At 45.6% G+C, this 72,089-nt stretch overlaps 1 protein-coding gene across 2 annotated transcripts; it reads right to left on the bottom strand.

The window, feature by feature from the left end:
• Positions 1 to 12,703: 12,703 nt before the first annotated feature.
• Positions 12,704 to 70,785, bottom strand: LOC137629120 (zinc finger CCHC-type and RNA-binding motif-containing protein 1-like). Of its 2 annotated transcripts, none has more exons than XM_068360394.1 (5): positions 70,591 to 70,785; positions 62,607 to 62,760; positions 56,443 to 56,646; positions 27,392 to 27,611; positions 12,704 to 12,917 (listed from the first exon to the last, which is right to left on the bottom strand). In XM_068360394.1, the coding sequence occupies exons 2-5, from the start codon at positions 62,756 to 62,758 to the stop codon at positions 12,774 to 12,776; spliced, it is 720 nt and encodes a 239-aa protein (XP_068216495.1). In that variant the 5' UTR covers positions 62,759 to 62,760; positions 70,591 to 70,785; the 3' UTR covers positions 12,704 to 12,773. The 2 variants fall into 2 exon arrangements, with proteins under 2 accessions (XP_068216495.1, XP_068216494.1); XM_068360393.1 differs by having other exon boundaries at positions 70,610 to 70,785.
• Between the last annotated feature and the right edge of the window lie 1,304 nt (positions 70,786 to 72,089).

Here is a 72,089-nt window from a genome sequence, read left to right as displayed (position 1 = left end):
AAAAAAAAGGATCTATATGTTTGCTTTGTTGACTATGAAAAGGCTTTTGATTGGATTAGACAAGTAGACCTTATATGGATACTAGAACAAATAAATATCAATTGGAAAGATTTGAGAATGATACAGAATTTATATTGGAATCAAAAGGCATTAGTGAAAGCAGAAAATGATGAATCAAGATACGCAGCACATCAAGGTGTAAAACAGGACTGTGTTATCACCTGATCTCTTCAATTTATATAGTGAAATGATAATGAGACCTCAGAGATATGGAAGGATTTAAGGTTGGAGTCAATAATAATATCTGACATGCTGATGATACACCACTTGTTGCAGACTCCCATGATAAACCTTAAGCTTTAATCAGTACTTTAGACCAATCAATCAGAAAAAGGTTTGTCAATAAATATTAAGAAAACAGAAGTAACAGTTATGAACAAATATTAAATCCCCTCAAGAACAAATACAAGAATCAATGCTAAACAATGAAGAAACCAATAGTTTTAATTGGAAAATGCAAAAAAAAAAAAAAAAAAAAAGAGATCTAGTAGAAACTATCCATGACAAAAGATGCATTTGGCAAAATCAAGAAATCAGTCAACACCTAAAAAATATCTATGATCAGGAAGGAAGTTTCTGAAATGTTTTGTTTGGTCTGTACTGTTCTATGCCTGTGAAACTTGGACCTTGAGGAAAACAAATGAAGGGAGGTTACAGGCTGCACAAATATGGTTTTGGAGAAGAATATTAAAAATATCATGTACTGAGAGGAAAACTAATGAGGAGTACTGGGAGTTGGGAGAGAGATTTTAACTTTACTGAGAGGTAGGCAAATACAGTTTGTGGGTCACATAGTAAGAAGCAAGAATCAGAACATCTCTCACTGGTAAAATCGATGGAAGGAGGCCAAAAGAAAGACCTAGACAAAACTATATGGATGGATTGGTGAGAGTGACTGAAGGAAGAATACAGCATCTGCAACTCGTAGGCTACAGAAAGCCAGAAACAGAGAGGAATAGCAAGCCATGATTGCTGACATCCTTGGGGATATAGCACCTGGATGATGACGAGTGTTGAATGGCACAATGTTTAAGTTGAGCCTTTGCTGTCCAGTTGATGAATCTTATGAGAAGTATGACAAATACTGAGGAGTTGTTCTTTACATTGTTATTCTATGATTCAGCAATTAAAGGATGAATATGCTAGTGACACATGTTCATTTTCCCTGGAAGAGCACACCCATATCCAAGACTGGCAACAGGATTTTTGAGACCTTCTGTCTCAGTACATAAAGTGAAGTCATTGTCATAAAGAGGAAGCTCCAGATAAGTGGCGGAAGAACTTTTAATAAATTGTAATTAGTAGGTTAGTTTAATGTACCAGTCATCCAATGTAATAGCAGATCTAGAAATTTATAGAATCCTCCAAGGAATAGCCAGATGATTTGGCATGTTCCATATATACTCTTCTCTCTCTACACATCTAACATCACTAAGCATATTACATCTTACACTCTCACTTAAACAAGTAGCTACTATAACTGCTCAGAGGATATTAGGGTAAGATAGACTCCTTCGCCCTAGAAAGCAGTTTTTCAAATAGAAGCTCTAAGATCCACCCAATGTTCTTCAGTCTTAGATATATGTAGTGCCCTAGCCCCTTTACCAGGGCCTTTCACTTTCTTGGGTTAAATTTTTATCACTTAAGAGGATAGTTAAGCATGCAGTACTTTCTTGACCAGTTAACTATTCTCTTTCTTTTTATAAGTGGTAGGTTTAGCAGGTTTCATAAAAAGGTCAAGGATGACTGGTGGTTTATCACGAATGGAATGAATTTGATTATAAAATTCAAACTACATACTAGGCACTGGGACCAGTTCTTTGTTTTGATAGGGATGTTACTCCTTCATCTACATAAGCTCTCTAGATGGTCTCTTATTTTTCAAAATAATGTAAACTGTTGATTTTATCACACCATACCACCTGAAAAGATCACACATACATGCACCTCTCTCCAATCTTTCAATGATTTCTTTTTCCTAATTTTATTGTGCTCACTTTTCATTTTGGCTGATCATTACCTCTATCTTTCTTAGGAGCCATTTTGTATGATATATAAAAACCAAAAAGAGTTAACAACAATGTTTTCAGTGTGTGTACTGTCTGCAAACTAAGAAAAAATTGAATGTACTATACAGTAAAACCTTTACATAGCAAATAATTTCAGCGCTAAGAATATGCATTACAGCCTTAGAGGTTTGACCTCAGAATTATCATTAAAAAATACCATTTATACCCTGATTTATTTGAATTCAGATGTGTTTGATCTCCATGGCTCTAAAGTAACTGAAATTAGAGGAGATGATATCAACAAAGCAATCAAAAGATAGTGATGTATCAATGAACAGTTTTGAGAGCAAAGAAAAGATTAATGGAGTATATGAGAGACTAAGCATATTAACAAACTAATACCTCTTGAATTACACCACTCATGCACATCTCCCTTAACCTTATATAGTGGTACAATACATGCACAAACCCAATCTACTGGTACCATTGACAACACAAAACACACATTAAACAATCTCACCAACCATTCAAGTACAGTCACACCCCCCTCCTTCAACATCTCAGCTCTCACACCATCCATACCAGACGCTTTTCCTACTCTCGTTTCATCTAGTGCTCTCTTCACTTCCTCTATTGTAATCTCTCTCTCATTCTCATCTCCCATCATCTGGCTATTCCTTGGAGGATTCTATAAATTTCTTGATCTGCTATTACATTGGATGACTGGTACATTAAACTAACCTACTAATTACAATTTATTAAAAGAAAGATAAAAATAAGTATACATGGGTAAGAGTGGCAAATGGAAGAGTAGTAGAAAGGGCATTAATGGATTATGTGTTGATAACTAAAAGAATGTTTGGAGGATTGAAAGACATGCACGTGTTTAGGGGTATGACTAACGGTATGTCTGATCATTTTTTGGTGGAAGGAAAATTATTTGTAGCAAAAGAGTGGGGGAATAGAGTAGGTGGATGTAAAAGGGAGCTAGTGAGGGTTGAAGAGCTAATAAAACCGGGGGTAAAAAGTAAATATCAGGAAAGGTTGAAAATGACATATGACAAAGTGAAAGTAAGAGAAACTGGCAATTTAGAGGAGGAGTGGAAGTTTGTAAAAGAAAATTTTGTTGGGATTGCAAGTGATGTGTGTGGCAAGAAGGTTGTTGGACGCAGCATAAGGAAGGGGAGTGAATGGTGGAATGAAGGAGTGAAGGTAAAAGTGGAAGAGAAAAAGAGGGCTTTTGAAGAATGGCTGCAGAGTAATAGTATAGAGAAGTATGAAAAATATAGAGAGAAAAATGTGGAAGTAAAGCGCAAGGTACGTGAGGCAAAGAGGGCAGCTGACCTGAGGTGGGGTCAGGGTTTAGGTCATTCATATGAAGAGAATAAGAAGAAGTTTTGGAAAGAAGTGAAGAGAGTAAGGAAGGCTGGCTCAAGAATTGAAGAGACAGTGAAAGATGGAAATGGAAGGTTGTTAAAAGGAGAGGAGGCAAGGAAAAGATGGGCGGAATATTTTGAAAGTTTACTGAATGTTAAGGATAATAGGGAGGCAGATATAATTGCTGTTGCAGGTGTTGAGGTGCCAGTGATGGGAGATGAGAATGAGAGAGAGATTACAATACAGGAAGTGAAGAGAGCACTAGATGAAACGAGAGTAGGAAAAGCGTCTGGTATGGATGGTGTGAGAGCTGAGATGTTGAAGGAAGGGGGTGTGACTGTACTTGAATGGTTGGTGAGATTGTTTAATGTGTGTTTTGTGTTGTCAATGGTACCAGTAGATTGGGTTTGTGCATGTATTGTACCACTATATAAGGGTAAGGGAGATGTGCATGAGTGTTGTAATTCAAGAGGTATTAGTTTGTTAAGCGTAGTTGGAAAAGTGTATGGTAGAGTAATGATTAATAGGATTAAGGATAAAACAGAGAATGCAATCTTAGAAATACAGGGTGGTTTTAGAAGAGGTAGGGGTTGTATGAATCAGATTTTTACAGTAAGGCAGATATGCGAGAAATATTTAGCAAAAGGTAAGGAGGTGTATGTTGCGTTTATGGATCTGGAGAAAGCGTATGATAGAGTTGATAGGGAAGCAATGTGGAATGTGATGAGGTTATATAGATTTGGTGGAAGGTTGTTGCAAGCAGTGAAAAGTTTCTACAAAGGTAGTAAAGCATGTGTTAGGATAGGAAATGAAGTGAGTGATTGGTTTCCGGTGAGAGTGGGGCTGAGACAGGGATGTGTGATGTCACCGTGGTTGTTTAACTTGTATGTTGATAGAGTGGTGAGAGAGGTGAATGCTCGAGTGCTTGGACGAGGATTAAAACTGGTAGACGAGAATGACCATGAATGGAAGGTAAATCCGTTGTTGTTTGCGGATGATACTGTACTGGTTGCAGACACAGAAGAGAAGCTTGGCCGATTAGTGACTGAATTTGGAAGAGTGTGTGAGAGAAGGAAGTTGAGAGTTAATGTGGGTAAGAGTAAGGTTATGCGATGTACGAGAAGGGAAGGTGGTGCAAGGTTGAATGTCATGTTGAATGGAGAGTTACTTGAGGAAGTGGCTCAGTTTAAGTACTTGGGGTCTGTTGTTGCAGCAAATGGTGGAGTGGAAGCAGATGTACGTCAGAGAGTGAATGAAGGTTGCAAAGTGTTGGGGAGTGTTAAGGGAGTAGTAAAAAATAGAGGGTTGGGCATGAATGTAAAGAGAGTTCTATATGAGAAAGTGATTGTACCAACTGTGATGTATGGATCGGAGTTGTGGGGAATGAAAGTGACGGAGAGACAGAAATTGAATGTGTTTGAGATGAAGTGTCTAAGGAGTATGGCTGGTGTATCTCGAGTAGATAGGGTTAGGAACGAAGTGGTGAGAGTGAGAACGGGTGTAAGAAATGAGTTAGCAGCTAGAGTGGATGTGAATGTGTTGAGGTGGTTTGGCTATGTTGAGAGAATGGAAAATAGTTGTCTGCTAAAGAAGGTGATGAATGCAAGAGTTGATGAGGGAAGTACAAGAGGAAGGCCAAGGTTTGGGTGGATGGATGGAGTGAAGGAAGCTCTGGGTGATAGGATGATAGATGTGAGAGAGGCAAGAGAGCGTGCAAGAAATAGGAATGAATGGCGAGCGATTGTGACGCAGTTCCGGTAGGCCCTGCTGCTGCCTCCGATGCCTTAGATGACCGCTTTATCTGTGGTGGATAATGTGGGAGGGTGGGCTGTGGCACCCTAGCAGTACCATCTGAACTCGGCTGAGTCACTTGTTAGGCTGGAGGAACGTAGAGAGTAGAGGTCCCCTTTTTGTTTTTGTTTTATTTGTTGATGTCGGCTACCCCCAAAAATTGGGGGAAGTGCCTTGGTATATGTATGTATGTATGAGAGACCCAAAACTTGACAAAATTCGAAATTATCCTAATGAAATGCAATGGTTTGATACTGAAATGGCAAAGCTATGAGCCACTTTGTTAGTAAACAAAATTAGTGTAATGTCCCAAACAATCTTGTTTAGTGCTACAAAAGGTTCATAACCTTCTCTAAAATTTCAAAGCTGCTCAAGTAGCAAATGAAGGTAATTATAATTGTCTTTTGCAAATCAGATTTGGTTTAATTACTTTCGGTATATGCCGACTGAAGTACTGAAAAAGAATAAAGAACACTGAAATGTAAAACACCACAGACGAGAATTGTTTGCCGAATGAATAAATTTGTGAGAATGCTGTAATTGGGCAATATTTTGAAAGAGGAAAAAATTGCCTTTTGAAACAGACAGCAAAGGATAGGCTAATGTTACTGCTAGGATGGAATGTAAATGATTTACTTCTTAAATTCAATGGATCTTTGTTGCATAATCAAGGCAAGTCTTCCAGTCATTTAATGAGCATATGAACAAGACTAGGTTTGATAGCTCTTTCTGGGAGATTTCATATTTATAACACGAGCACCAAATCACTACTTTATGGAGTTATAGCCTCTTTTAAGATCACTGATTCATGCCAGGCCTCTTCACAAATAGTCGGGAACTTTCAAGATAATGTTGTGGACTTTCGGGAATTCTTCAAGTATTATAGCAATCATGAAGCAACCAATAACAATGTCAGTCCTATGGATGAAATAAAGTAGTCTAATATAAAAAGAACATGCATCTAACAGTAAAGTGTACAGAGTTAAGGGTTTTATGCCTGAAGAAATTGACAAAACAAGGAAAACTAAAGTCGAAATTGGTCATTAAGGGCATTTAGACATTGATGAGAATTACTGTACTGTACTTGACCCTCATATCAGAGTGGGTCAATTATGAAAATTGAAATTGTAGCTGCTGATGATTACATGAAGGAAACAGACATAGAAAGTCACAAATAAAACAGTTTGCAACGAAAGAACTAACTGAAGCCTTTCCTATTTTGGTAAAGCAGCAATTATGAAATTTTAAGGAGTAAGAGGGTATCATCTAAGTTTGTTGTGCAATTACATTGGGTCTTAGATGCTACAAGGTTATTTATGAGAAAAAGGGAGAATCAGTATACATGAAAATGACTTTCACAAAATCACCACTCAATAGCATTAGGATTAAATCAACCCTGCAGAAATGAAATCAAAACTGACTCTAGCAGCAAACCAAATCCAACTCTTCGGCACCAGAATTACCCGACTTTTAAACAACATAGTAATCATGCTCACAAGTTTTTTCCTAAATAATCAAAGTTAGGCCCTGCTGCTTCCTCCGGTGCCTTAGATGACCGTGGAGGTAGCAGCAGTGGGGATTCAGCGTTATGAAGCTTCATCTGTGGTGGATAACGGGGGAAGGGTGGGCTGTGGCACCCTAGCAGCACCAGCTGAACTCGGTTGAGTCCCTTGTCAGACTGGGAGGAACGTAGAGAGTAGAGGTCCCCTTTTTGTTTTTGTTTCATTTGTTGATGTCGGCTAACCCCCAAAATTGGGAGAAGTGCCTTGGTATATGTATGTATGTTTGTATGTATAAAGCTTATGAATAATCCTTGTCAGAGATAAAAACTAATGTTATTGGCCTCTGGACACCTGAGGATCTTCACTTTCAAGGATGACTGATGTTTCTGGGATTTTTGTTGATGCACTAAATTGGCTTTACAGTGTTATAATAAGTGGACTTCGGGTGAAAAATCCTAGAAATACACTCTTGTATATACCACTATTTATAACCAATAAAGAGTGCTGTAATAAATATTCGACATGTGAAGTAACATGCACTGAAAGCCAATCATCTTAAATGCTTATTCACTAAGAGAAAAAAGGATGAAAGAGAGAGTCTCTCTCTCTCTCTCTCTCTCTCTCTCTCTCTCTCTCTCTCTATATATATATATATAGAGTGCATCTACCATGTTACGGAGTTGCTCTAAGAAATTAGATATTCCATGTGCCTTTTCTTTTATTTGAGAACCCTGCAAAACATTTGTAATTTTTAACAACACAAAGCCAGTTGTCACCTAGGAAGCTTCCAAAGAAGTATTTAAAAGTCTGCCAATAAACCTGTTAAAAATAGGCAATATTAAAATGAATCTCTTCATAACAACAGAATCATTATAAATATATTTTGAAGTTCTAAATATGAAATGATATCTTTATTAGTAGAGGGGTGAAACATGAAAATTGCTTTTTCAAAATAATTTTCTGTCACAAGCCGGTATCCACCATATTTTGTTAGAATATGACGTTCTGCATTCAGTAAGGGTGGATGACACTTGAGATTTTTACAATAAGGGCCAAAATTAACCCTTTTTAGCGAATACGCGTTTTGAAAAAACGACGAAAAAGCTGAAGCCTCGTTTAGGAAACACTGTAACTTAACCATCTTGTATGCTATACATGATTATGATACCTCATTTTGTAGCTTATGATAACACCTTTACAATGAAATAAACAAATATGAAGGATTTGGAAATTAAGGGCCCTGATAAGGTCAAAGGTCACGTGATCACGTGATTACCTATTTTGGGGGGTATTCAATATTCTTGACCTCTCATATCATACTTTGCCCGCATATATTTCTATAAAGATGGTTTTAATCTTAAGAGGACATCCTTAGGCAGTTTTTAAAAGTAAAAGGGTCTTTCAATTCCTTTTTACCTAAATTTTATAAGGGATTGAATTTTGACTCTTTTTTGGGAAATCACTAAAATCGTTGAAAATCGTGTTCTGACTACTTTGTTGTGATAATAATTGCTGTTATTATATAGGCCTATATAAGAAGCTTTGTGTTAAAAATAAAGTCTTAGAGATGTAGAATAAAGGGTACATGCAGTTAAAAAAGAGGTCAAAGGTCATGTTCATCATGGATTACATAATTTCACGGTATACATCACATGTAGTGAAATTCTCCCCTAACTCTAACTCTAACCCCAACCCCAACCCTAACCCTAATCTGGTCAGGCCTAATCCTGGTGGCCTAATGCTATGGACCACATGTTGCTCAATGTTTAGTAGTCTTGTTTGCACATAGATGGCAGCATTATGAAGTCTTTTGTTTTAAGATGGTGGATGACTTTCACTCTCTCAATTGTGACAAATTCATCTTTTCCCGTCTCAACGATCACTGATTAAGCAAGGCAAGTTTGATCTCATAATATAGTAAACCACAGTGCATAGTAGGGGTCGCTTGATGTAAGTGATGCATATCTAATTCATGTGGCAATTAGAAACTAGTGAAATGTATTGCAACATGTGCTTCTTAGGGGCCATCTCATAATCAATAACATGTTTCTGTGTGCATGTTTTGTTTAAAGGATTAAAACTTTCGTCAGTCATGCTTACTTAAATCATGTGACTGCTATAGATCTACTGATGTACAGCCTATTAATATACCATATGGCTCTTGCACTCAAAATTATTTTCCCAGCAATTTGGGAGGGGGCATCGCAAAAGTTATATGTCATCTTTACTTTATCCCCACATCCCTAATGTGAGTTCTAAAGCTAGACTATATGATTTCAGACCATGGAGCCAGTTGCTGCAATAGAAAGTCTTAAACGCCAGCGCATAGAGAACATTTCGCTCGACAAATGTATTATCTGCCAAAAAGGAAGTGTAGATGCTTTACGTAAATCAACCCCTCGTGGTGTTGAATCTATACAGCAGGCATTGAATATTCGAATCGCACATAACTGGTTGCAATCCGAAAGTTTGGATTTTGAAAAAGTTCACTGGCATAAGGAATGCTACTCAACTTTCACTAGTAAGCAACATTTAGAACGTCTGAAAAAGCGTCATGTTAATGCCTCGGTAGAGTCTCACAGTGGCACGGAAAAAACAGCAACAACAACAACAAGGATCGGTCGGAAAGCTATTGAATGGACTCGGTGTATATTTTGTCAAGCTGATGGTGAAACCCTTCGCCAAGTTATAAACCTGGAGACGTCAAGTAAAATAGTGGAAGATCTAGATGATGAATCGATGATGAATGGTGTCACCTAGAATCTGGCCCTACTCGCATTAAAAGAGACGAAGATGATGTTCAGAAGATAAAGGAAGAATTCAAAAGATTTGGTGTATTTAGCTTCAGTGAAGAACATCACGAGGACCTAGTTTGCCTGACAACAAGAGACGTTGTTCCAGAAGAAATTACAAGGGATATAATGAAAGCCCCAATAATCGGAATGTCACTTCTGGAATCCTTTGTAGCTACAAGACTTCTTGAAAAGTCAAAGGACTTCTATGGAAAAATAGCCAGCACAAAAACTGCAGCCGTCAGCTCCATGTACAAAACTCAAGCTCCTTCAGTAGGTGGGAAACAGAAGGAAGTCAAAGCCGACCGTGATCTTATTCACAGATTGTTCGTTGCTTCACAAAGTGGGAGAGAGGTAGACTTAGTCAGTATCTTACTGCATGAGCTATCCCCAGTCCCAAGGGCATTTGCTGGAACAAATCGTCAACTTCATACAACAGATAAAGCTCAGCTACAGGACTTGCTGGCAAAGGATATAGAGATCCCAGTTACACTTCCCTTGAGTGAAGCCAAAGCATGCCTGCTTATCGATGGTCAAGCACTAATACAAGCTATTGGAAAGCCAGAAAATGTCAAAACCTTTGGTGACCTAGGTGAAGTGTTCTGCACAAACATCTTGAACCGCTTTGGTACAACATACTCACGGATTGATGTCTTGTTTGATCGGTACATTGACAATTCAATAAAATCAGGTACACGCAAGAAACGAGCTGGAAAAGCAAGATCAATTAGACGTGTCATCAGTTCAAAAGCTGTAAAAGTTCCACCCAACTGGAAACCCTTTATGAGTTTGGCTGCAAATAAAGCTGATCTAGCTGCTTTTCTATCCAGATCCCTTGTTGAGAAAGCTGAAAGAGAGCTGTCATCTGAGTACAAGCTTGTTTTAGCTGGAGGCTTTGAAGATGTCTCAGGGGTTTGGTCATCCTCAAGTCGGACTATTGATCACCTCAAATCGACACAAGAAGAGGCCGATACTCGTCTCATACTTCACGCCGAAGATGCATGTATCAATGGGTATGCAAGAGTGGTATTGGAATGCAGAGACACAGATGTGCTAGTGTTGGCACTTGGTTTCAGAGACAGGCTACCAGCACAAATATGGATGTACACAGGTAAAACGGGTAAACGGCCATACTTTCCAGTACATGAGATAAAACTCCCCGGGGAGATTGTAAAGAACGTTATAGCTTTTCATGCAATCACAGGATGCGATAGTGTCAGTCAATTTGCAGGAAAGGGAAAGAAAACAGCAAGTATTCATTCAGGAGCCTGAAAGTTTGGAACAGCTAGGGTCTGTGGAGCTGACTCCAGAAGCAATATCAGGTGCAGAAAGATTTGCTTGCGAGCTCTATGAAAAAGATTGCGATCTTATTAATGAAGCAAGAGTAAAGACCTTTGTCCAGGGAAAGAAAACCCTTGACGCCCTTCCACCAACTAAAGATGCGCTTGACAAACATATAAGGCGTGCTAACTACCAAGCCCTTGTCTGGAAGAAAGCCTTGACTCCATCTCCCGTGCTACCTAATGCGACAGACAGTGGTTGGATACTTGAAGATGGAATGATAAAGCCAGAACTAATGACATTAGCACCTATTCCGAAAGCTTGCACTGAGTTAGTGACCTGTTCATGCACAACTGGCTGTGGCAAGAGATGCGGTTGTGTGAGAGCAGGGCAGAAGAATTGCACAAGTGCTTGTGCTTGTGAGGGCTTATGTAACAATAATACAAACGCAGAGGATGATGATACAAACTAGCTAGTCAGTGAATATGTTAGAAGTTAAGTAGTTGAGCTTAAATGAATGCCTATGTGTGCATACAAGTAACTCAGTGGAAAAGCAATTTTGACTTTTAAAGCAACTTGATCATATTGGATAATTATGTAATCATATTGGATAATTATGTAATCCGCGATGAACATGACCTTTGACCCTTTTCAACTGAAAACACTCCTTATACACTGTACTATTCTAAACACAATGATTATAATAGAACAATAGCAATTAATATCACAACAAGTATTCAAAACATGATTTTCAACGATTTTAGGGATTTTTCCAAAAAGGGTGGAAATTCGATCCTTCATAAATATTAGGTAGAAAAGAGTTAAAAGACCCTTTTACTTTTAAAAACTGCCTAAGGACGTCCTCTTAAGATTAAAACCATCCTTATAAAAATATATGCAGGCAAAGTATGATATTTGAGGTCAAAAATATTGAATATCCCCAAAATTGGTAATCACGTGATCACTTGACCTTTGACCTAATTAGGACCCTCAATTTACATAATCTTTCATATTTTTTTTTTTTTCTTTTTTTTTTTTTTTTGTAAAGGTGTTATCCTAAGCTTCAAATTGAGGTATCATAATCATGTATAGCATACAAGATGATCGAATTACAGAGTTTTTCATAAACAAGTCTTCAGTGTTTTCGTCGTTTTTTTTCAAATTGCGTATTCACTAAAAAGGGTTAATTTTGGCCCTTTTCGGAAAAATCTCAAGTGTCATCCACCCTTACTGAATGCAGGATATCATATACTAACAATATATGGTGGATGCTGGCTTGTAACAGAAAATTATTTTAAAACCTTAACGAGGCCTCTTTTCAGATTTCGCCCCTCTACTATATCAATTTACATTTGGTAGTATCATTTATATCTTAATAAAACCACCTTTCACCCTAAAAAATAGTTGCTCACAAAAAAGGCTCCTCCTTATTAATGTAATTAATTACTTTTATCATTAAACACACTTTACATAGCGGTTAAATAAATCCACTTACGACTCAGACATTCGAGTTATAGAGTAGTCCCATATTAGGAATAAGCCTTCGCAAATCATAGTGCCATGATGCAGCACCATAAATGCCTTCAAAAGAGATAGTAAAATGCCACTAATACTTGGAAGTACAGTAGTATCCTCTACTTTTGATTGACCTAACAAAATATTTGTGCAATAAGATTAGCAAATAACAACTATTGCACTCCTGAATCACAGGGAATTTCACTTCACATGGATTCAATAAATTATTTCAACCTAGTATTGATAATTTTTTAAACTCACCTTGAGTTATCATGCATGATAATCTGCTCCAAGCAGATCTAAATTTGGCTTATGTATACTTCAATACTGAAATGCAATCACTATCCATATATCGTATTAGTGGAAAAATCTTAGAAAACAGAAAAGTTACGTTTATTCCTCTCGACGTAAGCATACAGGACCGCAGTATATTGCTGAAAAAATCTTCATGTATCAACTTCATTCTCTTCTTCCTCATCACTGAAGTAAGCAGACTGGGTAATTTTACTTTTCTGGGCAGATGGTGCAGCTTTTCCATACTCACCAGAAATTATTCGACTCTGGAATTCTTCAGCCTCGCGTAATTCTTGCTGCAACACAACAAAGAAATAATTGATGATGAATATATGAAAAAGAAAAAATTAAAATGTCCTTTGATATGCAAAAAATGACAAATTTGGAAATAATTTGTATTTTTCAAAACCATACACACCTAAAGCTCTTTACTATGGAGATACATTTCGATGACAGCTGAAACTAGCCGTAAAACTTTCAGCAAGGTGTTACTCTCCTCTGCTAGTTAGCGAAGAGGGGGTTAACAGGAGGTAGACTCACCACCCCACTCACACACACAGTAGCCAACACTAAACACTTGGAGGTAGGTGAAGGCGGGCCAGTATGGATAAAGAGCTTCAGGTTTGTATGGTTAGGAAAAATACATATTATTTCATAATTCATCATTTGTTCCAGCAACAAATATGAAAATTTTGTAGATAATTTGTATTTTTCCTAACTATACAAACCTTAGCTATTTAATAGGGGTATTAATTTCGGCGTAGCTGAAATGACGAGCCATTAGAATTTTAACGAGGGTTTACTACCCCACCGCTAGTTAGCGGGGGGGGGGGGGGGTAGGGGAGGGTAGCTTGATACCCACCCCCTTACACACACCTGTGCTTGAGCTCACTTTGCTTGGAGGTAGGACTTCAAGGGGGATAAGGCTGGCGGGCAAGTTTGATTAAATAGCTAAGGTTTGCATAGTTAGGAAAAATACAAATTATCTACAAATTTGTCATTTGTTCCGTAACTGACATACAAACCACGCTATTTAATAAGGGTGACTCACCCATTAGGAAGGGTGGAACGTCCCAGCCAGTACTGGCTTTTGGCTTTGCCTGGGGGCTCGTTATTTGAGTGTCAGCACTCAAAAATAAGGAGTCCCTGCACCTCGCTAGAACCTTGCTACGAAAGGACTGCGGCCTACGCAAGCTGTGTGAGAAGGTATAATAAAGTGTGACTCCTAGGAAGTTGACCTGTAGTCCTTTAGATGGAAACTTTAGGCTAGGACTCTCCCAATACCACCTCGTCACGGTATGGGGACGTGACAGTATTAGCTTAATACTAGGAACACAATGAAACATGGTTTACCTGCAGTGGTTTGAGGTCAGCTGTGCAGAGAACCCAGGATGCTGCTTTCCCCGAGAGAGGGGAGGATGAAGAAAAGAATAAGGGCCAGACAAACCTTTTCATTCCTGCAGACTAAGACCGGGTAACAATGCCCTCAACCTTCTGCTACTTGTCCAATAAGGAGCCTGAGGTTTTAAATCAGCTGTTGTGCAGCCACCACAGGGCCGATAGAGAACGTATCGAGCCTCCTGTGGGTCAGTCTTGCAGGTAGTGGGCCGTGAAGGTCGTCTGACGCTTCCAGACCCCAGCCTGAAGAACCTGCGTCACTGAGAAATTCTTTGTGAAAGCCAGGGACGTGGCGTAGCTCTAGGGCGACGTGATGGAGGAGGGTCTGGATTCAGGGACAGATGAATCACCCTACGAATCCATGCCGAGATGGTATTCTTCGTGACCCTCCTCTTAGCCCTCCCAGTGCAAACAAACAACGCTTGCACCTGAGGATGGACTGCAGCCCTTCTTTTGAGATATAGCCTCAAGCTACTTACTGGGCACAGTAGGAGATGGTCTGGGTCATCTGTTACAGAACGGAGACTCGAAATCTGCAAGGAGTCGAACCGAGGGTCCGCCACCCCCAGATTCTGAGTCTTAGCAATAAACTCAGGGACAAATTTGAACGTTACCTCCCCCCATCCCCTTGAATGGCCTATGTCATACGAGAGACCATGAAGTTCACTGACTTGCTTGGCTGACGCCAAAGCTAGTAGGAACACCATCTTCCAAGTTAGGTGACGATCTGAAGCCTGGCGTAATGGTTCATAGGGAGGTCTCTTCAGAGACCTGAGGACTCGAACCACGTTCCATGGAGGAGGTCTCACTTCCGACTGAGGGCAGGTAAGTTCATAACTTCGTATGAGTAAGGAAAGTTCCAGCGAAGAAGAAATGTCCATTCCTTTGAGCCTGAAGGCTAGACTTAAGGCTGAGCGATAGCCTTTCACCGCCGAGACTGAAAGGCGCATTTCTTCTCGCAAATACATGAGGAACTCCGCTATTGTTGGAATGGTGGCATCGAGTGGAGAGATACCCCTTCCACGACACCAACCACAGAAGACTTTCCACTTTGCCTGGTAGACAGATGCGGATGATTTTCGCAGATGTCCAGACATCCTGATCGCAACTTGTTGCGAAAATCCTCTCTCAGCGAGGAGATGCTGGATAGTCTCCAGGCGTGAAGTCGTAGCGAAACTACGGCTTTGTGGAAGATGTTGGCATGTGGTTGTCTGAGTAGATTGTGTCGCGGAGGGAGTTCTCTCGGAAGTTCCATTAGGAATTGCAGAAGGTCCGGAAACCATTCCGCGTGATGCCATAGCGGAGCTATGAGGGTCATTGAAAGATTGACCGATATTCTGGTATTGTTGAACACCCTCCTCATCAGACAGAATGGGGAAAAGGCGTACACGTCGATGTTGTCCCACCATTGTTGAAAGGCATCTTGCCTGAGTGCCTTGGGATCCGGGACTGGGGAGCAGTACAGCGGAAGCTTGAAATTCAAAGCTGTTGCGAACAGATCCACAGTCGGGGAACCCCACAAAGTAAGGACTTTGTTGGCTACTAGATGATCCAAAGACCACTCGGTACTCACTATCTGAGACGCTCTGCTCAGATTCTCGGCGAGCATATTCCTCTTGCCTGGGATTAAACGTGCCGATTGTGGAATCGAGTGGACTTCGGTCCATCTCAGTATCTCTACTGCAAGATGGGATAGCTGCTTCGAAAAGGTACCTCCTTGCTTGTTGATGTAAGCCACTACTGTGATGTTGTCGCTCATCACCACCACAAAGTGACCCGCCAGGTATTGTTGGAACTGTTGAAGGGCCAAGAAAACGGCCTTCATCTCTAGAAGATTTATATGGAGGCTCTTTTCTGATTCTGACCACAGGCCTGAGGGCCTGTGGTGCAGAACGTGGGCCCCCCACCCTTTCTTTGAGGCGTCCGAAAACAGCATCAAACCCGGGGGGAGGACGAAAAGATCCACTCCTCTTCATAGGTTCTCGTCTTACACCCACCACTGGAGGTCCGTCCGTTCAGCAGGTCCCATAGGGATCAGGACGTCCGGGGAATCGTAACCTTGATTCCACAGGGACTTGAGTCGCCTCTGGAGGGATCTCATCCTGAGGCGAACGTTGGGAACTAGACGAGCCAAAGATGAGAGGTGACCGAGGAGACGTAACCACAATTGGGCTGGAAGCTCTTCTCGTCTGAGAAAAGGGCTTGCGACCTTCCTCAGCCTTGCTATCCTGTCGTCTGATGGGAAGGCTTTGTGGAGATTGGTGTCTATAATCATGCCTAGGTATACCAGTGTTTGAGTGGGAAGCAGAGAAGACTTCTCGAGATTTACCATGATCCCCAGATCCTGGAAAAGTCCCAGAAGTTTGTCTCGGTGTTGAAGAAGGGATGACTCCGAGTCTGCTAGGATCAGCCAGTCGTCCAGATAACGGAGGAGACGGATGCCGATCCTGTGTGCCCACGATGATATTAAACACTCTGGTGAAAACCTGTGGTGCTGTGGAGAGACCGAAACACAGCACCTTGAACTGGTACTCTTTGTTGTCTAGGCTGAATCTTAAGTACTTCCTTGAAGACGGATGGACTGGGATCTGGAAGTACGCATCCTTCAGATCCAGTGTACACATGAAGTCTTGTGGTCTCACTGCAAGTCTGACCGTGTCTGTGGTCTCCATACTGAACAGAGTTTGTTTGACAAACTTGTTCAGAGCCGAGAGGTCGATGACTGGTCTCCAGCCTCCAGACGCCTTCTTTACAAGAAAGAGTCGACTGAAGAAGCCTGGGGACCCGTCAAGGACCTCTTGGAGAGCGCCCTTCTTCAACATGGTCTGGACTTCAGCCCAAAGGGCCTGTCCCCTTGCTGATCCCATGGCAAGGGAGCTCAATGACACTGTATTCATCGTCAGGGGAGGTAGAGATGTTGTGAACGGGACGCGATATCCCTGACTGATTACGGAAATCGTCCAGGAATCGGCCCCGAGTTGCTGCCACCTGTCTGCGCAACTTTGTAGGCATCCGCCCACTGGTGGACATGCAGGGGGACTGCCAATCCTAGCGTTTGCAGCCTCGGCTACTCCCTCTAGGATTTTTCCCTCCCCTGGAGGACTTTTTAAGGGCTTAGACACCACTGTCTTCGCTGCCATTGTCAGTTTTGTGGTCTTGGTAGGACGGGGCTGCTGGGGCGCTGGAGGCTTCTAGGGCTTGGATGTCAAAGCCCTATGTAGAAGGGAGTCTTGGTGGGACTTCCTCCACCTCTCAGCAGCATGCTCCACGTCTTTAGGCTCAAACAGATTCGTTCCCTCCACGGAAAAATGTCTGAGCCTGCTTATCTCGGTGCTAGGGACCTTCTGATGGAACCTCTCAGCCACCGCATCCTGACGTTTCAGGATGGTGTTCGCCCACAAGTTCGAGACTTGGTGGGCCAGAAACTCGATCGTGTGAGTGCCTGAGAGAAGAAAGGTCTCCATAGCTTTCCAGGTACGTTCTTTGGAGAAATCCTCCGAACATATCAGGATACCTAACGTCCCTAAGCAGATATCCAGCCATGAAGTGTCCTGCATAGCACACTTCGCAACCTTCTCCTGATTAAGGATCTCAGTCGCCGATAATGAGACCTGCCGGTTGGAGAGTCTCTCAAGAGGGACTTCCCTGGTAAGCTTTTCCAAAGAATGGTGAAGGGGAAGAGCTAAACAAGGCTCCTCTAAGATCTCGAAGTACCTCCTCTGCTGTATGCGAGGAGGTGGGACTAGCTTATTGCCGGCACTGGATCGGGTGGAGGAGGCTAACTCAGAGAGCTGGACCGCGATCTTGTCCCTGGTACTCTTAACGCCCTGAGACCAGGGCAGAGCCGCACTGGCCTTAGAAGGTTTTTGAGTCCCAAATACTCGGTCCAAGACCGTGTCTTTGCCCTCTCGAGGGGGAATCTCTGGGTCAGCAAACCCAATGAGAGTCCTCATAAGGGTCAGAACCTGCCAAAATGCATGTTCTGACTCCTGTAGCTCTCCTCCGGATGTTGGACTCGCAGCGAAATCTCCTGTCCCCAAAGGCTCTTCTTGGGGAGAATCGCGGACATTCTCCGAGCGACAGGCTGGCTCCATCCTAAGTTTTGTCGAGGATTTCGGTACTGTTTTAGAGTCCTTCGACTCCCTCCTAGGAAGGATGCAGGACTCCAACAACGACGGAGGTAGGTTCTTCTCCGCCCCTACCCGAGAAGACTTTCCAACGCGAGGTGGGGTTTCCCTCACTGGTGCGATGGGGGAACGTCCCACCTCACGTGTTTCCCCTGAGAATGGGAAATCGTCGTCCGACAGGGAGGAAGAAAAAGTTTTTTGGGGGGGGAGGGTTCCTGCCTCGAAGGCTTACTAGGAGACAGCTTAGTCCTCGGAGAAGTCACCGCGTCCGAAACTCCTTTTCTCTTTAGGGGGGGTAGACGCAGCCAAGGATTTGTGGCCCAATTCAGAGAGAACAGGCTTGACATCCTGTGTAACCGCTCTGATTAGTGCCCCAAACCACGGCTGCTGGCTGATAGCTGCGCTGTCAGACACTCCCTCTGGAGGGACAGGGATCGACCAATCCCTGGGAGGAGTTTCCGTAGGGGGGTTCGCCTGAAAAGAAAAGGAAGAAATGTCCCTTCCCCTCCACCGGCGAGCGCACTGTTCTGCGCTTGCGGGGGGGGGGGGGGTAATGTGGCGATGGCGACCTTGCCGTGCGTTGTCCTGCAGCCTCGCGCGTGGGAGGGTATTGGCGGTCGCGCAGGAGAGCGCGCTGGCGCTCGCGCGATGGGGAATACCCGGAGTCGCGCGCGGGAGACTGCTGGCGCGCACGCGTGCGGGGGACTGTTGATGCGTGTGCGCGAGCAAGCGATGGTGCGTAGAAGCGTGCGCAGGAGACACAGGAGAGTGCCCAGGAGGCTGAATGTGCGCTCGCGCGCGCAGGATCAGGATGAAGGGCCCGTGGGCGTGCGGGCAAGAGATCGCACGCCCCACAAGATGTCGTAGGGCGCGCAGTCAGAACCTGTGTTCGTTGGCGCACCTCTTGTGGGCGCACATCAGGCTAGCGGTGTGTAGCTGCTGTAGGGGATGGGCATGGGCGCGCATCCTCGTGGGCGCCTGCAGGTGAACGCACGCGGTTGCGTGCCGGCGAGGGATGGCGGGCAGGAGATAGCAGGCGGCGCGTTGGCGAGCGCTGATAAGTAGGTGAAGTCTTAGACTTCCCTACCGGCCCCAGATCCGAAGATCGTGGGCGCGCAGGAGATCGTTGGCGTGCAGGAGAGCGCTGACGCGTAGAAGAGCGCTGGCGCGCCTGGTGCTGGCGAGTGCTGACGCGTAGAAGAGAGCTGGTGCGCAGTAGATTGATGGCACGCAGTGGCGCTCTGGCGAGCAGGTGAGTGCTGGCGCGCAGGTGAGCAGTGGCGCGCTATCTCAGGAACAGCAGGAGAGCGCTGGCGCGCTATCTCAGGAACATCCTTATGGGCAGGAGATCATTGGCGCGCATGTTTAACATGGCGCGTAAGGGACGTGTGCGCGTGATGGTGCGTACGCCCCTGTTGCCCCGAAGGGACCAGTGCCTGACTATGATAGACAGGTTTTGTCGGCGCGTAAAGCGCATCAGCTGCCAGGAACGGCGACGGCAGGTCAGCAGGTCTGTCGGGTGGAAGGTTGACGTGTCCTTTGAAAGGACGACCTTCCACCGAAGGGGATCGCAAACGATCCGCAGAGAGGTCCAGGGTCATAGCATGAACAGTCGGTGATCGATGACGAGGCTCCTCTGCGGCGGACTGCAACGACGATGATGAACCGAAGAGGCGCCTCCTCACCGTCTTATAAGGTGAAAGAAGGTCTCTCCGGTGAAGAGGAAGGCGAGCCTTGTGACGTATACGCCCTCTGGGGCCGTTGGATCAGCAAGCTGACCTTCAGCAGTCCTCCGAAGAGGAGTCTCAGTGAGTGAACTCCCCCGAGGGGGAGAATCACCGGCAGGAGAGACTGTTGAACTTAGTTTGTCCCTCGTAGGTTGAGCAGGAACGGGAGAAACTAAGCCTTCAGCAACAGCGGGATGAGAAGAGGCAGAGGTATTAGGAGATACCGAATTGGATACCTCTGATACCACAACGTCGACAATAGACAGAGGATCAACCTCTGCCAAAGTCAGCGGTTGCTTGACAGTGGATGATGTCAAGAAGTGCTTCCTTGGAGGGCGAACCCTCGAGCCCCAAGGAAGACAAAGATGAAACAAATTAGACAAATTAAGATCCTCCCCCGGGGGGAGAGGTGGAGCTGCCTCGCTAGGGGAGGCAGCGCCATCTCTTGAATCCCGAGTTCGGGAAACAGAACCACGGTCTACGCTACCACTCGACGGTCTCTCGAAAGAGACCGATCGAGCGGGAGCTTCGGAGGAGGTTTGGGCAAAGGAAGAAGAGTCCTTGGGATTTTCTCCTTTCAAAGAAAACTTCGAAGGAGAAATATCCCACCTGGACTTCTTCTTACGTCGCCGAGAAAACCTCTTCCACTGGGAGGTAGACCACTCCCTACACTCACCACACTTATTACCACTATCACACTGTTGACCTCTACAGTAAGGGCAGCAAAGGGTGTGAGGGTTCGTCTCGACCGCCGACATGAATGTTCCACAGGGGCGGTCGGGTATTCCTGGACACATGCGCATATTCGCAGAGGCCAACTTCACACTCAAACCTGTAGAAGAAAAAGCAAAAAGACATTAATGGCTGTCAGAGAGAGGCAAGGGTGAGAGCGGACACGTCCGACTACCACCCGAGCCGAGAGCAAAGTGAGCTCAAGCACAGGTGTGTGTGTGTGTGTGGGGGGGGGGTGGTTTAGCAAGCTACCCTCCCCTACCCCCCGCTAACTAGCGGTGGGGTAGTAAACCCTCGTTAAAATTCTAATGGCTCGTCATTTCAGCTACGCCGAAAGTAATACCCCTATTAAATAGCGTGGTTTGTATGTCAGTTACGGAACAAACAAACCTTTCCGTTCTTTACTATGGAGACTCACTCATAGGTTGGAGGAAGCCCAAGGCCATCTGGCTGGTCCCTGATCCGGGGTGTGACTCTTATGCTTCATATGAGCTTAGGAAGAGTACACCTATTACCTCGCTAACTCCCAATGAGAGATAAGAGCCTGAGCAATTGTGTGAAGGTGTGAAAACTGAGCAATGTGACTTGTCAAGGTAAGACCACTTGGCTATGCTTTTCTTAAATTGATGTTACCCAACTCCCCCCTCACTGGGAGAATGGGACGTAACAATACATATGCCTATATTAGGATACACAAGGGACAATGATATCCACCTACAGTCAGAGGAGGTCAGCTTACAGAGTTACTCAGTTTGTTCAAGCCCTAAGAGTGGGGAGAATGAAAGGTAAAAGGCTAGTTCATCACCTATCATACTAGGCTTACAGCCGGGTAACATCTGTCCTCCAGAGGTGTTATTGATCACATTTTCTACATCCACCACGGGACCTATGGAGAATGCGTTGAGGCTCCTGTGGGTTACGAGGCACCTCGCAGGTAGTGGGCGGTAAAAGTAGACTGACGTTTCACACGCCAACCTGTAAGACCTGTGTCACATGTAAACTTTTTTGAATGGCAGGGACGTACTAATACCCCTGACGTCATGAGTTCTAAGTCTACAATCATGAGGAGGTGACTACACTTCGAAGGCTCATTTGATGACTTTCCTGATCCAGGACGATATTGAATTCCTTGTAACCCTCCTCTTGACTTTACCTGGTCTGGGAAACAGTCTATTAGTCTGTGGTCAAGCTTAAGCAGTTCCTTAAAGATATTTCCTCAGTGCCCTTACAGGCCATAATAACAATTGATCTGGATCACTTGTAGTACGGAGACTCTCAATCTGGAAGGGCCCAAACCTAGGATATGCTACAACCGGATTTTGAGTCTTGGCAATAAACTCAGGGACGAAGTTGAGTGTCACTTGACCCCATCCCCTTGAATGGGCGACGTCAAGGACAGACCATGTAACTCACCGACTCTCTTTGCAGAGGCCAGAGCTAAGAAGAAAACTGTCTTTAGAGTCAGGTTGCATTCTAAATTCTGACTAAGAAGTTCATAAGATGCTCCTTTCAGGGATTGCAGTACTCATCCTACACTCCACAGAGGCGGTTTGACTTTCAACGAAGGTCAAGATAACTTGAAATTATGTATGAGGAGAGATAATTCTGTCAAGGAGGGAATGTCAATCCATTCAGTTTAAAAGCGAGGCTTAAGGCTGAGCAATACCCTTTCACCACAGACACTGAACTGCTTTTCCTCCCTCAGATATAACGATAATTCTGCTATTTGTTGGAATTCTGGCACTGAGTAGAGGGATGTCCCTTCCACAACACCAACCACAGAAGATAGTCCACTTCACTTGGTAGACAGCAATAGATGACTCTCGGAGGTTTCTAGCCATTCTCCTCGCAACTGGTTGCGAAAAACCCTGTGCAGTGAAGAGTTCCTGGATAACCCCCAAGTGTGATGACATAGGGAAGCTACTCGTCTGTAGAAAATATGAACATGTGTTTGTTAGAGTAACTCAGGAAGTGGAGGGAGTTTCTTGGGTGCCTTTAAGAACAGGCATAGAAGTTCTGGAAACCATTCTGCATGCTGCCACATCATAGCTATTAAGGTCATCGATAGGTTTTGAGATAACCAAACTTTGGTCAGAGGCCTCCTTAGTAGGTAAAAGGGATCAAACACAGACGTTAGGTTGTCTCCCCGGGTGTTCAAAGCGTCTTGCCAGAATGCTTGGGGATCTGGTACTGATGAGCATTACAAATTCCAAAATATATAAGTAATTGATATATAAAAGGGCTTCGTAATTTATCAATTAATGTGATTTTTACATATTTTTGTATCGTGATTCACAATTATGCATCTGAATACAATAGTATAACCATACGATTTGTTTCAGAGCTTTTGTTCCATAACTACAATTCCCACATCATAATTGCTTTCTGTATACTGTACAGTGCATTACTTTAAAAAATGGCTAGTTGAGAAACCAAATTGAGTTCTTAAACGAAGAATAAGCTTTTCAACTTTTTCCAGTCAAGCTTGAGGAAGATGATGGTCCCATGAAGATGAAAAACTATTACTCACTGATAATGGGGTCACTGACACTGCTGGCATTGGGATTACTACTGATAACATTGGGGTCCCTGGCAAAGGGGACATCAGGGGCCAAGTAGTTTAAGGTACCTGCTCCCTCAAAAATAACATCGAGGGCCTTTCTGCAAGCTCTATGGACCTTCTCTAGTTCAAGTTCATCAGCACCAATTGTGTTCTTCAATGAAGAATAAGCTTTTCAACTTTTTCCAGTCAAGCTTGAGGAAGATGATGGTCCCATGAAGATGAAAAACTATTACTCACTGATAATGGGGTCACTGACACTGCTGGCATTGGGATTACTACTGATAACATTGGGGTCCCTGGCAAAGGGGACATCGGGGACCAAGTAGTTTAGGGCACCAGCTCCCTCAAAAATAACATCGAGGGCCTTTCTGCAAGCTCTATGGACCTTCTCTAGTTCAAGTTCATCAGCACCAATTGCGTTCTTCAATGAAGAATAAGCTTTTCAACTTTTTCCAGTCAAGCTTGAGGAAGATGATGGTCCCATGAAGATGAAAAACTATTACTCACTGATAATGGGGTCACTGACACTGCTGGCATTGGGATTACTACTGATAACATTGGGGTCCCTGGCAAAGGGGACATCAGGGGCCAAGTAGTTTAAGGTACCTGCTCCCTCAAAAATAACATCGAGGGCCTTTCTGCAAGCTCTATGGACCTTCTCTAGTTCAAGTTCATCAGCACCAATTGTGTTCTTCAATGAAGAATAAGCTTTTCAACTTTTTCCAGTCAAGCTTGAGGAAGATGATAGTCCCAGAGAAGTAAGTATGGATGATTCAGTTCATGAACCAAACAGTGTTGGAGAAATTGAAGGATTTGAGATGAGGGTTAGATTACACCAAGGCTCAGCCCTTAGCCCATTAATTTTCATCATTGTGATAGATAACATAACGAAGGGTATAACACATGCTGTGTACCGAGACACAACGCCACAAAGCATTTTATATGCGGACACCATTGTGTTGTATACAGAGAGGTGGGAGGTTCTGGAGAGGTAATTAGAGATAGAGGAATAAGGATAAATGGGTTAAAAACAGAATATATAACTACCAATACTATAAGGGATGGATGGGAGAGTATAAGATTAGATGGAGAAGAAATAAAGAGGAGACAAGTTAAAAAACTTAGGGTGTATAACAGAGGTTAAGGGGAGAATGTATGAGAAAGTAAGACATAGGATACAAGTAGGCTGGAAGGACTAGTAAACAAGCTCTGAAGTCCTTTGTGATATAAGTGTGCTATTAAGAATGAAAGAAAAGTTCTTTAAGGCAACAAGTATGACAAAGAAAGAGATAAAAATGGATATAGCAGAGATGAAAACTTTCAGATGGATGTCTAGTGTAAAGACTATACTGCATAGTAAGGTCAACAAAGGTGATTAAAGTATCAAAGGAAATGTAAGGACACCTACTAAGAAAGGAGGAAGACCATATGGGAAGGAATGTCAAGGAGCTGGAGGTTCTGGGTAGAAGAGGAAGAATAAGAAAGAGGTGGGGAGACAGTGTAAGAGAGGATTTTGGAGAAAAGGGACTTGATGAAACAGAAGCATACAACTGAGATAGATAGAAGTGACTCATCCAAAATAGTGACCCCATATAAAAACGGGACTAAGCTGTGAAAAAAAAAAACTCTGGAAAAATCTTCTATTGCATGTACATCAAGAACAATGTATAAGGAATTAAAAAAAGAAAAGCGATCATAAAATTGCTTTTTATGGCTTATGGAAAAACTTGAAGAATGTGAATTGTGAGCTTGTTTTCCATTTCAGTAACACATCAGGAGTAATATATGAAAGAATGCCACTGCAATTAAATGAAAAATAGTGTGCAGTTACAAATTGCAATGATCTGATTTTTGTAGGTATTTATAAAAGATATCACCGGACATACAAATGCTATAACATTTTTGGACAAAAATTAACTTTAATAGTTGTCATAATGTTTTTTTTTACCAAAAATGTATACAACCACCCCAAAAAATAGAGGAAAGAAAATACTGAGGGCATGGAATAAATTAATCATTACTATTTAAGACCAAGACATCAAATTGACTGCAAAGAGTAAGAGCTCTCAGAAGTACAAATCTTAAGGGCATACTTCTCCTTTCACACCATGCAACTTATTCCCTGACCCAAACAGACTTAAAGTCATGAGTTGGAAGTGCTTGATAAAGCAAAGGGCTAATAAGAGTTCCAAAACTCTTTGCACTTTTAAAAGATAATACTATGACCTAAAATCATTTAGTTTAAGCAATGTGTTCTGTTAAAGAAAATTTTAAAAATATATGAGTATTAGCTTGTCTGCTATGTATCGTTTGTGCCCTTATCTGTAATATTAAGTGCATTTCATGAAGATGAAAAACTATTAGTCACTGGTAATGGGGTCACTGACACTGCTGGCATTGGATTACCAATGATATCAATGGGGTCCCTGGCACAGGGGACACCAGGGACCAAGTAGTTTAAGCTACCAGCTCCCTCAAAATAACATCAAGGGCCTACCTTCAAGCTCAATGGACGTTCCCTAGTTCAAGCTCATCCTCATCAGTCTGCCAGGAAGAGCATCCAGAACGTGTTGCAATCCGATCACCTCACACTCAACAAACCTTGTTAAAATTTGTAATGTAGATCTAAGTTCTACCTGCTTCTGAAGTACACTGCCTATGAGCAAGCTAGGTCGTATACCCAGAAGCTTCAGCAATTGACGAACATGAGAACAAAGTGCTAAACTGTGTCTACAGCATTGTCATGAACATTGCCAAGAATGAAACTGGTGAAGAATTAGCATACCTGTTCCTCACAGACCATGTCCTCTCTTAAGAGGAGGCCAAGAGCTACACTTGGCAGATTAGCATAATTAAGAGCAATCATGCCCTTACAAGACACAAAGTTACTGTGGATTTATTGCCGGTTTTGCCATAAACTGATGTAGTGTCCATTATTTCCCCTATATGGGAATTCGTGCTTCATTTCATCATTAACACTAAGTTAATGATGAAATGAAGCTCTTGGCCTCCTGTTAAGAGAAGACATGGTCTTTGAGGAACAGGTATGCTAATTCTTCACCAGTTTCATTCTTGGCAATGCTCATGACAATGCTGTAGACACAGTTTAGCACTTTGTTCTCCTCATCATGTTCATCAATTGCTGAAGCTTCTGTGTATACGACCTGGCTTGCTCATAGACAGAGTACTTCAGAAGCAGGTAGAACTTAGATCTACATTACAAATTTTAACAAGGTTTGTTGAGTGTGAGGTGATCGGATTGCAACACGTGCTGGATGCTCTTCCTGGCAGACTGAGTTCACAGAAAAAAGATTAAACAACCTTGGATAGGATGCAACTGTACATATTTACCTACTGTCGCTGAAGACAAAAGTGATGTCTTTGATAGGAAAGAGGGGACTACTCGTCCGAGCTCATAATTTTTCGTTAATAGCCTTGTTAACGACTTCAATAGTCATTTCAGCTCCGCTGAAGGCATTTCCTATCTTAAAGCATGAAAAGTATGTACAGTATATGTGTAAGGAGAACTAAATATTTACAGTATTGTACAGTACATATTGTCACAAATACTGTAAAAATTAATGAACAAGACACCTTTCTCAAATGAGCTGCAATTAATAATATTTCAATATATAAAGGGTAGAAGTTTTCCCTAGTTTAAAGGTTACTCATGAGGGGCAGAGGCAAGGGACAGGACAATGTACAAAAGAACAACCATATACAGTATACATATATAAGATCAGCAACCAATCACTCTCCACTCAAGCAAGGACTAAGGAGGAGTAGGCAATAGCTGGTGATGACTCAGCAGGTAGATCTATAGGCTCACAAAAACCCACTTAGATTTTCTGAGGGTTTATAACGGATGAATTAAGTTTGCATTATTCCTTATGGAGGAAATTCTCTCGATACTTGTCCGTTTTGGCACTCGACATACCTTCTGGAACACATTAACGAAAAGTACCAAGGTGCCATTGTATATACATGTACAGTACCACAAAAACTTCAATAACAAAAAACCAACCATCATGAATCCACGACAAAAGTAATTTTGAGGCTTTTGGGTTGCCAATAAAAAATCACCAGAGGAACACATAAAAATTCATTGTTATTGTTCTCCTAAAGGACGATGATTTGTATTTCTGTAGGATCAAACATGAAAATAAACATAAATGGGGTGAGATGGTGACATACTGTACTTCATTACAATAAAAGTTCAATACCTGGTATCTAATTGCTGCACTTAAAGATTCGTCGTCAAAATTGTTGTCTTCCTCTTCATCTTCAACATCATCTACGTCTTCATTGTAAGTTTTCTGATAATATTCATCATCATCTTCTTTTCTCTTCTTCTTCAGTTTCTTCTTTGGTGGCTCTCGAGTTCCAAGAATATTTTTAGGACAGGCATAACTAAGATGACCGAATTCCCCACACTCATAACATCTGAAAAAGAGATAATCAAAATAGTACAGTATATGTGTTGTTAAGTTTAGATATAAGATCTACTAAAATAGCTTACACATAATTTTACTGTATTCTACTTGGCTTTTATTGTGCAATGTAATGAATATGTCTATTACCATTTCACTAAATTTCAGTAACAATTGCTAATAATAGAACTCATCAGTTACACTTTATAAATCTATTTGACTTCGGTATTCAGTTAGTGCTTGCAGTAGTGCCTCGGTTTACAAGTAACTCCAATACGAGCAAATTGGTATAAGGACATAAAAATGATAAATTCGTAGATAATTTGTATTTTTCCTAACTATACAAACCTTAGCTATTTACATGGGGTAATTACTTCGGCGTAGCTGAATGACGAGCCATAAAAGTTTTAACGAGGGTTTACTACCCCGCCGCTAGTTAGCGGGGGGTAGGGAAGGGTAGCTAGCTACCCACCCCCCCCCCCCCTCACACATCGGTGAATGCTTCACTTTGCTTAGAGGTAGGACTTATCTTGGGGGACAGGGCTGGTGGGCGCATATGTGTAAATAGCTAAGGTTTGTATAGTTAGGAAAAATACAAATTATCTACGAATTTGTAATTTGTTCCGTAACTGAAATACAAACCACGCTATTTACATGGGGTGACTTAACCCTTAGGAAGGGCGGTAAGTCCCCTGCCATACTGGCTTTGGCTTGCCCGGGGACCCCAAATTCGAGTGAGTAGGTACTCAAGAAGTAAGGGGTCCCTGCTCCTCACTGGCAGCTGTGAAACTGCTGCGGCCTATGTAAGCTGTGAGTGAAGGTGAGAAGTGACTCGTCCTAGGAAGTTGACCTGGAGTTCTTCAGATGGAAATCTAGGCTAGGACTCTCCCAATAACACCTCGTCAGGGTATGTGGACATGACAGTATTACATCTTAATACTAGGAACACAAGGGAACATGGTTTACCTGCAGTGGTTTGAGGTCAGCTGTGCAGAGAACCCAGGATGCTGCTTTCTCCAAGGGAGGAGAGGATGAAGAAAAGAATAAGGGCCAGACAGATCTTTTCATTCACGCAGACTAAAACCGGGTAACAATGCCCTCAACCTTCTGCTACTTGTCCAATAAGGAGCCTGAGGTTTAAACCAGCTGTTGTGCAGCCACCACAGGGCCGATAGAAAACCTATCGAGCCTCCTGTGTGTCACGTCTTGCAGGTAGTGGGCCGTGAAGGTAGTCTGACGCTTCCACACCCCAGCTTGAAGGACCTGCGTCACTGAAAAGTTCTTCTTGAAGGCCAGGGACGTAGCTATGCCCCTGACGTCATGCGCTCTAGGGCGACGTGACAGAGGAGGGTCAGGATTCAAGGCCAGATGTATCACCTTGCGAATCCAGGCCGAGATGGTATTCCTGGTGGCCCTCCTCTTCGTCTCCCCGGTGCTCACGAACAAGGCTCGCACCTGGGAACGAACTGCAGCTGTTCTTTTTAAGATACAACCTCAGACTCCTAACTGGGCACAGTAGGAGATGGTCTGGGTTATCTGTTACAGAATGGAGACTCAAAACCCGGAAGGAGTCGAACCTTGGGTCCGCCACTCCCGGGTTCTGAGTCTTGGCAACAAACTCAGGGACAAACCTGAACGTTACCTCCCCCCATCCCCTTGAATGGGCGACGTCGTACGAGAGACCATGTAGCTCACAGACTCGCTTGGCCGAGGCCAAAGCTAGCAGGAAAACCGTCTTCCAGGTAAGGTGGCGATCAGAAGCCTGGCGTAATGGTTCGTAGGGAGGTCTCTTCAGAGACCTGAGGACTCGAACCACGTTCCATGGAGGAGGTCTCACTTCCAACTGAGGGCAGGTAAGTTCATAACCCCGTATGAGAAGGGAAAGTTCCAGCGAGGAAGAAATGTCCATTCCTTTAAGCCTGAAGGCAAGACTTAAGGCGGAGCGATAGCCTTTCACTGCCGAGACTGAAAGGCGCATTTCCTCCCGCAGATAAATGAGGAACTCCGCTATTGCTGGTAAAGTGGCATTGAGGGGAGAGATACCCCTTCCACGACACCAACCACAGAAAACTCGACACTTCACCTGGTAGACTCCTGCGGATGACTTGCGCAGGTGGCTAGACATCCTTTCCGCAATTTGTTGCGAAAATCCTCTCTCTGTGAGGAGATGCTGGATAGTCTCCAGGCGTGAAGCCGAAGCGAAGCCACGGCTTTGTGGTAGATGTTGGAGTGCGGTTGTTTGAGTAGCTCGTGACGTGGAGGGAGCTCCCTCGGAACCTCCGTGAGGAGTTGCAGAAGGTCCGGGAACCATTCTGCATGATGCCATAGCGGAGCTATCAGGGTCATCGAGAGATTGACCGATGTTCTGGTCTTGTTGAGTACCCTCCTCATCAGACAGAATGGGGGAAAGGCATACACATCGACGTTGTCCCACCGTTGTTGGAAGGCATCCTGCCAGAGAGCCTTGGGGTCCGGGACCGGGGACCAGTACAGCGGAAGCTTGTGATTCAAGGCTGTAGCGAACAGATCCACAGTCGGGGAACCCCACAAAGTCAGGACTTTGTTGGCTATTTGAGGATCCAAAGACCACTCGGTACTCACTATCTGCGTCGCTCTGCTCAGACTGTCAGCGAGCACATTCCTTTTGCCTGGAATGAAGCGAGCCGCTAGTGAGATCGAGTGGACTTCGGACCATCTCAGGATCTCTACTGCAAGATGGGATAGCTGTTTTGAAAAGGTACCTCTCTGCTTGTTGATATAAGCCACCACCGTGGTGTTGTCGCTCATCACCACCACAGAGTGGCCCGCCAGGACTTGGTGGAACTTCTGAAGTGCCAGGAACACGGCCTTCATTTCTAGCAGGTTTATGTGAAGGTACCTTTCTGATTCTGATCACAGGCCTGAGGTCCTGTGGTTCAGAACGTGGGGCCTCCCCACCCTTTGTTAGATGCGTCCGAGAACAGCATCAAATCTGGGGGAGGGACGAGAAGATCCACTCCCTTTCGTAGGTTCTCGTCCACCACCGACCACCGGAGGTCCGTCCGTTCCACAGGGCACATAGGGATCAAAGTGTCCGGGGAGTCGTGGCCATGACTCCACCGTGACTTGAGTCGCCACTGGAGGGATCTCATTCTGAGGCGACCGTTGGGAACGAGACGGGTCAGGGAGGAGAGGTGGCCGAGGAGACGAAGCCACGATTGGGCTGGGAGTTCTTCTCGATTGAGGAAATGTCTCGCGACCTTCCTCAGCCTTGCTATCCTGTCGTCTGATGGGAAGGCTTTGTGGAGATTAGTGTCTATGACCATGCCGAGATATACCAGTTTCTGAGAGGGCTGCAGGGAGGACTTCTCGAGATTTACCATGATCCCTAGATCCTGGCAAACTTCGAGGAGCTTGTCTCGGTGGCGAAGAAGGGTTGACTCCGAGTCCGCTAGGATCAGCCAGTCGTCCAAATAACGAAGGAGACGGATGCCGATCCTGTGAGCCCACGAAGAGATGAGGGTGAACACTCTGGCGAACACTTGAGGGGCTGTGGAGAGATCGAAGCACAGCACCTTGAACTGGTAGATCTTGTTGTCTAGGCAGAATCTTAGGTACTTCCTTGAAGACGGATGGATTGGGATCAGGAAGTACGCGTCCTTCAGGTCCAGTGTACACATGAAGTCTTGTGGTCCCACCGCAAGTCAGACCGTGTCTGGCGTCTCCATGCTGAACAGAGTCTGCTTGACAAACTCGTTCAGGGTTGAGATGTCGATGACTGGTCTTCAGCCTCCAGACGCCTTTTTCACAAAAAAGAGTCGACTGTAGAAGCCTGGGGACCAGTCTACGACCTCCTGGAGAGCGTCCTTCTTCAACATGGCCTGGACTTCTGCCCGAAGGGCTTGCCCTTTTGCCAATCCCATGGCAAAAGAGCTCAACGACACTGGATTCGCTGTCAGGGGAGGTAGAGAGGCTGTGAACGGGACGCGATAACCTAGAGTGATCATGGAGATCGTCCAGGCATCTGCCCCAAGTTGCTGGCACCTTGTCGCGCAACTTTGTAGGCATCCCCCCACTGGTGGACATGCAGGGGGATTGCCAACCCTAGCGTTTATGGCCTCGGCGGTTACCTCTAGGGTTTTTGCCTCCCCTGGATGACTTCATGCTCCTCCTGCTCTTGGCAGGAAAGGGCTTAGACACCTTGGGCTTCGCTGCAGTAGTCTTCTTCGTGTCCTTAGCTGGATGGGGCTGTTGGGCCGCTGGAGGTTTGTAGGGCCTCGATGTCAGGGCTCTGTGGATGAGGGAATCCTGGTTGGACTTCCTCCACCTCTCAGCGGTGAGCTCTACGTCCTTAGGCTTAAACAAAATCTTACCGAACACGGAAGAGTGTCTGAGCCTGCTAACCTCCGAACTGGGAACCTTCTGGTGGAACCTCTCGGCCACAGCATCCTGACGTTTGAGAATCGTATTGGCCCACAAGCTCGAGACTTAGTTTGCCAGAAACTCAATGGTCCATGTGCCCGAGAGTAAGAAAGTCTCCAGCGCCTTCCTGGTGCTTTCTTTGGAGAGGTCCTCGGACCGCACCAGGATGCCCAGAGACCCCAGCCAGATGTCGAGCCACGAAGTTGCCTGCATGGCACACTTGGTTACCTTCTCCTGGCTCAAGATCTCAGTGGCTGAGAAGGACACGTGCCGGTTGGAGAGTCTCTCAAGAGGGACTTCCCCTGTGAGTTCTTCCACAGAGTGGTGTAACGGAAGACTCAGACAAGACTCCTCAAGGATCTCAAAGTACCTCCTCTGATGGACTCGAGGAGGCGGGAGGAGCTTGTTACCGGCACTCAAATCTGCTGGAGGAGGCAAGCTCAGAGAGCTGGCCCTCGACCTTGTCCCTGGCACTCTTCATCCCCTGAGAACAGCGCAAAGCTGCACTGGCCCTAGAGGGTTTCTGGGTGCCATAGACGCGGTCCAGGACCGTGTCCTTACCTTCACGAGGGGGAATCTCAGGGTCTGGGATCCCGTTGAGGTTCCTCATGAGGGTCAGGACTTGCCAGAAAGCGTGTTCTGACTCCTGGTGCTCTCCTCCTGAAGGACTGGCAGCGAAGTCTCTCGTCCCCAGTGGCTCTTCCTGGGGGGACACGTGGACATCCTCGGCGGATCTAGATGGTTCCTGCTTGATCCTTGCAGACGATTTGGGAATCGTCTTAGAGTCCTTAGGCTCTCTCCTGGGCGGGATACAGGACTCGAGTAACGAAGGGGGCAGGCTCTTTTCCACCCCTGGACGAGAATACTTCTCAGGGAGAGGCAGCGCTTCCCCCATTGGTGCGATGGGGGAATGGTCCGGCTCATCCGACTCTCCTGAGGATGGGTAGTCCTCATCCGCGGGGGAGGGAGAGAAAGTCTGGGGGGGGAGAAGGAGCCTTGCGCAAGGACCTGCGAGGAGACAATATACTGTAGGCCTTGGAGGAGTTTCCACGGGAGAGACTCCTCTCTTCCTCTTCAGGGGGGAGGAAGCTGCCGCTGGTTTGTGACCTCCGTCAGAGAGGGCGGGCTTAATTGCCTGCACAAGAGCTCTGACTAGGGTGCCGATGCAGGGATGCTGGCTGACAGTCGTGCTGTCAGACACTCCCTCTGGAGGGAAGGGGATCGTACGATCCCTAGAAGGAGTCGACAAATGTGGGTTCACCTGTGGGGCTGAAAGGAAAGAGTCCCTAGACCTGTCTGGGAACCGCCCCTCCTCCGGCGAGCGCGCTGGTCTGCGCTTGCGGGGAGGGGAATGAGACGAAGACCAGTCCGCCTGGCGGTGCATGCGCTGGGGTCGCGTGACGGGTCCTGGTCAGGGTCGCACGTGACACAGGAATCTCGCGATCGCGAGGGCGCGCGCGCGTATCCGCGTGGGCGAGGGCGGGCGCGAGGGCACGGTGGCGCGCAGGCGAGGATACAGGAGCGAGGGAACGATGGCGCGGCGATGGAGCGGGCGCGAGAGAGCGTGGGCGCGGGAGCGTGCAGCAGCCGGAGCGGGCGCGCGTAGGAGATGGAGAGGGGGTGTGGCGCGCGTAGGAGATGGAGAGGGCGTGTGGCGCGCAGGAGCCGGAACGGGAGGCGGCCGGACGCGAGGGTGTGCAGCATCCTGGTGCGGCCCCAGAGGGCGCGAGATAACGGGGGCGCCTGAGCGCGTCCGGGAGAACCGGACGAGGGCGCGTGAGCGCTGGTGCAAGATCGCTACGGCCGGGATGGCGCGTTGGCGCTGGTCCAACAGGACCGGCATGCTCGCCTGTGGGCGCGACGGCGATCGTGGGCGCGCATCAGGATGAGGTCACACTGGGGTGCGCTGCTGCGGCGGCCACGCGGTTGGATGAGGGCGCACAGGTGTGCGCTGGAGGGTTGCGTTAGGCGCCTTGATGACAGGAACAGGGCGAGTGACAGGAAAAGGGCGCGCAACCGGAGCGTCGCGCGTGGCTGGAGCACGTGCAGGATCGTGTGGTCTGGAAGGAGAGCTCAGGGGCGGCCGTGAGCGCCCGTGCGCTAGCTTGGGAGCCTCCTGGGCGACGCGCTGAGATGTTGAAGCGCATTGGCAAGCGCGTGAGCGCTGGATCTGGAACCGCGCGTGGGCGCGTGTCGCACGTCTCTCCAGACGGGCGCAGTGAGTCCAGAGGAACCTGTGGGCGCCTGTGCGCCAGCGAAGGAACCTCTTGGACTGCGCGCGACGAGGCAGGAACCGGGGGACGCTGGGGTGCCGGTGGGCGCATGAGCGCAGGTGGCCACAGGGGCGCGCGTGCGCAGGTGAGCGCTGGCGCGCTGTAACAGGAACTGCTGGAGGGCGTGGGCGCCCAGGGGAACCCTGGCGCGTAGCAGGAACGGTGGCGCGCACGCGCGTGGGTGAGCACCGTGTCGCTACTTCAGGAACAGCGGCAACAGCAGGCACAGCGACGACGGCAGCAGGAGGGCGCACAGGAAGAACCTGGCGCTTGAGGGCGAGAGGCGCGGTTTTACGCTCAAGACCCTTCAGCCCCGAAGGGCCCGGAGACTGCGCAGCGGCAGGATAAGGTGGCGCGTCACGCGCATCGGGAACATTAGAGGTTGACGGCAACTCAGCAGGTCTGGGAGACTGGTCACTGTGTCCCGAAGTACGACCATCATCCGAAGGTGATCGCGAACGATCCCCGGAGAGGTCTATTGTGGTAGCTGGCAGGATCGGTGAACGGCGAGTCGTCTCCTCCGCAGAGGACTGTGGCGACGACGACCCGAAGAGGTGCCTCTTAACCCCCTTGTAAGGGGAAGGAAGGCCTCTACGGCGAAGGGGAGGACGAGCCTTCCGCCTTATACGCCCACGAGGGGCCGTGGGATCAGCAAGCTGACCATCAAATGGCCTCCGAAGAGGAGTCTCTGTAAGTGAACTCCCCCGAGGGGGAGAATCACCGGCAGGAGAGACCGTGGGACTTAGATCCTCCCTCGAAGGGTGTTCGGAGGGGGAATCTAAGCCGTCAGCTACCTCAGCCACAGGAACGGGGGTTTGACTTGACCCACGAGATGACTCCGTCACAACAACGTCAACCACAGACAGAGGATCTATCCCTGCTGTAGTTGGCGATTGTTTGACGGCTGCACCAAGTTTGATCATATCAAACAGGGCTTCCTTGGAGGGCGAACCTTGCAGCCCCAAGGAAGCCCAAAGCTGAAACAAATCATGATTAGACATCAAATCCTCCTCCGGGGGAGGAGGGGCAGCCGCCTCGCTATGGGAGGCAACTACCTCTCCCGCACCCCGGGATCGGTCAACAGCAAAGCGGTCTACGCTACCACTCGCCAGCCTCTCGGAAGAGACCGCTCGAGGGGGAGCTTCGGAGGAGGAAAGGACAACAGAAGAAGAAGTCCTGGAATTTTCTCTTTTCAGAGAAGCCTCTGAAGGAGAAAGATCCCTTTTGGCCTTCTTCTTCCGGTGCCGGGCAAACCTCTCCCACTGGGAGGTAGACCACTCCCTACATTAAATACATACAATATCACTATCACACCGCTGGCCCCTACAGTGAGGACATAAGGTCTGGGGATCGGTGTCGACCGCCGACATAAAGGTCCCACAAGGGCGGCCGGGAAGTCCATGGCAAGTACCAAGTACACATTGGTATTAGAGGCCAACTTCAAGCACACTGAAAAAGAGAAAGCAAAAACAGATTAATATGGCAGTCAAAGCGAGGGAGAGTGCAGACAGGTCTGTTCTCTTCCCGAGCCAAAAGTAAAGTGAAGCATTCACCGGTGTGTGAGGGGGGGGAACTAGCAGCAGGGTAGTAAACCCTCGTTAAAACTATTATGGCTCGTCATTCAGCTACGCCGAAGTAATTACCCCATGTAAATAGCGTGGTTTGTATATCAGTTACGGAACAAATTCAAATCAAGTATTGTATCAATATGCTAGCACTAATTTCCCTCTGTATCAGCATTTTTGGTAGACAAGTACTATACAAACAAGACTATCCTGCAATGCGCATTGCTCTGGTGTAATGAAATACTAAGAGTCACAAATTAAAAGGCTTTAAATGTTTGATATGAGTTGAGATATGACAAATTCGTAGATAATTTGTATTTTTCCTAACTATACAAACCTTAGCTATTTAAAGTGGGTAATTACTTTCGGCGTAGCTGAAAGGACGAGCCATTAGAATTTCAACGAGGGTTTACTACCCAACCGCTAGTTAGCGGTGGGTAGGGAGGGTAGTTTGCTACCCTCCCCCCTCACAAACCTGTGTGGTAAGTTCACTTTGCTTAGAGGTAGGACTTCATGGGAGACAGGGCTGGCGGACAAGTTTGATTAAATAGCTAAGGTTTGTATAGTTAGGAAAAATACAAATTATCTCCGAATTTGTCATTTGTTCCGTAACTGAAATACAAATCACGCTATTTAAAGTGGGTGACTCAATCCTTAGGAAGGGTGGAATAAGTCCCAGCCATACTGGCTTTTGGTTTTGCCCGGGGACTCAGGGACTCATTATCTGAGTGTGTCAGCACTCAACAATAAAGAGTCCCTGCACCTCGCTCGCACCTTGCTATGCAAGGGCTGCGGCCTACATAAGCTGTGTGTGTGAAGGAAAATGTGTGACTCGTCCTAGGAAGTTGACCTAAAGTTCTTTAGATGGAAACTTTAGGCTAGGACTCTCCCAATACCACCTCGTCAGGGTATGGGGACGCGACAGTATTAACTTAATACTAGGAACACAAGGGAACATGGTTTACCTGCAGTGGTTTGAGGTCAGCTGTGCAGAGAACCCAGGATGCTGCTTTCCCCAAGAGAGGGGAGAATGAAGAAAAGAATAAGGGCCAGACATACCTTTTCTTTCATGCAGACTAAAACCTGGTAACAATGCCCTTAACCCTCTGCTACTCGTCCATTAAGGAGCCTGAGGTTTAAACCAGCTGTTGTGCAGCCACCACAAAGCCGATAGAGAACGTATCAAGCCTCCTGTGGATCACGTCTTGCAGGTAATGGGCTGTGAAGGTCGTTTGACGCTTCCATACCCCTGCTTGTAGAACCTGCGTCACTAAGAAGTTCTTCTTGAAGGCCAGGGACGTAGCTATGCCCCTGACATCATGAGCTCTAGGGCGACGTGATGGAGGAGGGTCCGGATTTAGGGACAGATGGATTACCTTTCGAATCCATGCTGAGATGGTGCTCTTGGTAACCCTACTCTTCGATCTCCCAGTGCTAACAAACAATGCCTGCACTTGGGGACGAACTGCAGCTGTTCTTTTCAGATATAGCTCAGACTCCTTACTGGGCACAGTAGGAGATGGTCTGGGTCATCTGTTACGGAACGAAGACTCGAAATCCGGAAGGAGTCGAACCGAGGGTACGGCACTCCCGGATTCTGAGTCTTAGCAATAAACTCAGGGACGAAGTTGAACGTTACCTCGCCCCATCCCCTTGAATGGGCGATGTCATACGTGAAACCATGAAGTTCACTAACTCGCTTGGCTGACGCCAAAGCTAGTAGGAACACCGTCTTCCAAGTCAAGTGGCGATCTGAAGCCTGGCGTAATGGTTCGTAGGGAGGTCTCTTAAGAGACCTGAGAACTCGAACCACGTTCCATGGAGGAGGTCTCACTTCTGACTGAGGGCAGGTAAGTTCATAACTACGTATGAGTAGGGAAAGTTCCAGCGAAGAAGAAATGTCCACTCCTTTGAGCCTGAAGGCTAGACTTAAGGCTGAGCGATAGCCTTTCACTGCCGAGACTGAAAGGCGCATTTCTTCTCGCAAGTACACGAAGAACTCCGCTATTGCTGGAATAGTGGCATCGAGTGGAGATACCCCTTCCACGACACCAACCACAGAAAACTCTCCACTTTGCCTGGTAGACCCCTGCGGATGACTTCCGCAGGTGTCCAGACATCCTTTCCGCAACTTGTTGCGAAAATCCTCTCTCTGCGAGATGTTGGATAGTCTCCAGGCATGAAGCCAAAGCGAAGCTACGGCTTTGTGAAAGATGTTGGCGAGTGGTTGCTTGAGTAGCTCGTGTCGTGGAGAGTTCTCTCGGAGGCTCCGTGAGGAGTTGCAGAAGGTCCGGGAACCATTCCGCGTGATGCCACAGCGGAGCTATGAGAGTCATCGAGAGGTTGACCGAAATCTGGTCTTGTTGAGTACCCTCCTCCTCAGACAGAACGGGGGAAAGGCGTATACGTCGATGTTGTCCCACCGTTGTTGGAAAGCATCTTGCAAGAGAGCCTTGGGATCCAGGACTGGGGAGCAGTACAGCGGCAGTTTGAAGTTCAACGCTGTCGCGAACAGATCCACAGTCAGGGAACCCCACAAAGTCAGGACTTTGTTGGCTACTTGATGGTCCAAAGATCACTCGTTACTCACTATGTGAGACGCTCTGCTCAGACTTTCGGCGAGCACATTCCTTTTGCCCAAAATGAAGCGAGCCAATAGTGGAATCGAGTGGACCCATCTCAGTATCTCTACTGCAAGATGGGATAGCTGTTCTGAAAAGGTACCTCCCTGCTTGTTGATGTAAGCCACTACTGTGGTGTTGTCGCTCATCACCACCACACAGTGACCCGCCAGGTGCTGTTGGAACTGTTGAAGGGCCAGAAAAACGGCCTTCATTTCTAGCAGATTTATATGGAGGCACTTTTCTGATTCTGACCACAGGCCTGAGGTCCTGTGGTTCAGAACGTGGGCCCCCCCATCCTTTCTTTCAGGAGTCCGAAAACAGCATCAAATCTGGGGGGAGGACGCGAAGATCCACTCCCTTTCGTAGGTTCTCATCTGCCACCCACCACTGAAGGTCCGTCCGTTCCGCGAGACCCATAGGGATCAAGACGTCCGGGGAATCGTGTCCTTGATTCCACCGGCACTTGAGTCACCATTGCAGAGATCTCATTCTGAAACGACTGTTGGGAACTAGACGGGCAAAGGATGAGAGATGGCCGAGAAGACGTAACCACGACTGGGCTGGGAGTTCGTCTCGTCTGAGGAAAGGCCTTGCGACCTTCCTCAGCCTTGCTATCCTGTCGTCTGTTGAGAAGGCTTTGTGGAGATTGGTGTCCAATATCCTGCCTAGATATACCAGTCTTTGGGTAGGAAGCAGAGAAGACTTCTCGAGATTTACCATGATCCCTAGATCTTGGCAAATCCCCAGAAGTTTGTCTCGGAGTCGAAGAAGGGTTGACTCCGAATCTGCTAGGATCAGCCAGTCGTCCAGATAACAGAGGAGACGGATGCCGATCCTGTGTGCCCACGAAGATATCAGGGTGAACACTCTGGTGAAAACCTGAGGTGCTGTGGAGAGACCGAAACACAGCACCTTGAACTGGTAGATCTTGTTGTCTAGGCTGAATCTTAAGTACTTCCTTGAAGACGGATGGATTGGGATCTGGAAGTACGCGTTCTTCAGATCCAGTGTGCACATGAAGTCTCGCGGTCTCACTGTGAGTCTGACTGTGTCTGCCATCTCCATGCTGAACGGGGTCTGCTTGACAAACCTGTTCAGAACTGAGAGTTCGATGACTGGTCTCCAGCCTCCAGACGCCTTCTTTACAAGAAAGAGTCGACTGTAGAAGCCTGGGGACCCGTCGATGACCTCTTGGAGAGCGCCCTTCTTCAACATGGTCTCGACTTCTGCCCAAAGGGCTTGCCCCCTTGCCGATCCCATGGCAAGAGAGCTCAACAACACTGGATTCGCTGTCAGGGGAGGTAGAGATGTTATGAACGGGACGCGATATCCTTGGCTGATCACGGAGACCGTCCAGGAATCGGCCCTGAGTTGCTGCCACCTGTCCACGCAACTTTGAAGGCATCCTCCCACTGGTGGACGTGCAGGGGGATTGCCAATCCTAGCGTTTGCGGCCTCGGCCACTCCCCCTAGGATTTTTGCCTCCCCTGGAGGACTTCTTGCCTTTCCTGTCTTTGACGGGAAAGGGCTGTTTGGACACCGTTGCCTTTGCTGCTACTGCCGGCTTCGTCGTCTTTGCAGGGCGAGGTTGTTGAGGTGCTGGAGGCTTATAGGGCTTTGATGTTAAATCCCTCTAGATGAAGGAGTCCTGGTTGGACTTCCTCCACCTCTCAGCCGCTTGTTCTACATCTTTCGGCTCAAACAGACTACTCCCCAAAAGGGAGGAATGTCTGAGCTTACTGACCTCAGTGTTGGGGACCTTCGAGTTAAATCTTTCAGACACCGTAACTCAGCGTTTCAGGATAGTATTAGCTCACAAGTTCGAGACTTGGTGGGCCAGAAACTCGATAGTACGAGTGCCTGAAAGAAGGAAAGTCTCCAAGGCCTTCCTGGTACTCTCCTTAGACAAGTCTTCGGATCGTATCAGGATGCCAAGAGACCCCAGCCAGATATCCAGCCACAAAGTCGCCTGCATGGCACAATTCGCTACCTTCTCCTGGCAGAGGATCTCCGAGGCCGAGAACGACACTGGCCGGTTGGAGAGTCTCTCAAGAGGGACGCCCCTTGTTGTGACATTAAAAGACTTGGCTACTGCTACCCAAGCTTTATTCAACTTAAAACTTCAGTAGATTATTCTCTGAAACAACCATGAACATAATTAGCAGACCCCATAATAATTATAATACAAACTATGTTAGATCCTCAAAGTAAATCTAATACAACCAAATAGATACAAATGGAATAAACAAAAGGAAATACAAAAGAAACAGAGAATTACTTAATAAGTTGCTTTGACTGTCCCTCCATCAGGTAAGTAAACAAAGTAGGAAAAGATCACCAGACAAACGGTTCAGAGTGAGGTATGAAAGAGCAAAAGGACAAAACAATATTATAACATTCTTCCCCTCTAGATATAAAATTGGTTACATCACTTCATAAGTAATCAATCCCACCCATATCGGTTCGGAGCCCTTGACACCCGGGTTGATCTACGTACTGGAGGTGATGCAGCCTCTGTTCTAATTTCAGCTTCTGGGTGAAGTCCCATACCTTCTGGAAACTCTTGATGGGTTGTTGTGGGTGACACTGGAGATTGAGATGGTATGGCCTCTGGTGACAATGAAACAGAAGGTAGTTCTTGATTTTCAGAAACAGAATTATCCCTAGGGCATGGGGCCAAGTCACGTAAGGAAACCGTTGACTCTCGTCCGCTGGGATGTCTAATGTTAGCATATGTTGGGTTAGCAGATAATAGTTCAACTTCATCCACTAGGGGTTCATTTTTGCTTGTTCTGACAAACTTCCTCAATAATACCGGTCCTGACGACATAAGCCACGAAAGCAGAGAGCTCCCCAAGGATGAGCGGCGCGGAAATCCAAAAAAGCGTTCATGGGGTGTGACATTAGTTGTTGTCGACAGAAGGGATCTAAGTGAATGTATCACATCAGTGAGTACTAATTCCCAGTGCTGATCGAGAAGATTTCGAGACCTGAGTGCCAGCTGGATTGCCTTCCATACAGTACCATTGAGCCGCTCCACTTGCCCATTACCGATTGGATGAAAAGGGGTAGTTCAACTTGTTGCAACTCCCTTCTGTGCGAGATTAGTTTTGAGCTCCATGGACATGAATGAGGTTCCTTGATCCGAATGTATATATTGAGGCATCCCACACAGGCTGAATATTTGTTCTAAGCACTTAATCACTGTAGTTGTGTTCATGTTGGGACATGGAAAAGCGAAAGGAAAACGAGAATATTCATCAACCACAATAAGTAGATATGGGTTGCGCGAGGCTGTCGGAACTGGTCCTTTAAAGTCAATGCTTAATCTCTCCATTGGTTGTGTCGCCTTGATGAGTGTTCCTTCTTGGAATTTGTAGAATCTTGGTTTCAATTCTTCACATATCCTGCAAGAAGCACAGACCTTCTTAACGTCCTCAGTGGAAAAGGGAAGATTTTTCGATCTCACAAAGTGCAACAAGCGAGTCACTCCTGGATGGCACAGATTCCCATGTAGCTCAGTGAGGGCAGATGACGTAGAAACCACGAAACCGCAAAAAGCTCGGGTGAAGGCTTCAGGAACCCCATTCTCTTTACCGGGGTGACAATGTACTGTATAACTGAAGGCTGCGAGTTCCATCCGCCATTCCTGGATCTTATTATTCTTAACTTAGTGCGTTTCCTGTTATCAAACATGAAGGCCACAGAATGCTGGTCTGTAACAAGATCAAAGTGTTGTCTAGCAAGAAAATGACTCCACTTACGTTCAGCCTCCACGATAGCCATGGCTTCCTTCTCTACAATGTGATGGTGAATTTCACTTCCTTGTAAAGTCTTAGACATGAAGGCCACAGGCCTGCCATTCTGGTTGAGTACTGCTGAGACTGCTACTTCTGAGGCATCACATTCGACCTCAAAAGGCAAATTTTCATCCACAGAGTGTAGCGTTGCTCCTTCAAGTTCTTGTTTGAGTATTTCGAAAGCCTGCAAAGCTTCTTCATCTAAAGGAGATTTCTTTACTCTTGCCAGTGGTTGAATCTTAGCAGAAAAATTCTGTATCTATTTAGCGTAATAAGCAAACATACCCATTGCCTCTTTAAAGATCCTTGACTAGTGGGAGGTGGTAGTTCTTGTAGAGGCCGGAGTCTTTCCATGTCAGGCTTTATTACACCATTCCCCACACAGTAGCCAAGAATATTAATGGTACGCACAGATTTAATAGTTTTAGTAGCATTGAGAGTTAGGTTCCACTTGTTGATGACCTCAAGAAAGCGCTGCACGTTCTGATCATGTTGTTCTTGAGTGTGTCCAGCAATAATGATATTGTCCAAATATGGGAAAGCACCTTGTAAGTTTTCTTCTTTCACCAACTTATCCATAGTTCGTTGGAAGGCTGCAACTCCATTGGTAACTCCGAAAGGTACTCTAGAGAACTGGTACAGGCGTCTGTTGGCTTCAAAAGCTGTATACTTCTTGTCTGCTTCCTTTAGTGGGACTTGGTGGTAAGCGCTTTTCAAGTCAAAAGTCGAAAATACGCAATATGTTGAGAGTTCATTAACCATGGTGTCAATCCTTGGTAATGGATAAGCATCCAGTTCTGTAAACAGATTTATAGTTTGCGAATAATCAACACATCCTTTTCTTATGCTGATTAAAGGAATCCTTAACCACCACAACTTGAGCTCTCCATGGTGATATGCTATCCTCAATAACACCCTCAGCCAAGAGACGACTAGTCTCCTCTTCAACGAATTCTTTGTCATCTTTACAGTAATGTCTTGATTTAGTGACAATAGGCTTACAATTAGGTAGCAAATGCTGGAAAATAGAAGGCTCATCCACAGCAGCGGCTGCCAACGAACAGTAGGGGTTACCACCAAATAAGTTGAGCCCTGGTTTCGGCCCACCGTATTCAATAGTCACTTTCTGATGCTGCTCTTGGAAGTCCTGACCAAGTAATACTCCTGAACATAAATCCTTCATTACTGCTAGACACGTGGATGGATAAGTTTCTCCATTAAGATGAAGAGTCAAGTCTACATTGACATAACCTGGAGAGTTTGTATGCAAAGATTTGTGCTAAAGCGACGTCTTTATCAGTGGGATGTATTGGTAGCTTCAATTCCCACACTACATCTTCATCTATATAACTGTCATCACTGCACGAATCGATAAGAGCTGTCAACTTCCGTCCTTTAATTGTTGTAGAGGTAGCTGCCCGATAGAGGTTCTGAAGAAAAGAGGTACCAGTATTAGCCGCAAGAACAGATGACTGTGAGGGATCAAATACTGTAGCTGTTGTAGATTTACCTCCATACGTAGATTTAGACAGGAACACTTTTGCAAAGTGGTCCTTCTTGCCACATCTATTGCAAATGGAATTCCGAGCTGGACAGTGTGCACAAATATGATAGGGACCTCCACAAAAAAAGCACTTTCTCTTCATGAACAGAGTAGTCGCTAATACTTGAGTTCCAGCAGTTACCTCACAGTTCTCAGACGTTGGTCCACTCTTCACTTGATCATCTGTAATAAGTGTATGATCCGATGTAACCACAGCAGCAGTATGCCCAACATGAGGAAGCATGTGACTGTAAAAACTAGCATTACGTTGGGCTAGGTCTAAAGAGTAAGCCTGGTCACAAGCTGCCTGTAAGTATAGAGTTTTATTTTAGAGAAGACATTGCCGAATCATAGGTGAGGCCAGGCCATTTATAAAAGCATCCCTGATCAACTCCTCTCTGTATTGTTCTGCACTAACTGACTTTAAATTACAGTCCTTACCTAGTTTACACAATTCTCTCAGAAACTCATCCAAAGTTTCCACTGCCTTTTGTTGGCGAGTAGCAAGTAAATGTCTGGTGAATATTTACTTAGGTGCCTTAACATATAATTTTTCCAACGTTGAAATGGCTGTATCATAATCCACACACTCCTCAATGTATTTATACACATTATGACTAATATAGTTCACAAGTGTCCTTAATTTATTTGGTGCCCTTTCACCACATTCTTGAATAAAGTTGGAAAACGTCCTGCACTAATGCCGCCATTCCTTTGCTGCAGAAGGGAGGCTAGGGTCCAGATCCAAACGGGCAGGCTTCAACAGTTTCTCCATAGTAAAAGTTGATTAAATTGTTGTGACATTAAAAGACTTGGCTGCTGCTACCCAAGCTTTATTCAACTTAAACTTCAGTAGATTATTCCCTGAAACAACCATGAACATAATTAGCAGATCCCATAATAATTGTAATACAAACTATGTTAGATCCTCAAAGTAAATCTAATTAAACCAAATAGATACAAATGGAATAAACAAAAGGAAATACAAAAGAACCAGAGAATTACTTAATAAGTTGCTTTGACTGTCCCTCCATCAGGTAAGTAAACAAAGTAGGAAAAGATCACCAGACAAACGGTTCAGAGTGAGGTATGAAAGAGCAAAAGGACAAAACAATATTATAACATTCTTCCCCTCTAGATATAAAATTGGTTACATCACTTCATAAGTAATCAATACCACCCATATCGGTTCGGAGCCCTTGACACCCGGGTTGATCTACGTACTGGAGGTGATGCAGCCTCTGTTCTAATTTCAGCTTCTGGGTGAAGTCCCATACCTTCTGGAAACTCTTGATGGGTTGTTGTGGGTGACACTGGAGATTGAGATGGTATGGCCTCTGGTGACAATGAAACAGAAGATAGTTCTTGATTTTCAGAAACAGAATTATCCCTAGGGCATGGGGCCAAGTCACGTAAGGAAACCGTTGACTCTCGTCCGCTGGGATGTCTAATGTTAGCATATGTTGGGTTAGCAGATAATAGTTCAACTTCATCCACTAGGGGTTCATTTTTGCTTGTTCTGACAAACTTCCTCAATAATATCGGTCCTGACGACATAAGCCACGAAGGCAGAGAGCTCCCCGAGGATTAGCGGCGCAGAAATCCAAAAAAGCGTTCACGGGGTGTGACATTAGTTGCTGTAGACAGAAGGGATCTAAGTGAATGTATCACATCAGTGAGTACTAATTCCCAGTGCTGATCGGGAAGATTTCGAGACCCGAGTGCCAGCTGGATTGCCTTCCATACAGTACCATTGAGCCGCTCCACTTGCCCATTACCGATTGGATGAAAAGGGGTAGTTCGATTTGTTGCAACTCCCTTCTGTGCGAGATAGGTTTTGAGCTCCCTGGACATGAATGAGGTTCCTTGATCCGAATGTATATACTGAGGCCTTCCACACAGGCTGAATATTTGTTCTAGGCATTTAATCACTGTAGTTGTGTTCATGTTGGGACACGGAAAAGCGAAAGGAAAACGATAATATTCATCAACCATAATAAGTAGATATGGGTTGCGCGAGGCCGTCAGAACTGGTCCTTTAGAGTCAATGCTTAATCTCTCAATTGGTTGTGTCGCCTTGATGAGTGTTCCTTCTTGGAATTTGTAGAATTTTGGTTTCAATTCTTCACATATCCTGCAAGAAGCACAGACCTTCTTAACGTCCTCAGTGGAAAAGGGAAGATTTTTCGATCTCACAAAGTGCAACAAGCGAGTCACTCCTGGATGGCACAGATTCCCATGTAGTTCAGTGAGGGTAGATGACGTAGAAACCACGGAACCGCAAAAAGCTCGGGTGAAGGCATCAGGAACCCCATTCTCTTTACCGGGGCGATAATGTACTGTATAACTGAAGGCTGCGAGTTCCATCCGCCATTCCTGGCTCTTATTTTTCTTAACTTTAGTGCGTTTCCTATTATCAAACATAAAGGCCACAGAACGCTGGTCTGTAACAAGATCAAAGTGTTGTCTAGCAAGAAAATGACTCCACTTACGTTCAGCCTCCACGATAGCCATGGCTTCCTTCTCTACAATGTGATAGTGAATTTCACTTCCTTGTAAAGTCCTAGACATGAAGGCCACAGGCCTGCCATTCTGGTTGAGTACTGCCGAGACTGCTACTTTTGAGGCATCACATTCGACCTCAAAAAGGCAAATTTTCATCCACAGAGTGTAGCGTTGCTCCTTCAAGTTCTTGTTTGAGTAGTTCGAAAGCCTGCAAAGCTTCTTCATCTAAAGGGAATTTCTTTACTCTTGCCAGTGGTTGAATCTTAGCAGAAAAATTCTGTATCCATTTAGCGTGATAAGCAAACATACCCATTGCCCTCTTTAAAGATCCTTGACTAGTGGGAGGTGGTAGTTCTTGTACAGGCCGGAGTCTTTCCATGTCAGGCTTTATTACACCATTCCCCACACAGTAGCCAAGAATATTAATGGTACGCACAGATTTAATAGTTTTAGTAGCATTGAGAGTTAGGTTCCTCTTGTTGATGACCTCAAGAAAGCGCTGCACGTTCCGATCATGTTGTTCTTGAGTGTGTCCAGTAATAGTGATATTGTCCAAATATGGGGAAGCACCTTGTAAGTTTTCTTCTTTCACCAACTTATCCATAGTTCGTTGGAAGGCTGCAACTCCATTGGTAACTCCGAAAGGTACTCTACAGAACTGGTAGAGGCATCAGTTGGCTTCAAAAGCTGATTACTTCTTGTCTGCTTCCTTTAGTGGTTCTTGGTGGTAAGAGCTTTTCAAGTCAAAAGTCAAAAATACGCAATATGTTGAGAGTTCATTAACCATGGTGTCAATCCTTGGTAATGGATAAGCATCCAGTTCTGTAAACAGATTTATAGTTTGGAAATAATCAACACATCCTTTTCTTATGCTGATTAAAGGAATCCTTAACCACCACAACTTGAGCTCTCCATGGTGATATGCTATCCTCAATAACACCCTCAGCCAAGAGACGGCTAGTCTCCTCTTCAATGAATTCTTTGTCATCTTTACAGTAATGTCTTGATTTAGTGACAATAGGCTTACAATTAGGTAACAAATGCTGGAAGATAGAAGGCTCATCCACAGCAGCGGCTGCCAACGAACAGTAGGGGTTAGCACCAGATAAGTTGAGCGCTGGTTTCGGCCCACCGTATTCAATAGTCACTTTCTGATGCTGCTCTTGGAAGTCCTGACCAAGTAATACTCCTGAACATAAATCCTTCATTACTGCTAGACACGTGGATGGATAAGTTTCTCCATTAAGATGAAGAGTCAAGTCTACATTGACATAACCTGGAGAGTTTGTATGCAAAGATTTCTGTGCTGAAGCGACATCTTTATCAGTGGGATGTATTGGTAGCTTTAATTCCAATGCTACATCTTCATCTATATAACTGTCATCACTGCAAGATTCGACAAGGGCTGTCAACCTCCGTCCTTTAATTGTTGTTGAGGTAGATGCCCGATAGAGGCTCTGAGGAAAAGAGGTACCAGCATTAGCCGCAAGAACTGATGACTGTGAGGCATCAAATACTGTAGCTGTTGTAGATTTACCTCCATATGTAGATTTAGACAGGCACACTTTTGCAAAGTGCCCCTTCTTGTCACATTTATTGCAAACGGAATCCCGAGCTGGACAGTGTGCACGAATATGATAGGGACCTCCACAAAAAAAGCACTTTCTCTTCATGGACAGAGTAGTCGCTAATACTTGAGTTCCAGCAGTTACCTCACAGCTCTCAGACGTTGGTCCACTCTTCACATGATCATCTGTAATAAGTGCATGATCCGATGTAACCACAGCAGCAGTATGCCCAACATGAGGAAGCATGTGACTGTAAAAACTAGCATTACGTTGGGCTAGGTCTAAAGAGTATGCCTGGTCATAAGCTGCCTGTAAGTCTAGAGTTTTAGTTTCGAGAAGACGTTGCCGAATCATAGGTGAGGCCAGGCCATTTATAAAAGCATCCCTGATCAACTCCTCTCTGTATTGTTCTGCACTGACTGACTTTAAATTACAGTCCTTACCTAGTTTCCCCTGCCTTTTGTTGGCGAGTAGCAAGTAAATGTGAGGTGAATATTTCATTAGGTGCTTTAACATATAACTTTTCCAACATGGAAATGGCAGTATCATAATCCACACACTCCTCAATGTATTCATACACATTATGACTGACATAGTTCACGAGTGTCCTTAATTTATTTGGTGCCCTTTCACCACATTCTTGAATAAAGTTGGAAAACGTCTTGTGCCAATGCCGCCATTCCTTTGCTGCAGAAGGGAGGCTAGGGTCCAGATCCAAACGGGCAGGCTTCAATAGTTTCTCCATAGTATAAGTTGAATAAATTGTTGTGACATTAAAAGACTTGGCTGCTGCTACCCAAGCTTTATTCAACTTAAACTTCAGTAGATTATTCCCTGAAACAACCATGAACATAATTAGCAGACCCCATAATAATTGTAATACAAACTATGTTAGATCCTCAAAGTAAATCTAATTAAATCAAATAGATAAAAATGGAATAAACAAAAGGAAATACAAAAGAAACAGAGAATTACTTGATAAGTTGCTTTGACTGTCCCTCCATCAGGTAAGTAAACAAAGTATGAAAAGATCAGATAAACAGTTCAGAGTGAGGTATGAAAGAGCAAAAGGACAAAACAATATTATAACACCCCTGGAGAGCTCTTCCACAGAGTGGTGGAGGGGAAGAGCTAAACAGGACTCCTCCATGATCTCGAAGTACATCCTCTGGTGGACACGAGGAGGTGGGAGGAGTTTGTTTCCAGCACTGGAACGGCTGTAGGAGGCTAGCTCGGAGAGCTGGCTCTCGACCTTATTTCTGGCACTCTTGACCGCCTGGGACCAAGGTAAAGCCACGCTGGCTTTAGGGGGCTTCTGGGTACCAAAGACTCGGTCCAGAACTGTGACCTTGCCCTCTCGAGGAGGAATCTCTGGATCCGAGAATCCGTTAAGGTTCCTCATCAGAGTCAGAACTTGCCAGAAGGCATGCTCCGACTCTTGCGACTCTCCTCCTGATGGACAAGCAGCAAGGTCTCCAGTCTCCAAAGGCTCTCCTTGGGGGGACTCGTGGATGTTCTCCGCGGGCTTAGCTGGCTCTGGTCTGATCCTCAAAGAAGATTTCGGAATCGTCTTGGAGTCCTTCGACTCCCTCCTGGGAGGGATGCAGGATTCCTACAAAGATGGTGGGGAGCTCGTCTCCACCTCCACCTGAGGAGACTTCTCAGCGCGAGGTGGGGTTTCTCCCATTGGTGCGATGGGAGAACGCCTCACCTCACGTGAATCCCCTGAGGACGGAAAATCCTCGTCCACGGGATGGAGAGAAAGTCTGGGGAGGGGAGGGAGCCTTCCTCGACGACTTCCGAGGAGCCAGTTTCGCCCTTGGAGAAGTTACCACGTCGTCCACTCCTCTCTTCCTCTTCAGGGGGGCCGAGATTGCCGCTGATTTGAGGCCTAGTTCAGTGAAAGCGGGCTTGAAAGCCTGCGCAACCGCTCTGATCAAGGGCCCAAACCAGGGCTACCGACTGAGCAGCGCTGTCAGAGACACCCTCTGGAGGGAAGAGGATCGTAAGATCCCTAGGAGTGGAAACTACAACCGGGTCTGCCTGAAAGGAAGAAGCTGTGGAAGAAATATTCCTGGACCTGTCCAGAGAATTCCATCCCTCCGTTGGGTGCTGTCCTGCGCTTACGGGGGGGGACGCGATGAGGATGACCTGACTGCATGTTGTACTGCAGGATCTCGTGTAGGAACGCGCTGTGGATCGCGCTGGGCATTGCGCTGGGCATCGCACTGGGCATCGCACTGGCGTTCGCGCGATAGGCTATTGCCTAGATCTGGGGCGGGCGATCGCTCACGAGCACGTGGGCGCACGGGCGAGCGATGGCGCGTAGGTGAGGGTGCGCGTTGGCGCGTGGGAGAGGGCACGCGTGGGCGAACGATGGCGCGCAGGAGAAGGAGCTCGTGGGCACGTAGGCGACAGGGCGCGTGGGCGCGTAGGCGTCAGGGCGCGAAGGTGAGGGGGCGCGTTGGCGCGCAGGTGCGCATTCCGGAAACCTCAGATGGTGTGCAGCCACAGGATCATGAAGGGCCCGTAAGGGCGAAGCCGTTAGGGGTGCGCGCAGGGGAAATATCCCTAGCGCCCGGGCGCGCAGGAGGGAGCTCATCTGGAACCGTAGTTCTAGCAGTGGGCGCGTGGGCGCGCGATGGAGACTGCGGGCGATGGCGCGTAGGCGAGTGATGGCGAGCAGGCGAGATCCAGTGGCGCGTCGGCGATCGGTGGTGTGGTGGAGAGCGCTGGCGAGCAGGGGAGGAAGAAGTCTTCCCTCTGGAGCCCTGATCCGAAGATCGAGGGTGAGCAGGCGAGCAATGGCGTGCAGGCAAGCGCTGGGGAGCAGGAGAGCGCTGGCGAGCAGGAGATCGCTGACGAACAGGAGAGCGCTGACGAGCAGGAGACCGAAGGCGTGCATGGTGTGCGTCAGGCTGAGGGCGCACAGAGGTGCGCTGCCGATCAGGAGATCGAGGGCACGTAGTCTCTGGAACTGCCGGGCGAGCAGGAGATCGTGGGCGTACAGGAGATCGTGGGTGTGCAGGTGAGCGCTGGCGAGACGAGTCTGCAACTGGGGGGCGCTTGCCCGCAGTAGCGCACTGGCAGGCAGGAGAACGTTGGTGCACAGGGGAAACCTGGCGCTTAAGGGACTTACACACATTGTGTGAAAGCCCCTTTTGCCCCGAAGGGACCGGTGATTGTTGGAAAACGGGATGGGTGGGGGCCCACAGCGCATCTGCAGCCAGGAAGGGCGAGGGAAGGTCAGCAGGTCTGGCAGGAGAAGGAGATTGCGAACGATCTGCGGAGAGGTCCAGGTCCAAAAAAGTAGCAGGAAAAGTCGCTAAAGAATGAGGTTCCTCTGCGGGGGACTGCGAGGATGAAGATCCGAAGAGGCGCCTCCTAACACCCTTGTGAGGAGAAGGAAGACCTCGGCGACGAAGAGGAAGGTGAGCCTTAGGTCTTATACTTCTTCTAGGAGCAGCAGGCAAACCATCGGCAGTCCTCCGAAGAGGAGTCTCTATCAGTGAACTCCCCCAGGGGGGAGAATCACCCGCAGGAGAGACCGTTGGACTTAGTTCCTCCCTCGAAGGATGTTCGAAGGGGGGAGCTAAGCTTTCAGCTACAACAGGAGCAGGAATTTGAACACTCTCATTGGAAGCCTCTGCCACAACAGCCTCGACAATAGACAGAGGGTCAACCTCTGCTACCGCCGGTGAATGTTTGACAGCTGCTCCCAACCTGATCATGTCAAACAGGGCTTCCTTGGAGGGCAAACCCTGAAGCCCCAAGGAAGCCCAAAGCTGCAAAAGATCATCATTATTTACATTAACAGAAGGAGAAATAATTAAATCCTCCCCCAGGGGAGGAGGAGGAGCTGCCTCGCTATGGGAGGCAACTCCCTCTCCCAAACCCACACGGCTACGCTACCACTCGACGGCCTCTCGCGAGAAGCCAACCGAGTGGGAGCTTCGGAGGAGGTTTGGGCTACGGAAGAAGAGCCCTTAGGATTTTCCTTCTTCAAAGAAACCTTTGAAGGAGAAATATCCCGTTTGGACTTCTTGAGGCGCTGGGAAAACCTCTCCCACTGGAAGGTAGACCACTCCCTACATTCAATACATACGTTTCCACTATCACACCGTTGACCCCTACAATAAGAGCATAAGGTGTGCGGATCGGTGTCTATTGATGACATGAAGGTCCCACAAGGGCGTTCAGGCAACCCTGGGCACTTCCGCATTGTAGAGGCCAACTTCACAACACTAGAAAAGAAAAAGCAAAAAGCATAGATTAATAATGGCTGTCATGTAGGTGAGGGTGACAGTGGACATGTCCGTCTAGCAACCGAGCCGATAGCAAAGTGAACTTACCACACAGGTGTGTGAGGGGGGAGGGTAGCAAACTACCCTCCTTACACCCCGCTAGCTAGCGGTGGGGTAGTAAACCCTCGTTAAAATTCTAATGGCTCGTCCTTTCAGCTACGCCGAAAGTAATTACCCACTTTAAATAGCGTGGTTTGTATTTCAGTTACGGAACAAATAGCCTTTAAATGTCAGTTGATCTGCAGGCCTTACTATTCCGCTCAAGTACAGTATAGTAAACTACTGTATATCTCAGGAGATACAGTTTTCCAATAAAGTTTTAAATATCTTAATAATTTTTCTAGAGTATGTTGATGAGGCTGTCCTTATTAGTCTCTAGTGTCCCTACCTGTCTCAGTCCCTTCGCCTGCACCGTCACTGTCTTCTTTGAGAAGGTCACTTGCGGCCAACCCACAGCGCGACCTCAGTCTTGCTCCTTGGCGAGCTGACGACGGCACACTCCCTGATTCTGAGTTCGCTCAGCCGGCAGAGAAGTGCTAAGTCCGAAGCAAATTCCTGCTCCACTCAAGGGACACCTTTCCATTCACTAGTTAGGTCTTCTCCTGGGAGATCTCCTCCGCACGGGGCGATGAAAGGGGTTTAAGACTTGTTTATGCCTTTCTCTAGCCCCTCGAAGGACAGTTCGTCAGATGAAGATGAGAGGTAGCACGCAGGCTGGGTACAGCTGTAATAACTTGCCAGTGAGTTCAATGCATCCTTCAATCTCCGTCCTTTATTCGCCCAAACAGCATGACTCATCCACCCGAGATGTCTCGCCATTCCAGCACTCGCCCTGTTTCCAACACTCGCCCTGTTCCTCTTACGGGAGAGTGCAGGATCGCTCGCCAAACTCTGGCGGGACAACGCATGAGCAGACGATGCGCAACCAGATGACTTCATGAGCCCTCAACGACCACGACCAGTGCGAGCCAGGGTGTTTGTCATCGCCAGCTTGCGATCCACGCATTTGAGTTGACCTTAACGATCAACGAGATCCAGAGCAAGTGCACAGACAACAGTCAACAGAAACTCTTCCAGAGCGCGACCAGGTTCCAGCTCGTGGCCAAGCATCAACTCACCAGGTCTCGACCACTCTTCAGCTCATAATCACACTACAATTTGCGATCACGAACAACTCACGACTGCACAGCAGCTGGCAAACACAGATCAGGCCACGACCAAGCAGCAACACGTGATCACATAGCTGTTCGCGACCACGCAGCAGCACACAACAACAAAGCAGGGAATAAAAGAATTCTTCCTCACGACCTTCGGTTCGTCAGGAGAAGAGAACGCACTCGCCGAGAAATTCTATGTCAGCAGAGGCCCATCCACAACCACCAGTTCGTACCTCCAGGACAAAACACGACATCATGCCGGTGCGCATTCAGTCAGGTAAGTGCAAGCACTCTCCCCTGAGCAAGGAAGACAGAACAGCAAAAACTCCTTAAAGACGAACCCCGGAATGCGAGCTCCCTAAGGAGGCCATGACGACCGGGCCTTCTTTCAGCAAGAACATGCCCTGGTTTCATGAACTGGTCAAGGCAGTTCAACAAGAAGTGAAAGGGATTTTGCATGTTCCTTTGGGTAAAGATTTGATGAGCACTCCACAGATCCCGCTGGAAGCATCAAGCACCTTGAAGTCTACCTCTCCCCCTTCCGATCTGAGACGGAGGAGTTCAATTCCGGCTAAACCACAGCAGCGGCAAGCTCCGATGGTATTGTCTCCTATCTGACCAACGGTATGTAATCCTCCTACAAATTCGGGCTAGCTGCAGCAGGATTTTTTGAAGTTAGATCTAACGCCGATAGTTCCAGCAAAGAAGAAGAGGCAAAAAATACAGCCAACTCCTCCCCTGAATGACACGTTGCAACCCAGGACCAGCATGGGTTCAAGATCTCCGAGGGAGATCTCATTAACGAAGACCTACCCGCTGCTGCCAATTGAAATTATTCGAACTGTTCAACCCGCTCTACTGGTAAAAGAAGTTTGGTCCTCTTTCGTCTCCCCTACTATGTGTTCTTCAAGCCCTTCCACAGCTATGTAGGGCTCAAAGAGACCTTCCTTACTCACCGAATTCCTTCCTTGGCCAAAGTAGAGGAGGGACTCGAAGATGGTACCCCTGAACTGGTCATCGAGGATAACAGCACCTGTTCAAGAACGAGTACCAGGCTCCTCACAATCCAAGACAAAGACAGCAGACAAGGAGCTACCCTCGACATTGAAGGACTCTGCAAGACACAATAGCATAAAAAAACGAGCCACCCTGAGCTCCTGTGGGTGTAAGCTCATGGGTGGAAGACCCTGATCACAATTATAGACAGGAAACCACGACCCCCAGAGCAGAAAGCACTAAGATCTTGGCGACAAAGTACAGTAGAAGGAAACGGACCACACTTTTCCTGGCTTGTACGATCCTTCCATCCCACCACCTGAGGGTAAGGACAGTCTTGGACCTCTTGGCACACAGAAATCTATCAAAAACAGCGCAACCCTTCCCTGGTCGAGGGGGTTGAAGGAGGCTAGAAAGAAGGCTTTTGCACAGATCGCCAGAAGTTCACAGTCCTTACAGTCCAGTGAGTCAGAAAAAATCCTTCCTCCTCTTTTTGTCCAATAGACAAGTTACAATGTTGTAATGAATGAGAACCTTGCAGCGTTACCTAAATCCATTGACAGTGTCTCTGACTTCAAGTGAACTTCTCAGCGAGCGACGCCCTTAACACGGAGAGGCTCATGAGGTATATCATGCAGGCTACTTCATGGCTCGATCTATTGTTAGGGTAAGTGGGACACCTGTTCAAAACAGACGACTGGTCCCTAGAACAGGCAAGATAGTCTATGTCCACCTTTCTACACTCGGGTACTAGGACCATCAAGTTCCTAGCCCACCAAGTACTGGGTAGTTTACTTGTGGGCTAACTTGGACATCATGTACATGTACGAAAGTTTATCGAGGTGTCAGGGTGATTCCTCTGTAAAACGTGCGTAGCAAGGAGGAACACCACGGGCAAAAAACAAGTCAGTTGGTTAAGGACTTCCTCCAACTTAGGGTGAGTCTTCCCTAATAAAGAGTGAAAGGGTTTGTATTAGTGACGGAACAAATAAGAAATTTGAAAATAATTCATATTCTTCCTAAGGACATATACCTTAAGCTCTATACAAATTTGTTCCGCCATCACCTATCGCCCTGCAAGTCCTGCCTGTAATCAAAAGTGACGAGAGAACACAGGTGTGTGTGTGTGTGTGAGCTGGGTAGCCAGTACTAACCCCATACTCCCCGCCCCCACTAACTAGCAGTGGGGTAGTAATACCTCTCTAAAAGTTTTATTCCTTAATAAAGAGCTTAAAGTCTGTATTGCTAGGAAATATACAAATTATTTCTAAATTTGTCATTTTCACTAATCTTACCAACTGACAGACTAATGGACTCGGAGCAGATCCCTAAAGGAGGCCAACCTCCACAGGGAAAGTACTCAGACTTCCATATCTTATCTTATCTGTATAGTGTACCTTGGCCTCTCATACATCATCTTCACTAAATTTATAAATTTCTCTGATACTCATCTCTTCCTCAAACACCAATAGACTACTCTTCTTGGTACCCTATCATATGCCTTATCAAGATCTACAAAACACATATAAACTTCACTTGTTCCTTTCAGACACTTCTCTTGGACTTGTCTTACTATAGAGATAGCATCAACTGAGCTTTTCCCTTTCATAGACCCAAACTGTTAACATTTATATCTATCAAATCTCTCAATCTACTTTCTATTACTGTATTATGAATACAGGCATCAAAAACTTTATTCCTCTGCAGTGCCCACAGTTTAACATGTTTCTTTCTTGTTTATACAATTTAATCATCCAACTATCATCCCAGTCCCTTGGCATTTACTCTACATGGCAGATTTTTTTCCAATAGAGTAGTGTGCACCCACTCTTTGCCTAGATTTTTTAATGCCTTGATCATTCTATTATTAACTATGATTTTCTCTAAAAAAAAAACCAACTTACAATCCCTATGATCCAATAGTAGGATAAAGGAACTTTTAAGTGCCAGCTCAACACAATAGCTATAAAAAACTGGAAAACTTCATACTTCACAAGTAGTTGTCATCATTGACAATAAAGTGCAAATAAAAAAATGAAATTACCTCAATACAGGATTGCTGGGCATAATATTACTTCATACTTAACCCTTAACCAAGTTATACTCACCTTGATTTATCTGGGTATTCTCTCCGCCTGATGAATTCTGGTGCTCTTCCATTATCTTTGGCAATACTAGCTTTCAAAGTCCTCCCAAACATCTCACAATTGTTGGTGCCTCGAACACAAGCCTGAGCCTCTTCTCGCTTCAAAAACAGCAAAAATGCTACTCCACGACTTTTATGACTTTCCTTCTCCCTTAGTATAGTTACCCTACAAGTTGAAAAAGAAAGTATATAAATAATTCTATAAAAAAGGTAATTATATCAAACATTGTAATGACAGTCATCTGTGTTAGGTAATCAAAAGTTAACTAAGATATATTAACAATAAATAATAAAATAATGTATACCTTTCATGTTTCATCACAAACACACCACATCCTTATTTGGTCCCTCATAAACTTTCAAATACCACAAAAGAAGAAGAAGACAGTTCCACCTGAGCATCTTTGCATCAAGGCTTTACCAGCAATCTGGTAACATCGTGGGTTAGTATTTTTTGTGTCTGTCATTTTCCAAACAGCAAACTTCTTTCCCATATCAATTACATTTTTGTACTCGATATAATATAGTACAAGAACAATTTACAACATTTCTTTTTCATAGGTGCATTTTAAATAAGTGTAGTACCTTTTATCATCTATTAATAGTACCTTCACTGGTCCTAGGTTCAGTAAATGACAGGATTAAAACCTGCAGGAAGGAACAGGAAAATAGAGAAAAAGGAGATAGACGAAGATCTAGATCTGATGGAAGCTCAGTATCCTACAAAAGTTTCATTGACAAATCTCAGAGATCTTGCTCCATCTTATGTTGGAGTTGAGATTATTATAAACTTGATCCTATTCAATTTACAGGCCTTCTCTTAATAATTAGTTCTGTACAAGCTTGTCGACAGCCCTGAGCAATTATCAAATATGGAGTAAGGAATACATTCTTTAGAAGTTCTTGACATATTTGGGCCAAGCTAAGACAGCGTCAACCCTTTAGAGAAAACAATTTCTCCAAAGGAAAAAGTTCTGATGGAAGAAGATCTCTATGGCTTTAATGCCAGATTGTGAAAGCTCTTTGAACTGTTCCTGCGCATGCTTGTCCTTGAGGTCTCGTGTTACCACCAAACAAGAGAGTGCTTCGGACCAGTGGTCTATCCACAAGCATGTTTGTATAGCTGACGTAGCTGTTACCACCATGTTAGCCAATTCTGGTCCTGAAATTGTGGCGGAAAGATTTGGTAATCTATCCTCCAATACAGATGGGACCAGATCAGCCACATCAGCACCAATGGGAAGCGGACTCTGAAAGGCTCCGGAGATAATGTAAACATGTCTCTGTTGTGAAAGAGGTAGATTTGAGAACATAGCCCTCAGAAGGATATTGGGAGTTAAATGGCAGGACAGGATTAGAAATGAAACTATAAGAGAGATTACTCGATTGCTATATGTGGATGAGATCATGATGAGGGGTAGATGGAGATGGTTTAGACATACTCTTCGCACTCCCAAAGAGAGATTAGTTCACCAAACATTCAGTTGGGCTTCACAAGGCACTAAAAGAGTTGGAAGACCCAGGCCTACATGGCTGAGGACTATGAAGCGCGAAGTAGGAGATGATGAATTAAGAAGTATTGAATCAACAGCTTAAGACAGACACGACTAGCGAAATCTAACTGAGGCCCTTTGCATCAATAGGCGTAGGAGGAGATGATGATGATGATGATGATGATGATGTGAAAGAGGTAATGTAGGAAGCTTTGAGGATCTCTTCGCCTTCAGCGAGTTTTTTGCTTGAGTGTTCAGAAACTTGAGTGCATCCTGAGTCTGGTTAGAGAGATCAACAACAAACCTGAGCCTAGGGAAATGAGACCGTGGAAAGGTAGCATCGATAGCGCATTGTCTGTTAGCAGTCGGCACTAATGGAGGCTCATCCAAACCCCTCAAGCAGCGAATGAGGCTCACAATTTTGATAAAATAGGAGGCTTCAGAGGTAGATACTGGGGCTTCAAGAAGGGTGCATCCGCTGAGCTTGTACTCACGCATGCAGTGAGGCTTCCGGTGAGTCATTGATGATAATAACATCCAGATAAGTTCATTTCGTTTTAACGAAGTTCTTAATTCTTTCTCGAACGTCCTTCCGGCTCATTTCGCCATTGCCTACACATACACCGAATAGTCTGGCTTATTCTAACCACATTCTCTTTTCTTCATACACCTCACAACACTGAGATTACCAAACAATTCTTCTTTGCTCAAGGAGTAAACTAAATCAATCTAATTGTTCAGTGGCTACTTTACTCCTCGCAATGGTAGAAGAAAGACTTAAGCTGTGGTAAGCATCTCTTCTAGAAGGACATTCCAAAATTAAACTATTATTCTCCGGTTTTGGGTAGTGCCATAGCCTCTGTACCATGGCCTTCCAATTGTCTTGTATTATAGTTCTCTTGCTTGGGAGTACACTTAGTCATGCTGTTCTATCTTATATCTCTTCATCTTGTTTTTTTTTAAAGTTTTTAGTTTATGTGTGAAGGATCTAAAAGTAATAATGTTACTTTACTTGAAATATTTTATCTTAATTGTTTATTCTTCTCTTTAAGTTTATTCATTTTATTGTTTCCTTCCCTCAGTGCCTTAGTCCTTTCCTCTATGTCAGATGAGGGATTGATCCTTGGACAGGGGGTAAACTTTCCACGCCCCTTACCCACCTTCTGTAATCTGCAAAGAATTATCTGAAAATTGATGATGTTCCGTAGACTGTACATTATCATTATCATGAATGTCAGACCAAGTGCTAGAGTGAGGTCTATTTATTCTATTAATAGCCTTATTCTCAGCGTAAAACACAAGGTTCTTAAAGGCCTAGGGTAAGGTTTCATAATGCTGTTTCCTAGCTGAAAGTTTGTAAAACTCAGGGGGAACTGCGAACCGATGTTGGGAGATTCTACCGTGCATTCCACAACCTGGTGGGCGCATTGTCATCTCAACTCTCGTATTACCAGAACGCTGAGGAATACATTCAAGCCTCAAGATGGCGCCATGTGTAGTGACGTCACAATGCTTGGGGATGACAGCTTGCCTAGACCTGTTGGGCTGCTCAAGTTGTGGGGGAGTAGACACACATGCAGACAAGGCAAAATGACGTCATCACGCTGAGACATAGCAGCGCCCTCAGACTTGTAAATCTGAACATTCAGCCTGGCTGTATTCTCAGATGCAATTCTTGGTGGAGCAAGAAGTTACACTCAATTTCACAGCATTATTAGGCTTAGAAGAAGATGCCTGCTTTGAACATGAAGACATTGTCAAATCACGAGGAGGTAGACGCAGCCGAAGAGCCCGACCACCCTCATAGCAGAGAAATGACAAATCTCATGGTTCCTTCCGGGAACTCTTTGAAGGTGTTCTCTGTCGAGGACCCCTGGGGATAAAAGGCAGTCCTTGCTCGTTATTTTGAGATGGAGACCAGTAAAAAATCGTCTTTCAATAAGGCTGCCTCTGTATGAGGCGGGAACGAGGAGAAACTTTCCCTGTTCTTATGTGAGACACTCCTATAAGTGAAGAAATTTTATCCTCATAATCTGATATATATAAATCTCCACTCAAAGCACTTATAGGGGGCGAGGGAGACCTAGTTAAAACAGAATAATCAGGGATAGAAGCATCTGAAGGATACGGCTCGGGGAGCAAAATGGCCATAGCCAGGGGATCCGCAGTAGGAAAAGATTTATTCCCCTACTACATGCATACATATACCACGGCACTTCCCCCAATTTTGGGGGGTAGCCGACACCAACAATGAAACAAAACAAAAAGGGGACCTCTACTCTCTACGTTCCTCCAGCCTAACCAGGGACTCAACCGAGTTCAGCTGGTACTGCTAGGGTGCCACAGCCCAACCTCCCATATTATCCACCACAGATGAAGCTTCATAATGCTGAATCCCCTACTGCTGCTACCTCCGCGGTCATCTAAGGCACCGGAGGAAGCAGCAGGGCCTACTGGAACTGCGTCACAATCGCTCGCCATTCATTCCTATTTCTAGCACACTCTCTTGCCTCTCTCACATCTATCCTCCTATCACCCAGAGCTTTCTTCACACCATCCATCCACCCAAACCTTGGCCTTCCTCTTGTACTTCTCCCATCAACTCTTGCATTCATCACCTTCTTTAGCAGACAACCATTTTCCATTCTCTCAACATGGCCAAACCACCTCAACACATTCATATCCACTCTAGCCGCTAACTCATTTCTTACACCTGTTCTCTCCCTCACCACTTCGTTCCTAACCCTATCTACTCGAGATACACCAGCCATACTCCTTAGACACTTCATCTCAAACACATTCAATTTCTGTCTTTCCATCACTTTCATTCCCCACAACTCCGATCCATACATCACAGTTGGTACAGTCACTTTCTCATATAGAACTCTCTTTACATTCATGCCCAACCCTCTATTTTTTACTACTCCCTTAACTGCCCCCAACACTTTGCAACCTTCATTCACTCTCTGACGTACATCTGCTTCCACTCCACCATTTGCTGCAACAACAGACCCCAAGTACTTAAACTGATCCACCTCCTCAAGTAACTCTCCATTCAACATGACATTCAACCTTGCACCACCTTCCCTTCTCGTACATCTCATAACCCACATTAACTCTCAACTTCCTTCTCTCACACACCCTTCCAAATTCTGTCACTAGAATGTACATTATTAATGCTAGGTGATGAAATATTCACAAAATTACGGTCATTGTCCTCCGTGACTGAAGCCTCATAGAACTCCTGACATAAAGAACTAAGAGGGGAAATAACGTGCACAGCCGAACCCAATTTAAGTTTCTTCTCCTTGCTAACAGAAGACGAATTATATTGAGAACAATATTTCTCCCACTAAGAGGATGGCCACTCCCTATAATAATCACATGGAGATTCCACTGAACATCTTTTACCTGGACACGACGGGTAAACCGGGTGAGGGTCCACTTCTACCTGGCTCATGAAGGTACCATAATGGTGACCATCTCAGCCAGGGCAGGAACACATCAAATGCCATAATGTCAAAAAGCACACACTTGTAACTCACAAATAATGAAGCACGTAAGTGACAAATAATGTCAAAGACACAAAAGAAACAAGCACAATCACTACTGTGTAAGGGTAAGACCAGGCGTTGCAGTTGTCTGATCACAGAGGAGAAGGAAGGAACGTCCAACCTCCTTCTCAGCCAGAAGCGTTGTGGGTTAGCAATTAATAATAATAACAATAATAATAATAATAAGGTGTCATGCATAGCAGGTGCCTAGCAATGTAGCATGACGTAATCTACAAATTTCTTTTTAAATTGCCTGGCCGTAGAAAACAAAACTAGAAGTAACCCCAAGTAAATGACTCAGAAGTTTGTATCCACGTAGGAATAAATTCTCTGTTCATTACTTTTAACAAAAAATTATGCATGCATAGATCCGTATTAATCGAACTTTGCAAACTGGATCATATCAATGAATCCAATAAGAAAATACATCTAAAAAAATTAGTAAAATGACCGTCCTTAAAAGTCTGCAAAACAAAAATAATATGCTAACAAAATGCAATAATAAAATAACTCATAAAAAGGATAATGCTAAGTATTGGGGTTTTAAGGTGAAACAAATAAACAATGAATTAAAATTATAAAAAGATAACTTTGCACGCATAAAACAAACAACAATGGCTATGCCTGAATTAGATAGCCATAAAATAAAGTGCCAGAAAGAAATAAAAGAAATTAAACAAAGGAAAACCTGCTATCCAACAAGAATTGGTTTCCTCCCAACTTGCCTGTACAATGCTGGTAGTCCAAACAGAGCAGTGACTCAGTTTGTTACCCGAGAATCATTGTATACTAGATACATGGACTGCCAGGGGTAAATGGAGGATCTCTTTGACAGACAAGTACTGTAAAACTTGCGTGACTGCTAAAAAGCTACTGCTATTTAAATGGTTTCATTGGAAAAATTAATAAACTATATTTACACAGAGCAAGGGATCAGAAGAGCCAAAAAGCAGTACAAGCCTAGCTCTGTCCCTACCAGTTTACATGAATTATAGAACTTTATTAGACTTGCCTAGATGGGTGATAACATATCGTTGGCTTAATACTCCTATAATTGTAAAAACGAGTTATTACCATACCTGACTAATTTTCCAAACTTCTCAAAAACTTTGTGAAGATCTGTGTTCGTAAGGCTGAAAGGTAAATTTGATATATAAACCGTACTGCGGCTTGGAGCCAAAGAATTTCCTGCATTGGGATTAGTTGATTGATGTCCTTTCAGAGCTGCCATTTCTGTAAAATTGAGAGGTTTAATTATTCTGTACTATACTGTAATTGACAAAGGAATACGGTTTATTATCTTGTTTGTGAGTTATTTTGATTTTTCCATGCAAACTAAAAATGTTATTTTCATTAGTAAAATAAATTTTTGAATATACTTACCCGATAATCATGTAGCTGTCAACTCCGTTGCCCGACAGAATTCTACGGGAGGGATACGCCAGCTATCACTATACTAGAAGGGGGTGTACTCACCAGCGCCACCTGTGGCCAGGTACTGCAGTACTTCTTGTTGACACCACCTCACTTTTTCCTCGGTCCACTGGTTCTCTATGGGGAGGAAGGGTGGGTCAATTAAATCATGATTATCGGGTAAGTATATTCAAAAATTTATTTTACTAATGAAAATAACATTTTTCAATATTAAACTTACCCGATAATCATGTAGCTGATTCACACCCAGGGGGGTGGGTGAAAACCAGTGTACATGACTAAAGGATAGCTAAGTATCCCGTATTTCATATAATCAGTTATTTCAGAATAACAATGAAATAATAAGTACCTGGTAAGGAAGTCGACTTGAACCGTTACTCTGCCTTTATTAAGTTCGTCTTCCTTACTGAGCGCAGCGTTCCTCTTAGGAGGCTGAATCAACTCAAAGGTGCTAAAGTATACAGGGCTGCAACCCATACTAAAGGACCTCTACACAACCTCTAACCCAGGCGCTTCTCAAGAATGAATTGACCACCCGCCAAATCAAAAAGGATGCGGAAGGCTTCTTAGCCTACCGTAACAACCCAAAAAACAACAATAAAAGCATTCAAGAGAAAGGTTAAAAAGGTTATGGGATTAAGGGAATGTAGTGGCTGAGCCCTCACCTACTACTGCACTCGCTGCTACGAATGGTCCCAGGGTGTAGCAGTTCTCGTAAAGAGACTGGACATCTTTAAGATAAAATGATGCAAACACTGACTTGCTCCTCCAATAAGTTGCATCCATAATGCTCTGCAGAGAACGGTTCTTATTAAAGGCCATCGAAGTGGCTACGGCTCTCACTTCGTGGGTCCTTACCTTCAGCAAAGCAAGGTCTTCATCCTTCATGTGAGAATGGGCTTCTCTAATCAGAAGCCTTATATAATACGAAACTCCGTTTTTGGACATGGGCATCGAAGGTTTCTTGATTGCACACCATAAGGCTTCTGACTGTCCTCGTATAGGTTTTGACCTATTAAGATAATATTTCAGAGCTCTGACAGGGCAAAGAACTCTTTCTAGCTCGTTACCTACCATGTTGGAAAGGCTAGGAATTTCAAACGATCTAGGCCAAGGACGTGAAGGAAGTTCATTCTTAGCTAAAAATCCGAGCTGTAAAGAACATGTTGCAGATTCGGATGTGAACCCAATGTTCTTGCTGAAGGCATGAACCTCACTGACTCTTTTAGCTGTTGCAAGGCAGACGAGGAAAAGAGTCTTGAGGGTAAGGTCCTTGAAGGAAGCTGACTGGAGAGGTTCGAACCTAGGAGACATAAGGAACCTTGAAGACTACGTCTAGATTCCAGCCTGGAGTGGGTAAACGACGTTCTTTAGAAATCTCAAAAGACTTAAGGATGTCTTGAAGGTCCTTGTTGGAAGAAAGGTCCAAACCTCTGTGGCGGAGAACTGAAGCCAACATACTTCTGTACCCTTTAATCGTAGGAACCGAAAGGGATCTCTCATTCCTTAGATGTAATAGGAAGTCAGCTATTTGGGTTACAGAGGTATTGGTAGAGGAAACTGCATTGGCTCTACACCAGCTTCGGAAGACTTCCCACTTGGATTGGTAGACTCTACGAGTGGATACCCTCCTTGCTCTGGCAATCGCACTGGCTGCCTCCTTCGAAAAGCCTCTAGCTCTAGCGAATCTTTCGACAGTCTGAAGGCAGTCAGACGAAGAGCGTGGAGGTTTGGGTGCACCTTGTCTACGTGAGGTTGACGTAGAAGGTCCACTCTTAGAGGGAGAGTCCTGGGGACGTCGACCAGCCATTGTAGTACCTCTGTGAACCATTCTCTTGCAGGCCAAAGGGGAGCAACCAGCGTCAGCCGTGTCCCTTCGTGCGAGACGAACTTCTGAATGACTCTGTTGATGATCTTGAACGGTGGGAATGCGTAAAGGTCGAGATGGGACCAATTCAGCAGAAAAGCATCCACATGAACTGCTGCTGGGTCTGGAACTGGGGAACAGTACAAAGGAAGCCTCTTGGTCATGGAGGTGGCAAACAGATCTATCGTAGGCTGACCCCACAAGGTCCAAAGTCTGTTGCACACGCTCTTGTGAAGGGTCCATTCCGTGGGGATGACTTGATCTTTTCTGCTTAGGCGATCTGCTGAGACGTTCATGTTGCCCTGAATGAACCTCGTTACTAGAGTGAGGTTTAGACTTCTTGACCAAATGAGGAGGTCCCTTGCTATCTCGTACAGGTTCCTCGAATGGGTCCCTCCCTGCTTGGAGATGTAAGCCAAGGCTGTGGTGTTGTCGGAGTTCACCTCCACCACCTTGCCTAGCAGGAGGGACTTGAAGTTCATAAGGGCCAAATGAACTGCCAGTAGCTCCTTGCAGTTGATGTGGAGCGTTTCCTGTTCCCTGTTCCACGTTCCCGAGCATTCCTGTCCGTTCAAGGTCGCGCCCCAGCCCGAGTCTGATGCATCCGAGAAGAGATGAAGATTGGGGGTCTGAATCGCTAACGATAGGCCCTCCTTGAGAAGGAGGTTGGTCTTCCACCACAAGAGAGTGGTCTTCATCTCTTTGGTGACAGGGATAGAGACTGCTTCGAGCGTCAAATCCTTGTCCCAATGAGCTGCTAGATGGAATTGGAGAGGGCGGAGGTGGAGTCTCCCTAACTCGACGAACAGGGCTAACGATGACAGGGTCCCTGTGAGACTCATCCACTGTCTCACCGAGCAACTGTTCCTCTTCAGCATGCTCAGGATGCAATCTAGGGCTTGGCTTATCCTTGGGGCCGATGGAAAAGCCCGAAAATCCTGACTCCGAATCTCCATTCCCAGGTAAACTATGGATTGGGAGGGAATGAGCTGGGACTTTTCTAAGTTGACTAACAGACCCAGTTCCTTGATCAAGTCCAAAGTCCAGTTGAGACTCTCCAGACAGCGACGACTCGTGGAGGCTCTCAACAGCCAGTCGTCTAAGTAAAGGGAGGCTCTGATGTCCGATAAGTGGAGGAATTTTGCAACATTCCTCATCAGATGCGTAAACACCATAGGAGCTGTGCTTAGGCCAAAACACAGGGCTTGGAATTGGTACACAACCTTTCCAAAAACGAATCTCAGGAAAGGTTGGGAGTCTGGATGAATAGGAACGTGAAAGTAAGCGTCTTTCAGATCCAACGAGACCATCCAGTCCTCCTGCCTGACCGCTGCTAGGACCGACATCGTCGTCTCCATAGTGAACGTCTGCTTGGTGACATAAGCATTGAGCGCGCTGACGTCCAGCACCGGTCTCCAACCTCCTGTCTTCTTGGCCACCAGAAAGAGACGGTTGTAGAAGCCCGGGGATTGATGGTCCCGGACTATAACCACTGCCTTCTTCTGTAACAGGAGCGACACCTCCTGGTGCAACGCTAGCCTCTTGTCCTTTTCCTTGTAGTTGGGAGAGAGGTTGATGGGAGAAGTGGTCAGAGGGGGTTTGCGGCAGAATGGTATCCTGTAACCCTCCCTTAGCCACCTGACAGACTGGGCGTCTGCACCTCTCTTTTCCCAAGCTTGCCAGAAGGTCTTGAGTCTGGCTCCTACTGCTGTCTGGAGAGGAGGAGAGTCAGTGTTTGCCTTTTGAAGTCTTGGGACCTTTCCTAGACTTGCTCCTGGAAGAGTCTGGACGGGAGCTTCCTCGGCTGGGGGCTCTGCCACGAAAGGGCGGAATAAACCTTGTAGCAGGAGTATCAGCCACTGGGGTGCGGTAAGTCCTGGGAACTGAGGGAGCAACCTTAGTCTTACGAGCTGAAGAGGCCACAAGATCATGAGTGTCCTTCTGAATCAGGGCCGCAGACAAATCCTTGATAAGCTCTTCGGGAAACAAGAACTTAGAAAGCGGAGCAAAAAGGAGTTGAGACCTTTGACAAGGTGTGATGCTGGAAGAAAGAAAGGTGCAAAGTTGCTCCCTTTTCTTAAGAACTCCTGACACAAACATTGAAGCAAGCTCGCCAGACCCATCCCGAATTGCTTTATCCATGCAGGACATTAAAAGCATGGCCGAGTCCTTGTCCGCAGGGGAGGTCTTCTTGCTCAGGGCCCCCAGGCACCAGTCTAGAAAATTGAACATCTCAAAGGCACGAAATACACCCTTTAGGAAGTGGTCTAAATCGGAGAAGGTCCAGCAAACCTTAGAGCGCCTCATAGCTGATCTACGAGGAGAGTCGACCAAACTTGAGAAGTCAGCCTGGGCAGAGGCAGGGACTCCCAAGCCTGGTTCCTCTCCTGTGGCATACCATACGCCTGCCTTAGAAGTGAGCTTAGTAGGTGGGAACATAAAGGAAGTCTTCCCTAGTTGCTGTTTAGACTGCAACCACTCCCCTAATATTCTTAAAGCTCTCTTAGAGGACCTAGCAAAGACGAGCTTAGTATAAGTTGACTTAACAGGTTGCATGCCCAGCGAAAACTCAGATGGAGGAGAGCGGGGGGTAGCAGAAACAAAATGGTCCGGGTATACCTCTCTGAAAAGAGCCAGGACCTTACGAAAGTCAATGGGTAGAGGAGAAGACTTGGGTTCTTCCACGTCTGATGAGGGATCCAGGTGCGCAGCTTCCTCCTCAGAAACCTCATCACCAGAGTGTAGCGAAGTGAGAGGTAATGTAACAGTGGTATGCTGAACAGCAGAATCTGAACAAGCGGGTGCATAAACGCTTGTGGTTTCATCCTCAAGTCTCTGTTTCTGAGTTAAAACCTGAGGTTCAGGCTGCAAAGACTGGTCAAGAAGAGTAGAGGAAGGTAGGCGCATGGGTTGAGGTGGCTGACTCCTAGCATGAGTTTCTTGTCTCAAGAGTTGCGCTTGCTGTAAGGGTTGCGGATGCGCAGTAGCAGATTCCTGAGGAACGAGTTGAGGTTCCTGAGGTGTGAGCTGCGAGAGTTGAGGTAGCGGCTGCGCAGAACGCAGTTCCTGTCTCGCGAGTTGAGGTTCCTGAGGTGCTAGCCTAAGGAGTTGAGGCTCTCGCCTTGAGGAGGGTTGAGGTCGCTGCAGCGAGTGCTGAGGTGGCTGCCTCATGGATGGAAGAGGTTGTCGTACCTCAAGAGAATGTTGCCTCGCTGGTGGAACCGCAAGCGGAAGCGGAGGAAGTAAGGCATAAGACTCCTGCTCCCCTTGCTGAGGTTGCCTTAAGGAAGGCGGAGGTTGCTGCACACCGCTGGTAACTGGCAACTCAGTATGCGGTAAGGTATCCTGAGGAACCTCAACTTCGTACGCCTGGCAGACTGGACTGCGGTGAGGCGGAGCGATCGCAGGAGGAGGTGTAACCTTCTCAGCCTGACACTCACGCATTAAGACCGCAAGCTGTGACTGCATGGACTGCAGCAAAGTCATCTTGGGGTCGACAGACGCTAAGGTCTGCTGAGGCAAAGCCTTAACAGAAGATGAGGTCTGTTGCGGCATCACCTTACCTCTCTTAGGAGGTGTGCAGTCACCTGATGACTGCGGAGAGTCAGAGCTAATCCAATGACTGCAACCAGGTTGTAGAACTCTTGAGGTCTGGACTTTGCGTTTGAGAGGTCTTGAGACCTGAGTCCAGCGTTTTCTCCCTGACATTTCTTCTGCAGACGAGTAAAAGACGGGCTCAATCGTCTGCGGGTGGGAGTGACGGTCTCTGTAAGACACGTCCGCAACCACCGAGGATACTTCTGTGCGCCGATCAAGGCCTGCCGAACCCTTTTGCCCTTCGACATTGCTTCTCCCCTGGGCTTGGGAGCTTGCAAGAGGTCCCGGACTGGGAGGACGACTGGCACGCACAGAAGTACCCTCACGCACCACACTGACACTGATACTAGCACTTGGCACCGCACTGACACTAGCACTTGGCACAGCACTGGCACTATCCCCTCCCACTGCACTTTTGACCTTAAGTTCTTTGACTTCTGCCATAAGAGACTTATGATCACTAACCACCGATTCCACTTTGTCACCTAAAGCCTGAATGGCACGCAAAACATCGGACATATCAGGTTGAGTACAAATAGTAGGTTCGGGGGTAGCCACTACAGGGGGAGGAAAAGGTTGAGGATCATGAGGTGAGGAAAAAAGTGAAGAGCGAGAAGAACTCCTCCTAACTCTCTCTCTCTCTAACTTGGTTGAATATTTCAGGAATCGAACAAATTCAAGTTCCGAAAGTCCGGCGCATTCCTCACATCGATCTTCCAACTGACAGGGTCTTTCCCTACAGTCAGAACAAGCGGTGTGAGGATCAACCGAGGCCTTCGGAACACGCCTATTACAAGACCTACATCGTCTATGGGGTGGGGCTTGTGAAAGGTCAGACATCTTGAATCAAAGAGTTAGTCAAGGGGGATTCCAAAACAAGCAAAAAGATCGTTAACCATTAATCAAAACCAAATAAAAGCTATCTAAGCTAATTAGAAAAGTTTCCAGTATAGCGACAGCTGAAATCTTAGAGAAATACTTCACCAAAAACCGTGAACAATACTCCAAAATCATAAGCATATCCCAGAACGTCTTGCCGGAAGCACGACAAGAGGAAAAAGTGAGGTGGTGTCAACAAGAAGTACTGCAGTACCTGGCCACAGGTGGCGCTGGTGAGTACACCCCCTTCTAGTATAGTGATAGCTGGCGTATCCCTCCCGTAGAATTCTGTCGGGCAACGGAGTTGACAGCTACATGATTATCGGGTAAGTTTAATATTGAAAAATTCTTATTAATAAATAACAAAATCATGAACTCACAGTGTCGAGTTTATAATATGGAAGGTTCTTGACATTGGAAACTACAAATTCATTAGCCTCTTCTAATATAAGTATGAAAAGGGGGGTCGCAGGAAGACGTAAGCCACACTAACTGCAGTAAGTAAGGACACGATAATCTAAGTAAGGTTAGGTGTGGGTAACTTAATTTAGTATATACAGGTATCCCCATAATTTCCTTACAGCTTAATCCCAATGGGGAGCACAGTCGTCATGAAAAATGTGATTGACATATCATCGACTAAACAATGTACTGTACAGTATCAATATTTCCCTGATGAAATATGTTTTTTCATACATAATTTCATGTGTATTGGATGGTTTTAATCATTTCTTTTAAAAATTGTTACTATTTGTATTAAAATTTGGAGGAATATGTCCTCATTCAAAAAAATATATTTACAGGAAAATTGTTCAAAACATGAAAATGAAACTGAAAAACCTTATTTCCCAGGGGTTATGGCAACCGGTGCAGGGATATATATTTACTGATTATATAGGTTGCCAAAGCTCTGCACAAGATGTGTAGTAAACTCAGCATTGTAAATTGTTAGATTTAAAGTAAAATCAGGGCCTTTGTATATCAGTGACCAGTTCCTCCAGCATGGATTAAAAATGGGCAGCAACTAACCTAATCTTTCCCCCCTAACCTAACCTACAAGCCATGTCCTTACCTACTTACCTAACAGGGGGGGAGGGCTAACGCCCCCCTGCGATCCCCCCTTACACTGCTGTATTCTAGGTTGAGCATAATACATACAGGTGGCCGCTGTCATACATACACCCCGTAAAATCCTAGTATTATACTTAAGAAGTGGTTAATACTGTAAACAATGTTAACCTTCGGTTTGGATAGACTAATTATTTCAGTAGCCAAGATACACTAACCAGAATCTAGAAGACTTACTGTCAATGTAATATCCAGAGAAAATCACCCAGAATCACTGGCGTAAATTTTGTTCGTCCTGTCACAGGCGATTGATCTTAGCTTCTTTTGTTTCGAACACTTACGGATTTTATTATGGACAGAAAGAATGACGAGAAGAGAGAAATGATTTGCGGCAAACAGTACTGTACGGCAGATGAGAAGAGAACACCAGTTTGTTTATATTTCGACTGGGTTTGTAGTTGTCATTGTGATACTTTATATGTAACGGCTCTCCTCTTCATCTCTACCTTGTACGACGAACTCCCGTCCTTCCTAGAAAAGAATGTCCAACATTTCAGATACATTTTCCCTCTTAGAACTTATGAATTTCAATAGCTTTTCATCAAATTATCTTCATCGTGCGTGAGAGAGAGAGAGAGAGAGAGAGAGAGAGAGAGAGAGAGAGAGAGAGAGAGAGAGAGAGAGAGAGAGAGAGAGAGAGAGAATCGATTACCTTTTCTTTTTGTAGCACGTGTAGACTGTGTTGTAGGCACAGCAGTTGGAGAGAATAAAAGGGGAACTGAATTATCTAATTGATTATGCGGCTAATATACAACCTTGCTGAGTAGAAGTGTATTAGATCTCCAAGCATTAGTTAACAGACTGGCCCAAATGGCTAGTAGCTTTGGTCTTTGGAATCCGTATTATTGAATGCGATTGAAGGTTGTGAGAACAGAATATGTTTGAGTATAAGCTTTATAATTAGTACCTGAGCCTATCAGGTATTCTGGCACAGTAATTATTATAAAATATATATATATATATATATATATATATATATATATATATATATATATATATACACATTTGAGTATGAGTTGTTTTCAGATGTATTTAGATGGTTTATTGAACACATCTTGGTGGTTTTTAAGTTTTATTGTATATAAACAACTGAGTTAAACATCTCCATCACTGGAGGAAGCTGTGTTGGTCCACATGACCAATTCTGGTGAAGTTTAGATAAGAACTGAACAAATTATCGATATCACAGATATCGTATGCTTGGTTTACTTTAGACACGTGACGGAATCGGAAGACACCTGCATCCGGTGACGTCACAAACTTTCACACGAAGAGTTAATGTGTTGACACTAAGAAAGAATGACAACTTAGCATCTTACATCCTGTACACAATTTGAGTTGACCATAGCAAATCTCACGGCCAGCTCTTCCAACCAACATGACATATTACGTCATTTGTTTTAAACATGTAATATTACTATTCTAAATATTACATAAGCTCGGCCAGCTATCTCAATTTTTTTTACAAAAATTTAACAACAAGCCGAAACATGGTTATTAGGTGTGACTGGACATACGTATCATTCATTGTCCAAAACTAGCTATATCCAACTGAGGACGAATGTCCAAATAGGCACATCAAAACTAATAACAATAATGCATACAAAAAAGATATTACCAAAGCAAAAAGAAAAATGCATGATAAAACCAAGATCAT

This window comes from Palaemon carinicauda, chromosome 37 (genome assembly GCF_036898095.1).
Source record: "Palaemon carinicauda isolate YSFRI2023 chromosome 37, ASM3689809v2, whole genome shotgun sequence".
Taxonomy (NCBI): Eukaryota; Metazoa; Arthropoda; class Malacostraca; order Decapoda; family Palaemonidae; genus Palaemon; species Palaemon carinicauda.
Note: the sequence above shows the minus strand (reverse complement) of the source record. Positions and strands in the feature narration are given on the sequence as shown.

Excerpts from the sequence above, each read along its gene's own strand:
- LOC137629120 (XM_068360394.1), bottom strand. The coding sequence starts at position 62,758 with ATGGCAGCTCTGAAAGGACATCAATCAACTAATCCCAATGCAGGAAAT. Across the intron at positions 56,647-62,606 it reads AAGTTTGGAAAATTAGTCAG|GGTAACTATACTAAGGGAGA; the intron begins GTATGGTAATAA and ends TTCAACTTGTAG. Across the intron at positions 12,918-27,391 it reads GTGCAGCAATTAGATACCAG|CAAGAATTACGCGAGGCTGA; the intron begins GTATTGAACTTT and ends GTTGTGTTGCAG.